Genomic DNA, 61,767 nt, shown 5'->3' with positions numbered 1-61,767 from the left:
CGTGCATTGTTACTCTGAAATACTCGTTCATATTTTCCCATACAAATGCAGTAACCAATACATATGTGTAAAAACGATTATATTATCTGTATAATTATCACTATGAGCAAATGAGATTTCTTACTTGTTAACTTGTATGAACACGACAGAAGTACTGTGTCTAAAAACACACCACATGTCTTTCAGAAAAAGCAAAATATCTGTAATAACTGCAATAAAAACTATGTTTATTCTGCGACATATTTAACACAGGCTTGTTACATTGGCTTATTCAACAGATGAGATCAGATGCCAAAGCCACCAACATACCGGTTTGGAGACTAATTTAAATGAATATATTAACTCAAAAGTTGTGGCATTCATTAATCAACCTTGAAAATCAATGTGTGTCCATCGTCTAATAAATGCGAAAGAGCTTTCCTATTTTTAAGGAAGAAAATAAAACTTTTCTGCACGATACCTACTATATACCGTCCATTTACAGTTACGGACAAGAGACTAATTCGCATATGCAAAGTTGTTCCTGTGTCGGACATTACTCCAAGCAGCCTAGCTTGAAATAGTGGGTCAGGCAACAATTTGTCATTAATTTAATTCTTTTCTATCATATTTTGCTTCCAATGTTTATACTGATAGTGCTTACAGTTCCAAAAGTGGAAATTAGATAGGCTCCAAAAGCTGTTTGCAAATAATTTACTTTGTTATATTCTGCTTTTAAGCATTGACTGAAAAAAAAAATTCGCATAGGATGAAAACTTCCTGTTACTTTTCTGTAAAAGTGACCGCCATGATGAAGTCGTATATCTTTTGTAACTCTGAGCCTCTGGTAACGATTATAAGTTTTTTTCCGATATGTTTCGAAAAAGCAATGTATAAAAAGATCTTATACTGAAGCACGAAGTCATGATGTTGTAAAGGAGAACTGTAAGGTGTGTGTCAGGCAAGTTGTATTGACTGGACACAAGTAATCATCAGAAACGTTCTGTCTAAGAAAATCACCACAAACATCAATTCATACTTTCATTTTTAGCACGCATGATTTGGAATATGAACCTATAAAATTTGGTCGTAGACCCCTTAATTTACATAGATGACCCACCAATCATTTTGCAATGAATAACTCAAAGTATATTTCCAAAAAAACGTCATTATTCTTACAGTGTAGGCGTGCGTGACTACATAAGTTATACGTGAATAATTTCGACCAAAACAATCCCCCCAGCATACTTTAATTAGAGAGCTATTTCAAATTTTCAAATAAACGTTCGCATTCAAATTACCTTCTAGTGACAGTGGTAAACAACGACAATGTCTGCAGAAATATTTTGACCCTGGGGTCATGCTCATTTTGAATTGTTATTTATACGTTAAATTTAATTTATTTGTGTTTAATGATTAACACATTATTTTGGGATTTTTAGGAATTTGTTAAAAGTCATTACGGATTGTATCTTTGGAATATCAGAACATCCAAGATTATATGTATATTAGGGCATTCAAGACTATTAAAAATAGAGTAAACGTGGAAGGGACTGAAGCGGATGCAGCAAGCAAGCATTTTGTACCGTTCAGAACTATCTTGGTCATTTATACGAGACAAACCGATGCTTCAGTTGCATCTCGGCGCATTAATTCAGACTATTTCTGATATTTTATGATTAAATTGACTTTATGATTAACCGAAAAAATACGAATGAATAAAAAAGGTCGATCATTTCGAATTTCTCGGTCAATCCTTATTTTGGAAATAGCCGAAGTATCCGAATGGTAGCTATCAATCAACATTCGATGTATGATCCGTATGTTTGACCTCGAATTTTTAAATGCTCTCTGATGAGAAATTGAACGTATAAGCTTTCATAGAGATTTTAGTCCAGAGTAAATTTCGTACTTAAACTATGTTGTTTACGGCTACGATTTGCAAAAATTGGAAAAGGAAACTGCATGGAAGGCTTAATATTAAAAAACAAATTGATGATGTTACAAAAAAGTACAAAATTTACAACAGGTGAGTTTTGCTGACATGGTGTCAAGTACAAAAGTTCCTTATAGAATTATGAAATTACGAATTTTACATACCGCATGTAATGTAAAATTCATTTTATTTATAATTGCAACCAAATGCATAAAAGATAATACTTTGGTAAAGACACATCTACTGAATGTAACTATATGTAATTTTTCATGCATGAAACTATGATTGTAATATCCATGTTACCTAATCATCCACAATGGACTCCTTTGCTCCGTCTTATTTTGTATTAAATTTATATGACTCCTAACAGAACACGTAATTATCTATTTGTCCAGTACAATCGGTTTGATTCGTAATGTAACCCAGTTGTCCCAGTGAAATAAGCAAAGGTGTTTGTTAGGCAATATAAAAATGGACGTATCACCATATACGCTGGATCACCCAGCCCGCGTTGGCTCTCATTGCAATGTAGAACGAAGCAAATCACGGTTAGGAGAAGAAAACAAAGTCAAATGAAGACAAAGCGCTCCGAAATTTAGGGCACTGCTAGTAATGACGCCGATTTTAAAACAGATAATGAAAACAAGTCACTAATTATATGCAATTAAACGCTAATCAGTCAGGACGAGTGTTGTTGGAACAATCTGGTTGTATAAAAGACAAGTGTCTTTTTGACATCATTTTGTCGAAGTTAAAAGTATGTAGGAACAAACTCGTTCTCCTCTATCTATGCATCCTTTTGTTAGCTGAATCATTTGCACCAGAGCCAAATCCGGGACAAAGAACCATCAAATTTCCTTGCGGGGTCTGCAACAAAGCCTGTAAATGGACAACATATTGTGTATGCTGTGACGCATGCGAAGTATGGTATCATCAAGAGTGTATGGGTTTGCCAGATATCGTTTTCAAAACACTCCACAATGCAACCTGGGAATGTATTCATTGTGGTTTGCCAGACTTCCTCACTGGAATATTTGACACTTTTATCTTCGATACCAGTAACAGTTACCGATGCCTTAGTGAAAGTATACAAGCAGACAGTGAGATAAGTTTTAACAACCCAACTGCTACATCATCTCCACACAAGCAGAGAATCACCTCTACAACACATGGTCCCACTGGAATTAGAACTGACCTGCCCATGAGAATACTTGTAATTAATTGTCTGTCTCTAAAGGGACGTGGAAAGAAGGGACTACTAAGCAATATGATCTCCTCTACCAAAGCTACCATTGTTATTGGTACAGAATCATGGCCAGACAGCAACATAAATTCATTTGATGTATTCTCAGCAAATTTCAGGTCCTACCGCAAAGATCGTCCAGAGGGATCCCATGGTGGTGGTGTATTTGTCCTAGTATCAGATCAGTATTCCAGCTGCAAGCCAGGAGAACTTACGGCGGATAATAACTTTGAGTCCGTTTGGGCCAAAATTAAAGTTAAAGGGGCATCATACCTATACCTTTGTACCTTCTACAAAGCCCCATCCTTAACCAAACCAAGCTACATAGATCAGCTTCACTCACGCCTCACGTATGGCAGGAGGAGACTTCAGCCTGGCGGATATTGACTGGGATAATGAGTGTTCACTACCACAAGCCACAAACAATGCCCAATGTCAACAGTTATTACTAATCATAAAGGACTAATTCCTGGAACAGGTTGTATATGCAGTTACACGCGTAACTAAATTTACCTCAAATATGTACGATCTGTTCTTCATAAACAACAAAACACACTAATCAACAAGTGTGATATAATAGCAGGTATTGCTGACCATCAATTAGTCTATAAAGAGTCCAGCCTACGACTTATGAAAGTGAAGAAAGCAGCTCGTAAAGTCTTCCAATACAGGAATGCAGACTATGCTAAAATACGTGAAAAATTAAAGTCATCACAAGAGTCATTCATACGTGAAACAGATAACCTTTCTTCAAATGACATATGGAAAATGTTTGAGGAGAACATCAAACGCTTAATTGATAAATTTATACCATCTAAGACCTTATCTGGAAACAAAACAAATAAACCTTGTATTCCATTAGAGCCCGACACACAAGACGGGACAAATTGTTTGCAAGACAGAAAACAACAGGAAGAACAAGAGATCGGAAACTATACAAAGAAGTAAAAGCCAGATCACCACGCTTAGAACAGCAGGCCTACTGGAGATATATTGAAAACTTGAAGTTGGTAATGCGAATCAAGAACAACAAGCAAACAACTAGAAGAGATGTTGGAACTACATTAAGTCCTTACGTATAGACACCTGTGGTGTGGCACCCCTCAAGGAACATGGGAAACTGGCACTCTTACTTATTTCTGCCTTTCTTATTATTACTCTACTGACTGTTCTATCACTTCTGTCTTTACTTTATCTTGACCTCGCACCACCCGTTGCTTAATAATCAAGTGTGATTGCGTCAACGTATTAATAGATAGATAGGTAAAGTTAAAATTATCACACAACCCATGACCTAGATAGTAATACCACACTTCAGCTACAAGGTTTCGATTATTAACTAACGTCATACTAATCTGTATTTACAGTATATCGGAAAACACAAATTGGCTATTTTTAGAGCCATATCCAGTTAACGATTTGCCACGTATGCAGCTAGGACGGATACATTCCCCAGTTAATACGTTTACAAGTTAGTGACATACCACTTTGTAATATCTTGCTCATAGATAAAGGTAAGTATATTAAATTTACTTGTCAAGTAATTCTTTGCAGCAGCATATTTTTGCAAGTTTTGTATGACATTGGTTGGGTTGGAGTGGCCGTCACTGAGAGCCTCCATAATGTAATGATTTCTATAAGTCCGTTTTAAAAACTATAGAGTTTAATAACTAAAGATTCTATTAGGTGTTTACATGATGAAACGGCAATATATGTTTCTGTAATATCACATATGTGAGAGCTCTAAACCTAACTGTAATCTGGCAATTTTAACATTAAACAGATATGTGAGGCAGGAGTAAGATATACTGTATAGATAACAATACAAATCCCTTTCTTAAAACTTAAACCTATTAATGTTAACTTTGTGTATCATTTACAGATGTACTATTTTCTTACATGAAAATTCGATCCTATATATGGCCGATTAATGAATTATAATGTACAGATCAAACTTTAATTTACATTCTAAAACCAGATGATCCAAAACATGATTTATAGAATTTAAACTTTCCATTTATCAAGAATAGAAAGAATAAAACGACTTAATATTATAGATATTAAAGTCCTTCTCAGTTTAAATATGTATCCTTTCTTAAATCAACACTTTACTTTATTACTGCACTATTCTATTAGAATCAAACTGTTTGGATAGTTTCAATGTCACCAATATTTAACACAGTTCTATCAGTCTTTCAGGTTTCCGTATAATTCTTTCACTTCGGATTTCTTGCGAACCACTGGTAAATCTGATCTATTCGATTCATCTTCTACCTCTCCATTGTTCGATGATTCATTTTGGTCATAAATTTCTTCAGCATTTGGCCTTTTTTTTTTGGGGGGGGGGCCACTAAAAACAGGTCTTCCCGATTTCTTCGGTATTCACCTCGACTTGTTTTTACTAAGTAAGACCTTGGTGCGACTTCTTAAATAACTGTATCGTTATCAGAACATTGATTACTATTGCGAATTCTAACAGCCTCTCCTGGACTGAGCTGTTTCAATGGTTTCACTGCTGACCGATCATGGTAGAACTTTTGATTTTCCTTTTGCTTTCTGTTTCATTGCATAACTTTCATTGAATGTTTAACTTGCAATGTATCTTGTTTAGGTCTTAGTTTTCTTCCCATTAGTAGATGCGCTGGAGACAATCCATTTCCTAGCGGAGTAGGTCTATAAGCTAAAAATCCAAGATGTTGGTCTTCCACTTTGTTTGCATTTTCGAAGGATTGATTGTACAAACTGTACTGCATTTTCAGCCAAGCCATTTGATTTTGGATATCCAGGGCTGCTTGTTATGTGTATAAAATCCCAATCTTTGGAAAATTGTTTAAACTCAAGCCTGCTGTAGCATGTTCCATTATCGCTTAGTACTTCTTCAGGCATGCCTTGTCTTTAGAAGATATTTTTCATAGCTTTTATTGCTTCAGACGTGGATTGACTTGAAAGGCTAACAACTTCTGGGTAGTTAAGGTACGCATTCAGTATGGTAATGTAGTCTTTCTTATCTACCTAAAAAATCAGTTGAAAGGTTCTGCCAGGGTCTTGCTGCTAAGGAATGTGACATTAGTGGTACAGTTACGTGATTGTTTATATATATATATATATATATATATATATATATATATATATATATATATATATATATATATATGGCAAGTTTCACAACTTTTCATCATGTTGGTAATATTTTTATTCATACCGGGCCACATTATTACTTCTCTAGCTCTCTTTTTTCGTTTGTCCATTCCCATGTGGCTTGCATGAATTTAAGCAAGGACATTTTGCCTAATTTGTATGGTATGACTACTCTAGTTCCTTTTAAAATTATACAATTAATCACGGACAGTTGATATCTGAATTTCCGATATGGCTCAATTTCTCGGGGACACTGGTTTTCCGAGTGGCCGTCCATTCTTGACAGTATCCATCAGAGTTTTCATGACTCTGTAATGATTTCACACTTAATTTCCTCTTGTTTTGTGTCTGATACTTGTATAGCAGACATTACACCATCAACAAATACCTCAACTTCCTTCTCCATATCACTCATCTCCGTGGTTTGTGAAGGCGCTTATGACAATGTACCCGCTATAAAAATTTATTTTCCAGGAGTATAAATATGACTAGGATTGTACTTCTGAACTCGAAGTCGTAATCATGGACACTCGTTTAATCCCTTGGAAAATATTGCAATTAGTGGCTTTTGATCAGTTTCAATTTCAACTGTTTGACCATATATATACTGATGATATTTTTCACATGCTTGTAGGCGCAAGTGCTTCTCTTTAAATCAGGGCATAATGACTTGCTATGTCGTTAACAGCTCTAGAAGCATAAGCAGCTGGCAGCCATTTCTCAACATGTTTTTGCAAACGTAAAGCTCCAAGTTCTTTTTGACTTGCGTCAGTTTAAAGTCTGATCAGCTTTGAAGAGTCATAAAATTGTAATACTGGCTCACTTGATGCTAGATTCTAAAGATCTTCGATTTGGAGTCCAATTCCATTGATTTTTCTTGTCTAATAGAGTTCTCGATATTGCTGTATGACTCGATAGGTCAGGCAGAAATCTTGCCAGGTAGGTGATCATGCCTAAAAATCTCTCCAAGTCTTTCTAGCACGTTGGTAACTCCATAGTTTGTATAGCTTCTGCTTTTCGTTGATCTGGCTTCATGTCATCTTTTGATATAACAACACCTAAAAATGTAAGTTCAGGGATACTAACGATGCATTTTCTTTCTGAAACTTCCGTTTTACCTTTCTGGCTTCGTCCAAAACTTGTCTTAGGCGTAAATCATGTTCCATTTGGTCTTTTCCACATTTGATGGTATCATGCATGAACGTATCAATTCCTTCCGTGTTTTCAAATAGTGTATTAATTGTTATGTGATAGATTTCTGGACCATTTGATATTCCAAAAGGTACTCGTAAATAACGATATCTTCCAAAAGGTGTCTTAAACGTGTACAGTTTAGAACTTTCCTCTTCAAGTTGAATCTGCCAAAAACTATTTGAAGCATCTAACGTAGCAACCACTTTCGCTCCTGCAAAGCGTGACATAATTTATTCACGTGTTTGAAGTTTGAAAAGTTCTCTTCGGATGACTTTATTTAGATTTCGATGTCCCAAGCAAATCGTTAACTTCTATTTGGCTTGTGAACAATTACAAGTGACTTAGACCACTCCATAGGCTCTTCCACTCCCTTGAATACATCGAGAGCTTCCATTTTCTGAAGTTCTGCTTTCAAGGTATCATGACGTGCAAATGGGACTTTCCTGTATGCTTCAACAATTGGTTCTGCATCCCCTCTTAGCTTGATATTAGTCTTGTTTGGTAAACATCCAAGACCATCAAACAGATCTGCATATTCCTCCAAAATATCTATCTTAGGTTTATTTTCTCGTGTTTCCACCACTGTAAGTACATGTTAGACTAATTTCAGTGTATCGCAAGTACTACGTCCAAGAATTGGTCTGACAACACTATCACTTATGATGAATTGGGTTGTACACAGGTCGTGTGTATGTCTTAGTTCTAGCATACATTGACTATTTACTGGGATGTCTCCTGCATGATATGCCTTCAGTTTAATGTTGCTTCCTTGTAATCTTGGTCTGTGCTTTAATCGAAGATAGTCTGATAATCCAAGCATATTGACATCAGTTCTTGTGTCTAATTTCATGGGTATAACTGTGCCATCGACATTGATTGGAACGATCCATGGACTGCTTGGATCGGTGTGATCCGCTGCATCTACGAACAGTTCTATATCAGTATCAAGTGAATGAGCTTTCTTGTGTTGCAGTGTATTTGATATTTATCACCTCTATGCCCTGAGTTTTGATATTTTGTTGTCTTACGTTTACAGACTTTCTGAAAATGGTTTCCTCCTCCACATTGTCTACATATTTGACCTCTTGCTGGACATTGTCTTTTTTATTATCCAATCCACACTTTGTACAATATTGAATCTCTTCTCTTCTGATGCTTATTTATGTTATGCTCTTTTGAGGTTTGCGCTCTGCTGGTTTCCTTTCTTTTCCACTGCATCAGTATATTTATTTGGTTGTTCCGTGGTAGTGATTGTTTTCATTCTTATTCATGTGACTTCAGCTGCTCTTTGTATTTCGATGCATCTTTCAAGTGATAAATCCTTCTATCTTAACAGTCTTGCACTCGTATGATCATCATTTATCCCGTCAATAATTATGTCACCTATTAAACCATATTTCAGCTTATTAAATCCACAATCTTATGGTAGGGTTCCTAAGTCTTTCAGAAATTGATCAAAAGTTTCTCCAGAAGTAGTATATGGGGCCACACTAGCGACAATGGGAATTAGCATTACAAAACCCCTTGGGCCACTCTAGCGACAAGGGAAATTTAACATGGAGAAAAACCCTGGGTCACTCTAGCAACAAGGGGAATTGAACATGGGAATGTCACCTGGGGATCAGTGGGAATTAAACATTGGTAACGTCATAGGTTTATAGGGTCAAAACCTTTTATAGGGTGAAATGTATTTGTAGGGACAAAGGGTTGATAGGGACAAACATAGACATACAGAAACAAACAAATACACATTGAAACACACAGAAAAGAGGACAGAAATATTCTAAAGAAAGACTCACAGATAGAATAGAGACTCGATAAAGAAAAGTCTGTTGTATGGGTTCAAAACATTTATTCAAGTACATATATACATGGGCTCTCTGGCCTGTGCTTTGGTCTAAGCACTATCCATTAAATACATAAACATTTGAACATAAAAGAAACATATTTACGAGTTGTTTAGTTATTGACTCTAGTAAACTAATGTTTAAAATTAACGTTCACTCCTTTCTAAAATCACTTCATATGCAACGAATTTACATTAAATGTTCGTTTATAAGAAAAAGTTAAAACAAAACAAGTAACAAACAATCAAATAAGAGAAAGTTCGTGTTTGTCTCTCTATCCGTTACACACGTTGTTTAAAATCTGGTCAGCTACCACTTGTGTCCCAACATAGATGTTTCCGATCTCGTATTCCCTGTCAGTCGTAAATCTGCTGTTACGTCCATTGTGCTAGGTACACTTATCGGTAAGCAGATCAAGAGCAGTGATCGTCTTCTTCCCATGGAGGTACAACATATGCCATATGAATAGTCACTTTTCCATCGGTGATGTCAAATGTTTCTCTCACCGACCGCACGTCTTCAATAGCCCTCAAAAGTTTGGAAGAAGTTATTTCTGCAGGTGTGCTAAATCCGAGACATACAGGCGAGTTCAAACTGTCGTGATACATAGATAGGCTCAAACGACCTTCATCTTTGACTTGGCAATGACATTTGAGTTCCTCTAACAGTGAGTCAAGTAGATCCGTAATGAAACCTGATACTTCCTCGGCTGGAACGTCAGACGCGAAGTCTTTAAATTTCAACGTGTAGGTGTAAGTTGTCGTTCAAAATTTTCTCGAGGTCGCTGTCTGGGTCATTTGGATGCTAAAATACTCCTTTAGGTCTATTGAATCCTTTCCCTTCTTGAACGCACTTTGCTGTGGCGGTATGGTGGTGAAAGAGGTCAATGATGTTTGTTCCTTCTCGTTTTTCTTCTGCGTAGAGTTATTCATCTTTCTCGTCGCTTGTCCTCGCAATGAAGTGTTGTTCTTGGAAGTCGTCCCTTTTTATACTGGGTGATATCAGCATGTCCATAAGGTAAAGTTTTGTGGTCTGGAAGTTTCACTGGTTGCACGTAGTTTGTCATGGCATTAGTACATAACAACTAAGATGTGGTATTGCATTGGTGATGTGATCGTGAGGCATAGAATCACACCCGAGTTTCTCGTTGGACTTGAGTCTTACGCTCTGTACTTGCTGTTTGAAAGGATTCATTTTTGTCGATTGGTCTTGGCAGTGACAATGAACTATTGGTCTTGGACGTTGTCCCTTTTTATATGCTGACCAATATCGATGTGACCGTACGGCAACGTAAAGTGATTGGGAAGTCTCACTCGCTTCTGGTACACGATTTGATAGATTTTTTCCAGGGGTCGACTGACGATGTGGTGAGTGGGTAAACGTACAATCTTGTTCGGTTGGTGAGTGGTCACTTTAAAGTTTCCATCCTCTCCCGATTGCAAGGCTTCTTTCAATACCCCAAAGTTGACCACTCGACTGGTACGATAATTCAGAGTCAGTCCTTTCACTTTGCACTCCGTGTGCACTTCTCCTTGTTTGTCCCGGTATTGGTAGCCGTAATTTTTAGGACCGCCACTCGCGAAACTTAGAATCTTGTCGTCGGGGTGATCGTCTGTCCAGGCTCCTAAACGGTTTTCTTCGATGTTAGGGTGTTGCTGACCCGGTCGATCGATGTAGATGCAACTGTCCGTGTCAAAGTACAGGACGCGTTCCCCTAACAGTTCTAAAGCTTCGTACAATTTTAAGCGAGCATGAGCTGTCACGTAAGCCGCAATGGTGACATTTCCAAAAGGGTCGTCTTGTACAAAGTCCAGATCTTCTTCGTAATTGACCAAGATCAAATTCTCTCGAACGACGTCCACGTGTTTCATGTATTTGGTTTTGTCGTGAATCATCTGGAAGTAGCGGGAAGGTTCTGTCAAATACTCCGTCTTGGGTAAACACGGTCGTTGTGCCATTTTACCCCACAAGCAATTTAACATCACTTTGGCAAACGATCGCCTGCCTTCGTTTTTCTCGATGTGGTCTAAAGAGATGCCTTCTTGTTCATAGTATTTCTCTTTGAATTGTATTTGGTCTTCGGGAGTGTGACACCAGGAAGGATAGCCGCTGGCTTCTTGTTTCAGTTTCAAAAAGGTATCCACGTAGTCAGCGAAAATGCCTTTCTGACTGGGATCACCCTTGTGGTATTGTTGTGTCTTGGGAAAGTGGCAAATTTCGTACACTTCTAACAGTTGGTATCCCATGTCCAGAGCTTTGAACAATTCTACGCTGACCCAGGTTCCCGTCAAGGCACGTTCTTCCTGGGTGTGCTGACAAGGTTGGTCTTGGTTGCACGTTTCGACACAAGTACGGCACAATGGAAACATCAGTTTGCCTTGACAATGGTGAGGTAAGACGGGATGGTATAGGTTCGTGGGAGGCAAAACTTTACACTTGATCAAGCCTTCGTATTGTCGAATGTTTTTCAGGTCGATGTGTTCCGTTAACGATTGCGGGTGCCCTACAGGAAAGCGACAATATTTGCACACGTAGGGATACAGCGAACACACGTCCAAGTATTTGATTTCTTCTCCTTTCTCTTCGTCGGCTTGGTACAGCAAACAGGTGGCATTGGTCCTTCCTCCGTACAAACTATCTCTCGGGTTCAGCGGGTCCATGAACTGGTAACTTTCCACGAGGCGTTTAAACTCGGGATCGGTTTTCATACGGTGATCGTACTCGTGTTCCCACATTTCCACCACTTGGTATCCTTCCTGTTCCAACTTTAGGCGCCGCTGACAAGTGTCCTGGTACAAGTCTTCCATGGTTCGTTGTAAAAACTGAGTTTTAGTGCTACGATCAGGGTAACAGACAGGACATCCGTGAAATAAGCAACCGTTAAACTCGTACACGATCTTGGGGTTTTCTAAGTCCCAGCCATCGACCGAATACGTTCCGATGGTCTTTTCACCCCCTCCGTTGCGGGCATGCTGAATCCATTTGTTTTCCTTGTCGCACAAGTAATGTAACCAGCGTAGGGCTTTGACCGAGTATTGACGTTTGACATAGTGGGTCGTTTGAGGGCTGATGACAGCCACGGTGTTTTCAGGCATGAATCGTTGTCGATACACTAAGGAATACGCTTTGGCAATGGTGCAAGCTTCTTTCAAAGGATCGACCCCTCCGTGTTCCATGAACAGTTCTCGAAATTTTCCACAGCAACGCCGTAAAATGTCCACGTCGGAACGACAATACTTTAGCGTTTCTTCCTGAAAGTCGAAAGGGTCCGAGGCGTGAGCCTGGTACCAAGCGTAGAAAGCTTCTCGTTGTTCGGTACGCATGTTGTCGGGGTCGTAATAGTGAGCCTCAGGTAAATGGGGTAGAACGGGGTGTTGATTGGCTTCCGTATTGAAAAAGTGTGGAAAGTACCCTTTAGCCATTTCTGTCATTCCAAACGTTTTAGGCATTCGACTCAAAGGCATGGCCAAATAGCTCATCGAATCTTTAAACTGTACTTGTCCCACTTGCATGAAAATGATTTTGGCTCCGTTCAAAGTCACTTTAGGACGTTCGGTGCCATGTTCCGTATAGTATCTGAGAAGAAACTGTCCATCGTATCCGGAGAAATTGTGAGCCATCACCGTGGCATGACGATGACAATCTCCGTAACGTTCGATGTCCTCTTGGCTCCACGTCTTGTCGATGGGGTCTAAGACCCATCGAGCGAAATCGGCTAGCGTGTTCGGTCCCCGAAAGATTTTTTCACGTCCTCCAGGAATCTTGCTGCAGTGAGGGCAATGACTGAAGATAGGTTCTTGAATGCACTTCTCGCACGCTCGATGAGCCACGCAGAAATTAGGAATGTGAATGCCAGTCTCTTGCATGCATTCGAAATCGAAAAAGATGAAATTGCTTTTCTTCTTGTGACCATTCTCTTTCTCTGGTTGGGGTTGGTATTTTTGCACGTAGCATTGGTGTTTCAAGACCACGATGTGATGACAAATGTGACATTTTTTTTTCCCTGAACATACGTGTGCCTTGGTACTATTGGTACGTATGCCTTGTCCACACGTAGGGCACAATCTCAGGAGTTGACAAGCACATTTCTGCTGTGAACCTTGCGTCTTCAGATGTTGTTGGTAACAGGCAGGGCTGACAAACGTGCGCAGACAAGTAGGACAATGCAATGGTTTTTGCCCTTCGCTCAGACAGGGTGGAGAGGCCAAACATCCTCGGCATTTCGATCCACAATGTTTGTGTTGTTCTCGATTATTATAACCACGGTTACATTTCTAACAGTAATATCTGTATCCCAGGAATCCGGGGATGGCGGTAATGGTATCGAAATGTTCATCGTGATAATAGATATGAATGTATTTTCCGTCCTTAAAGTCTTGGCCTCGAAACAACAGAGGTCCGCGCACTTCTTGAGGGTGCACTTTCAAGGTGTATCGTGGAGCTAGGGCATCTTGCAATTTTTGCATCTCAGGAATGCCACAGGGTGTGTCTTTGGACAGTCCGGCTTGTTGTAACAGGAGTTCTGCTTCATTTCGTTGTTTGGCTCGATCGGATCGTTGAATAGTTTTCCAGGTTCTTTTCCATTCTACCGTGTCGTTCTTGTTGGCATAGGTTCGTCCCACCACTATGGCACGGGCTAAACACATCTGGTCTTGAGGGTTGTTAATTCGGACGAGACTTGTTTTGGTGTTGCGAAGGTCGTCCACCAATAAGACCTTTTTGCGTCCAGTCCCTTGAGGAGGAGAGACGTGGGCCATTTTCAGTGTGGCTTTACCATCGGTGATGTCAAACTGATCATTAGATTGTTGTACGTGTTGAATCTTGTCCATGACTTTGGAAGGGGTTAGTTCTGCGGGTCTGCTAAACTCGATCCAGACAGGGGATTTCAAGCTGTCGTGATCTATGGATAGTGTCAAGAAATCGTCTTCTTTGGGTTGACATTGTCGCTTTAGTGTGGTGAGCAAAGAATCCCACATCTCGGTGATAAACCCTTCTGCTTTCTCCAATGGTACGTCGGACTTGAAATCTTTAAACTTCACCTTGTAGGTGTAAGTCGTGGTTCTAAATTTTCTAGAGGGTCGCTTTTCCGTCTCTCGAATGTGATAGTACTTTTCAGGGTTAACTGGTGGACTTTGGTTTGGAGTGGGCTCTCTATGTCTGGTCGCAGACGTGGAAGGTGTTGGTTCAGGTTTGCTCATGTCTTCGTTTTGAGCGAACACTTCTTTTCGTGTGTGAGGCGATACGTCACTTCGCTGCCTCTTACGTTCTTCTTCTCTCTCACTGAAATCGTGCGATCGTTTCATCTCGATTGCTGATTCAGAAATGATTTAACCAAGTTCATTCTCTCCATATATACCCTCTCTACCTCTTGTTGTCACAATGACTTGGTATATTTCACAAGGGCAAGTGAAAGCCAAGCATATAGGAGCCCAACGACAGCGGTGCGTCTTAAACACCTCATGCATCTTGATGACCCTTCGATTCAAACCCTACCACGAAAGAAAAAAGTTGCAAGAAAAAAACCCAGACAGTTGGTGTCTTCAAGAGAGCTAGAGACGCCGGCACTGTGTCGCTGGGACACGTACGTACTCCAGAAAACTACGCCACTCGACAACGTTGTCTCCTTCTCTCAGTCACTTCTACTTTGTCGCTGAATACATTCTACCAACCCTGTTTTAACACACGTTTCTTCATCTGATATTTTTAAAAAATATACTAAACGCATTTTTAAAAGAACTACCCTTTTTCGACAGCAGTGACGGCGTCTCCTCCTGCTGTTACCACTGTTGCTGCACAAAGATGATCTTTCCTTAAGATCAAAATATGAGACAGAGCAAGTAAGTTGTGAAGTTGAGCGGAGGTGTCTAAACAACAACTGTCAAGCCCCTATGTTTCATTTCTGTTTGTGATAATAACTTGTGATACTTCACATTTTCTAAAGTGGAAATCTTTACAAACCGTACAAAAGTTATATGACTTTGGCTTCTGACAGTTTTACAGACTCTTCACTTTATAAGTGTCACGAGAAAATAGTGTATCCAAGTTTTACCATTTTCCAAAACACCCACACACTTGCAACGTGACCAGAATCTGTACTTCTTTATTTGTGGATATCCAACAGACCCGTCCCAGCATATATAGCTGGTTAAGAACTGTAGGAATATCACCTCATTTTTTTTCAGAAATATCAAAGCTTTTATGTGTATCTTCCCTGTTCCACCCTTTATTAGTGCTTAGGTATATTCCCTAAAAAACACAAACAATTTGGAACAAAATTAAATTTTGAATTAAGGTTTCTCTCTGTTTATACATTTTTTTCAAGTTGTTGGTACATGGCATATGACATCCAAATACTTTCTCAAACTGAGAGGCATTTCTACACATGTCATTGCCTTTGTTAAATTCGGTTTTGTTGGTTAGTCATCGTTAATCTTTAATTCTATTTTTATGATGTATTTCTTTTTTGCTAGAAGATTTAATTTATTTATGTTGTTTAGTCTGTTGCTGCAAAAAAGAAAATGCATGTATCTATGGCAAAGTGTTTAAGTTTGTTCAGTTTCTTATTTCAAGCTCTACAAAAGGTACCAAGTTTGTCTTGCAAGGGGATTGAAACTTTAAGTTACGCGGACGTGAAGGAAAACATACCTTTGTTACTACAATTTGCTGTCTTTGTGTTCGTTCTAATCATGCTTGCCTTATATCTTTTTGTTTTAGGATCATATTTCTTCTGATGTAAATACATACATCAATGGATAGACAGCTTGGGTTATCATCCTTGAGGTCCCTTTGTTGGGTATTGTACCATTTCTTCTTGCCACATGGAAATATTAAACGGCCACAGTACTGGTTCGAGTTTTGAAACTGACAAACATTTTTAATCTTACTCAAACATTTTGTCAAGCACACTCACATCAACAGACACAGATGTGTTACAGTACCAAGTGTCAGTTTTTTGTTATTTTTTTCCCTTCAAGCTACTGATTTTGGGGTTTGTATGAAGTAAAGAAACTAAAAGTACAGTGAACCTGAACAAACTTAAACACTTTGCCATAGATACATGCATTTTCTTTTTTGCAGCAACAGACTAAACAACATAAATAAATTAAATCTTCTAGCAAAAAAGAAATACATCATAAAAATAGAATTAAAGATTAACGATGACTAACCAACAAAACCGAATTTAACAAAGGCAATGACATGTGTAGAAATGCCTCTCAGTTTGAGAAAGTATTTGGATGTCATATGCCATGTACCAACAACTTGAAAAAAATGTATAAACAGAGAGAAACCTTAATTCAAAATTTAATTTTGTTCCAAATTGTTTGTGTTTTTTAGGGAATATACCTAAGCACTAATAAAGGGTGGAACAGGGAAGATACACATAAAAGCTTTGATATTTCTGAAAAAAAATGAGGTGATATTCCTACAGTTCTTAACCAGCTATATATGCTGGGACGGGTCTGTTGGATATCCACAAATAAAGAAGTACAGATTCTGGTCACGTTGCAAGTGTGTGGGTGTTTTGGAAAATGGTAAAACTTGGATACACTATTTTCTCGTGACACTTATAAAGTGAAGAGTCTGTAAAACTGTCAGAAGCCAAAGTCATATAACTTTTGTACGGTTTGTAAAGATTTCCACTTTAGAAAATGTGAAGTATCACAAGTTATTATCACAAACAGAAATGAAACATAGGGGCTTGACAGTTGTTGTTTAGACACCTCCGCTCAACTTCACAACTTACTTGCTCTGTCTCATATTTTGATCTTAAGGAAAGATCATCTTTGTGCAGCAACAGTGGTAACAGCAGGAGGAGACGCCGTCACTGCTGTCGAAAAAGGGTAGTTCTTTTAAAAATGCGTTTAGTATATTTTTTAAAAATATCAGATGAAGAAACGTGTGTTAAAACAGGGTTGGTAGAATGTATTCAGCGACAAAGTAGAAGTGACTGAGAGAAGGAGACAACGTTGTCGAGTGGCGTAGTTTTCTGGAGTACGTACGTGTCCCAGCGACACAGTGCCGGCGTCTCTAGCTCTCTTGAAGACACCAACTGTCTGGGTTTTTTTCTTGCAACTTTTTTCTTTCGTGGTAGGGTTTGAATCGAAGGGTCATCAAGATGCATGAGGTGTTTAAGACGCACCGCTGTCGTTGGGTTCCTATATGCTTGGCTTTCACTTGCCCTTGTGAAATATACCAAGTCATTGTGACAACAAGAGGTAGAGAGGGTATATATGGAGAGAATGAACTTGGTTAAATCATTTCTGAATCAGCAATCGAGATGAAACGATCGCACGATTTCAGTGAGAGAGAAGAAGAACGTAAGAGGCAGCGAAGTGACGTATCGCCTCACACACGAAAAGAAGTGTTCGCTCAAAACGAAGACATGAGCAAACCTGAACCAACACCTTCCACGTCTGCGACCAGACATAGAGAGCCCACTCCAAACCAAAGTCCACCAGTTAACCCTGAAAAGTACTATCACATTCGAGAGACGGAAAAGCGACCCTCTAGAAAATTTAGAACCACGACTTACACCTACAAGGTGAAGTTTAAAGATTTCAAGTCCGACGTACCATTGGAGAAAGCAGAAGGGTTTATCACCGAGATGTGGGATTCTTTGCTCACCACACTAAAGCGACAATGTCAACCCAAAGAAGACGATTTCTTGACACTATCCATAGATCACGACAGCTTGAAATCCCCTGTCTGGATCGAGTTTAGCAGACCCGCAGAACTAACCCCTTCCAAAGTCATGGACAAGATTCAACACGTACAACAATCTAATGATCAGTTTGACATCACCGATGGTAAAGCCACACTGAAAATGGCCCACGTCTCTCCTCCTCAAGGGACTGGACGCAAAAAGGTCTTATTGGTGGACGACCTTCGCAACACCAAAACAAGTCTCGTCCGAATTAACAACCCTCAAGACCAGATGTGTTTAGCCCGTGCCATAGTGGTGGGACGAACCTATGCCAACAAGAACGACACGGTAGAATGGAAAAGAACCTGGAAAACTATTCAACGATCCGATCGAGCCAAACAACGAAATGAAGCAGAACTCCTGTTACAACAAGCCGGACTGTCCAAAGACACACCCTGTGGCATTCCTGAGATGCAAAAATTGCAAGATGCCCTAGCTCCACGATACACCTTGAAAGTGCACCCTCAAGAAGTGCGCGGACCTCTGTTGTTTCGAGGCCAAGACTTTAAGGACGGAAAATACATTCATATCTATTATCACGATGAACATTTCGATACCATTACCGCCATCCCCGGATTCCTGGGATACAGATATTACTGTTAGAAATGTAACCGTGGTTATAATAATCGAGAACAACACAAACATTGTGGATCGAAATGCCGAGGATGTTTGGCCTCTCCACCCTGTCTGAGCGAAGGGCAAAAACCATTGCATTGTCCTACTTGTCTGCGCACGTTTGTCAGCCCTGCCTGTTACCAACAACATCTGAAGACGCAAGGTTCACAGCAGAAATGTGCTTGTCAACTCCTGAGATTGTGCCCTACGTGTGGACAAGGCATACGTACCAATAGTACCAAGGCACACGTATGTTCAGGGAAAAAAAAATGTCACATTTGTCATCACATCGTGGTCTTGAAACACCAATGCTACGTGCAAAAATACCAACCCCAACCAGAGAAAGAGAATGGTCACAAGAAGAAAAGCAATTTCATCTTTTTCGATTTCGAATGCATGCAAGAGACTGGCATTCACATTCCTAATTTCTGCGTGGCTCATCGAGCGTGCGAGAAGTGCATTCAAGAACCTATCTTCAGTCATTGCCCTCACTGCAGCAAGATTCCTGGAGGACGTGAAAAAATCTTTCGGGGACCGAACACGCTAGCCGATTTCGCTCGATGGGTCTTAGACCCCATCGACAAGACGTGGAGCCAAGAGGACATCGAACGTTACGGAGATTGTCATCGTCATGCCACGGTGATGGCTCACAATTTCTCCGGATACGATGGACAGTTTCTTCTCAGATACTATACGGAACATGGCACCGAACGTCCTAAAGTGACTTTGAACGGAGCCAAAATCATTTTCATGCAAGTGGGACAAGTACAGTTTAAAGATTCGATGAGCTATTTGGCCATGCCTTTGAGTCGAATGCCTAAAACGTTTGGAATGACAGAAATGGCTAAAGGGTACTTTCCACACTTTTTCAATACGGAAGCCAATCAACACCCCGTTCTACCCCATTTACCTGAGGCTCACTATTACGACCCCGACAACATGCGTACCGAACAACGAGAAGCTTTCTACGCTTGGTACCAGGCTCACGCCTCGGACCCTTTCGACTTTCAGGAAGAAACGCTAAAGTATTGTCGTTCCGACGTGGACATTTTACGGCGTTGCTGTGGAAAATTTCGAGAACTGTTCATGGAACACGGAGGGGTCGATCCTTTGAAAGAAGCTTGCACCATTGCCAAAGCGTATTCCTTAGTGTATCGACAACGATTCATGCCTGAAAACACCGTGGCTGTCATCAGCCCTCAAACGACCCACTATGTCAAACGTCAATACTCGGTCAAAGCCCTACGCTGGTTACATTACTTGTGCGACAAGGAAAACAAATGGATTCAGCATGCCCGCAACGGAGGGGGTGAAAAGACCATCGGAACGTATTCGGTCGATGGCTGGGACTTAGAAAACCCCAAGATCGTGTACGAGTTTAACGGTTGCTTATTTCACGGATGTCCTGTCTGTTACCCTGATCGTAGCACTAAAACTCAGTTTTTACAACGAACCATGGAAGACTTGTACCAGGACACTTGTCAGCGGCGCCTAAAGTTGGAACAGGAAGGATACCAAGTGGTGGAAATGTGGGAACACGAGTACGATCACCGTATGAAAACCGATCCCGAGTTTAAACGCCTCGTGGAAAGTTACCAGTTCATGGACCCGCTGAACCCGAGAGATAGTTTGTACGGAGGAAGGACCAATGCCACCTGTTTGCTGTACCAAGCCGACGAAGAGAAAGGAGAAGAAATCAAATACTTGGACGTGTGTTCGCTGTATCCCTACGTGTGCAAATATTGTCGCTTTCCTGTAGGGCACCCGCAATCGTTAACGGAACACATCGACCTGAAAAACATTCGACAATACGAAGGCTTGATCAAGTGTAAAGTTTTGCCTCCCACGAACCTATACCATCCCGTCTTACCTCACCATTGTCAAGGCAAACTGATGTTTCCATTGTGCCGTACTTGTGTCGAAACGTGCAACCAAGACCAACCTTGTCAGCACACCCAGGAAGAACGTGCCTTGACGGGAACCTGGGTCAGCGTAGAATTGTTCAAAGCTCTGGACATGGGATACCAACTGTTAGAAGTGTACGAAATTTGCCACTTTCCCAAGACACAACAATACCACAAGGGTGATCCCAGTCAGAAAGGCATTTTCGCTGACTACGTGGATACCTTTTTGAAACTGAAACAAGAAGCCAGCGGCTATCCTTCCTGGTGTCACACTCCCGAAGACCAAATACAATTCAAAGAGAAATACTATGAACAAGAAGGCATCTCTTTAGACCACATCGAGAAAAACGAAGGCAGGCGATCGTTTGCCAAAGTGATGTTAAATTGCTTGTGGGGTAAAATGGCACAACGACCGTGTTTACCCAAGACGGAGTATTTGACAGAACCTTCCCGCTACTTCCAGATGATTCACGACAAAACCAAATACATGAAACACGTGGACGTCGTTCGAGAGAATTTGATCTTGGTCAATTACGAAGAAGATCTGGACTTTGTACAAGACGACCCTTTTGGAAATGTCACCATTGCGGCTTACGTGACAGCTCATGCTCGCTTAAAATTGTACGAAGCTTTAGAACTGTTAGGGGAACGCGTCCTGTACTTTGACACGGACAGTTGCATCTACATCGATCGACCGGGTCAGCAACACCCTAACATCGAAGAAAACCGTTTAGGAGCCTGGACAGACGAACACCCCGACGACAAGATTCTAAGTTTCGCGAGTGGCGGTCCTAAAAATTACGGCTACCAATACCGGGACAAACAAGGAGAAGTGCACACGGAGTGCAAAGTGAAAGGACTGACTCTGAATTATCGTACCAGTCGAGTGGTCAACTTTGGGGTATTGAAAGAAGCCTTGCAATCGGGAGAGGATGGAAACTTTAAAGTGACCACTCACCAACCGAACAAGATTGTACGTTTACCCACTCACCACATCGTCAGTCGACCCCTGGAAAAAATCTATCAAATCGTGTACCAGAAGCGAGTGAGACTTCCCAATCACTTTACGTTGCCGTACGGTCACATCGATATTGGTCAGCATATAAAAAGGGACAACGTCCAAGACCAATAGTTCATTGTCACTGCCAAGACCAATCGACAAAAATGAATCCTTTCAAACAGCAAGTACAGAGCGTAAGACTCAAGTCCAACGAGAAACTCGGGTGTGATTCTATGCCTCACGATCACATCACCAATGCAATACCACATCTTAGTTGTTATGTACTAATGCCATGACAAACTACGTGCAACCAGTGAAACTTCCAGACCACAAAACTTTACCTTATGGACATGCTGATATCACCCAGTATAAAAAGGGACGACTTCCAAGAACAACACTTCATTGCGAGGACAAGCGACGAGAAAGATGAATAACTCTACGCAGAAGAAAAACGAGAAGGAACAAACATCATTGACCTCTTTCACCACCATACCGCCACAGCAAAGTGCGTTCAAGAAGGGAAAGGATTCAATAGACCTAAAGGAGTATTTTAGCATCCAAATGACCCAGACAGCGACCTCGAGAAAATTTTGAACGACAACTTACACCTACACGTTGAAATTTAAAGACTTCGCGTCTGACGTTCCAGCCGAGGAAGTATCAGGTTTCATTACGGATCTACTTGACTCACTGTTAGAGGAACTCAAATGTCATTGCCAAGTCAAAGATGAAGGTCGTTTGAGCCTATCTATGTATCACGACAGTTTGAACTCGCCTGTATGTCTCGGATTTAGCACACCTGCAGAAATAACTTCTTCCAAACTTTTGAGGGCTATTGAAGACGTGCGGTCGGTGAGAGAAACATTTGACATCACCGATGGAAAAGTGACTATTCATATGGCATATGTTGTACCTCCATGGGAAGAAGACGATCACTGCTCTTGATCTGCTTACCGATAAGTGTACCTAGCACAATGGACGTAACAGCAGATTTACGACTGACAGGGAATACGAGATCGGAAACATCTATGTTGGGACACAAGTGGTAGCTGACCAGATTTTAAACAACGTGTGTAACGGATAGAGAGACAAACACGAACTTTCTCTTATTTGATTGTTTGTTACTTGTTTTGTTTTAACTTTTTCTTATAAACGAACATTTAATGTAAATTCGTTGCATATGAAGTGATTTTAGAAAGGAGTGAACGTTAATTTTAAACATTAGTTTACTAGAGTCAATAACTAAACAACTCGTAAATATGTTTCTTTTATGTTCAAATGTTTATGTATTTAATGGATAGTGCTTAGACCAAAGCACAGGCCAGAGAGCCCATGTATATATGTACTTGAATAAATGTTTTGAACCCATACAACAGACTTTTCTTTATCGAGTCTCTATTCTATCTGTGAGTCTTTCTTTAGAATATTTCTGTCCTCTTTTCTGTGTGTTTCAATGTGTATTTGTTTGTTTCTGTATGTCTATGTTTGTCCCTATCAACCCTTTGTCCCTACAAATACATTTCACCCTATAAAAGGTTTTGACCCTTTAAACCTATGACGTTACCAATGTTTAATTCCCACTGATCCCCAGGTGACATTCCCATGTTCAATTCCCCTTGTTGCTAGAGTGACCCAGGGTTTTTCTCCATGTTAAATTTCCCTTGTCGCTAGAGTGGCCCAAGGGGTTTTGTAATGCTAATTCCCATTGTCGCTAGGGTGGCCCCATATACTACTACTACTTCCAGATTTTTGTAATCTGCTGTTGAAAACTTGCCTCTCAAAGGTCTCATGCTTCCTTGGGGAACAATATTCATACAAGTTCTGTATAAAATGCTAAATTTTGTCTTCCTTCTCCTCTTAAAAGAAATGAATAGATCCACTTCTGCTTCTCCAGCTAATGCTAGAAATGATGCATATTGCTGTTTTTCAGTTTTTTGTTCTTTTTCAGTAGCACACATATATAATTATTATTGTTGTAACCAGCGTCTTCAGTTTTTAGCAACATTATCTGCCAATACCAAAGCCTTTCGTGCTGGAATCTGTTCCACCTTTTTCATTCATTTAAGTGTTAAGGTTTTTAAACTAGATTTCTATAAGTCCGTTTTAAAGACTATCGAGATTAATAACTAAAGATTCTATTAGATAGGTGTTTACATGATGAAACTGGCTACCACGCACCTCTCACTTGTTAAGGTGGACCACAATATATGTTTCTGTAATATGTTCTTTGTGAGAGCTCTAAACCTAATTGTAAACTGGCTATTTTAACATTAAACAGACAAGGGAGGCAGGAGTAAGATATAGGACTCACGGTACTAATTCAGTTCCCATAGGAAACCTATGCCAACACCATGATATTAGGACTTCAATAACTTAACATTTCTGAGCGTTGATGATCAACCCAAAACTATCAGCATAGATGAAACCTTGATGTCAGCATCTGTATGGAGAAAAGGATATGAGCCGCGACATTTACTGGACATACATGTATTTGAAACACGTGCTTTCAATTCCGCACTAAAGAGTCAGATGCTAATTTCATTGATGAGTGTTTCAAACTCAAGACTGTTAAAGGACTGAAATTCCATCAGTAAAACAGTGTCTCTTTTTTTCCACTTACAACGAGGATAAGCCCTCAAGAGATTCTTTTTCCAAAAAAACTAACTTACATTATTAACCAATCTTGGCCAGCAAAACCCACATATACTCTATTTTATGTTCACCCGTTTACAGGCTGGTTCCCATTTTTCCATGCACTTAGTACCGTGTGTCCTATACCGTATATATACCATTACACACAAAGTGTAAGTTGAGTGGGTGGGGAGCAGGGCTCAAATACAGTATCGTGACTGCGAAAATAAGTAACTATAGATTTGAAGCGAAACATAACCCTGTCCTCGGGAATGTGGGGTAGCACTAACCTGCATACATTTTGGTTCATATGTCAGACCAGCTCACGTAAGTAAATTACATTGGAAACACATTTGATGTGTTTGTAAGTTCGATTATTTTACAAATTAGAAGACAGCATTTGAAGTGTTCTATATTCAGTAATTACACACGAACATGTAACGTATTTGATGTACAGATTTGTAATCCTGTAGGATATTTTAAATCGAGTGAAATTTCCTGAGAGTAATTAGGAGTAACAATAACTGAAATTGAATGAATAAATTTAAAATAATGGAATTGAAATTAGTGAATGTTAAACAGGTACTTACGTTCTTAGGTCAATTCTGTAATAAGTAGGTACGAGAATAAAACTTTTCAAGAATTAGCATAGTAAGTAGAACCATCTATAACTCATCCTTTTTATATATTCGTAACATTGCATGGAGGACTCACCTACCCCAAACGCGACCTGAAGTATTAGACATTGACCTTATAGCATACGCCCACCCAAACATGACACCTTAAATCTCGAAAAACATTTTTAACAAATTTCGTTTTTTGTATGTGCCAATTTATCACAGCATCAATTCGGATTGATCTCATCGGGTTTAAGAACTAGCCTAGAATCTTGCTTCCGCTTCCAGATTCAGTTTGGTGATACAGAATGAGAATTCCAACCGTCATGTTAAATGGAAAATACATGTAAGTAGTAAGCCTTATATTTTCAACTTTTTGTAAAATTCAAGTTATGTTTCTCTTATTAACGACAAAGTACTTTATGTAGACACGAACCAAAGCTCTGTCAGCGTGATTAAGTAGTACATTTATTTTAATGTCCAGGCCACTTATTTACAAAATTTCTCAGACGCATATTTATTATTTTTTAAATATTATGGGAAGGGAAAAGAGGAACCTAATTAACCTACTTGCTAAAATATTTTGTATCCCCGTTGGTTTGTCAAATAATGGAAAATTTAAGTTTGGTTGCACATTAAATCTGATTACACACAACCATATTATCCATCAAAATATTTTTTGATTACATTCCAATTCACACTTCCACTTTTCATCAGCTGCTATTTGATTACAACCCAAAATACAAACCTACTGTCAATCACCCGATATTTCAATATAATCCAACGCTCACACCCACTATCCAGCATTTGCTTTTTGATTGATCTCCAGCACACATAAACGTAAAGGCTAGGAGTATTTATACTCACGCTAAGCTTAAATACATATAGGCATATTATCACAAAGGTAGGTATATTCATAGACACATTACACCCATACACGAACATACTAACACACACAGCTTGGTGTTTTAATTTTAAATACTACCTTTGAAATGTAACTACATGTATATGTTTTTGGTTTCTGTTACACTTTGAAATAATTACAGGTGCATAGAATGTTTTGTGCCGTTGGTATCGCAGAATGTTTAGCAGCACTGCTCTGGCCGCATGATCCGTTCATGATTGACGAAAAGTTAGATTGTCAAGTTAGGAGGCATTGTATCAACGCCATACCTTTAGCACGCTGATTAATGGCCTCAGTGGTTCAGGAAAAGTCGAACTGGTCAAACATTTGGTCGAACACAAATCAGAATCTTTTGATCATCCTCTTCTAGTATCGTTTGGTATTACAATGGGTGACAAACACCTTTTACGTTACTCAAATAAGAAAGTCAAGGAACGTCCGTTTATTCCGTAGACGGCATTTATCGTGATTAGGAAAATACGAAAAATAAATTAAACGTTTGTTTACACGAAAAGGACATCGTAATGCCAGTATTATTTGTATTACTCAAACTTTATTTTAACAAAGTAAAGCGCAAGGCACCATCAAAAGCGCATAACATCATCAGTCTCCGATCACATTATCTGATATTGTTTAACCGCCCAGGAGACAAATCTGAAGTTCAAGCGTATTTAAAAGATATGACGACCTTGGCTCTGCTCTACTCAGTCATCACATGTACATTTACATTTTAGTTTATTAACCTGCCATTCCCAAATATTTGAGATTTCGTACAATTATTTTTTCATAAAGGTGCAAAGGAGGTCCCACCATTTACAAGTCGCCTTTCTCGTTTTAGTCTGTATAAAACACTATGAAAACATAATTCTCTTTTTCTCTTTCTAACAGTTTTCAACTTGACTTACTTTCAATCCCATTCTCTTTCCATACTGATTCGTGAACTGCACCCCATCATTCACGAATAAAATGAAAAAGTATGTTCACGTTTGTTAGAAGCTAGTTTCAGAGAAGTGTCAAAATGGTTTACTTTGACAGCACGTCAGTTACAATAAGATAGCATTCGTATACCTCCAGGGCCTCCCCTAAGCTGTGGCTAAATTGTTTAGCTTATGGCTAAAGCCGGCACTGTTTACCATATAAAACAAAACTTTAACATCATTATGTAATGTTGCCACAACTAACTGATACAAGAATTGATACTCAGACCAAAAATCAAATCATATTGAATGTTTAGAGGTGCAAAATGGCACCCTAAAGTCAAAACTGAACAGCCAAACGCCAAAAGGCAACATATCAAAGAGAAGAGAGCAAGTTCAAACTCTAAGGAGATGAAAAGGTATAGCCCAGGCTAAAGTTCCAAGAAAGAGAGGCAAAATGAAACTGCATAAAAGAGAAGCCGTATTGCCACTCAAATGCGCATGCACTAAGGAAAATCTTGCCACTCTGTGACGGATTAAATGTTACTTCACCTTCTTCCTACATGATGATGCCCGTCATACCTGATTTAAGACCAGTGAGTGTTTTCTAACTTGATGAAAAAATGGTAACCAACATTTAATGGAGCGTCTACATTTCTCGATACGGCCTTATCTATTGCTCTTGCACTTGCTGCTGCAGCCAAAAAGGCTCTCTCCTGGAACAAAAACACAAGACAGAACACTGTGCTATACAGTTTCCTCGATTTATCCGATTTAGTCGTTTGAAAAGACCTCATCAGTGAGTGGTGCCAATAGTCAAGCTGATACAATGTGTTGGTAATTAGTGGAGACGAATTCCATTATAAAGGATGAAGACGAGTTGGATAAGTTTCTCTTCAGCTATTTTCATCAAGAGAAAAGATGACACTAAGAAGTTGATACCATCATCCCAAAAAACGTTACATTGGGATATTTTGTTAGTTACGACCAAATTCAATTCTCCGATGCAAAAACAAATCATTCAAAAATCATAAGGAAATTGTCAATACCTTGTGCAAATTTTGGTCGAAATGTTTTTTAAAAAGGTGTGCCTTTGTCCAATTTCAATAAACAACGATTCGGAAAGCAATGTCACCTTCTTCGTTAAACGGTGAAAAGAAAGAAATATTGCTGGTGTTACTGCTTCTTTGTTAGGATCAATTGCTTGATCAAGTTTACGAGAAAGGATACGATAATGAAGATCCGGAAAGACATCTCACTCATAATCTTGGATTTTATGGAAGGATGAAAATTAACTTTAGTTCCTTACCACTGATCGATCTAACGCCATCGTTGGAATGAATAATTAATACATCATTTGCCGACTAATCGTTGTCACACCGAGATACCACAGAATAAAAATCGTTCATGGATTGAAAAAGATGTACCCGAAACATAATAATTACTGCAACGTCCTCATACGTTTCCCTAGAACTCTTTAAACGAAACAACTCAAAGTACCAAAAGCTTTCAAAAATATCATGACAAAAGAATAAATATAAAAAAGAATGACAGAAACAGCCATAAGGATGTGAGAAGAAGAAAGAAGAGTAATGTTTCAAATGCTCCAATACCTAGTATAACAGCCTTCTTGTTGACACCTTTACTTACTCCCTGACAGATACAAATGAACGCTTTGGTATAAAAAAGATGACGTCAACACCTTTAGTAGAGGAAAAAACAGAACAAAATGGAAGACAGACGTAAATAAAAAACAACAAATTGCTACTCATACTTCTACTTCACGTCGAACACTCGTCGCGATTCATAAAAACACGAACAACCTGAGAGTGGGTGATTTTTTGAGAAGTGTTAGGACTCTACGGTCACAAACTAAGTAACATAAAGACGCAAAGCCAACAACGTTTATAAAACTTAACAAACAGTTTACTTATCAAACTTATAAATCAAAATGTGAGAGAAGCGTACAGTATTATGCAATGAATCCCAACTAATCAATATGAAGGTCTGTGAAAGTGCTAAATGAATGAAAAGTTCATTATAAATTTAAAAATGGGAAATGTACTGGTTAGCCAAGAATGGCGTTGTCCAGAATTCCTTCGAATAAATTATCACAGTTCCAGAATTATATTTTGTCCAAAATAATGATCACTGTCTTTTTTGTATTTAACAGTCCAAACAAATGTTTTTCCTTTCGAATAATATCTAAGTATAACATAAAACTTGTCTGCAGACTTGCAACAGGAATGCAAAAAATGAGAATGACTCCAAAATCGGAATTCAACTGATTACTCAGTTCTCTGTTTATATACACGGTCCATCGCGACTACATTTCTCAATACACCCCATATGATGGACCTTCCTTGATCTTGAAAATTCATGTGACCTAGCCTATCCAATGGAAGTTACTAAATTCTTCCAAAATGTAGAAACCGCATCGGCCAATGAGAAATTAAGCCAAAGGCGCCAGTAAGTCATATTATGAAGATTATCATTAAGAATTATGAACACATACATAAGTATATATTTATAGATCCTATGTAACTACTACTTTCTTAACCGATTCACGTCTCCATGCAAAATTTAACTAAAGATACTCTGCATAATTTACAGGCATGAATAAAAATTACAAGACATTCAATAAAATCATGTATTATATGCTTATTTATTTTCTCCGTTAACTTTGCATTATCATTATTATTAGAGATAAGCTTGTCACCATAATTATAATTGACTCGTCGTCACCATACAGTTGGGATACACAATTTCAACGGAAGAGTGCACCAAAGTCATGTGAACTTGATCCAATTCCAACATCACTGCTGCTTGAGTGCTTAGATCCAGTATTGCCTTCACTAACTGATGTTATTAATACCTCTCTCTCATCCGGGCAATTCCCATCATTTTTCAAAACTGCCATTGTAAAGCCTCTGTTTGAAGAAACCAACACTAGACCATAACGATTAAAAGAACTACCGCCCAGTTTCTCCCATTCATATCAAACTTCTTGGAAAAGGTTTTTCTATCCCAGCTTGTATGTCATCTAAAAACAGTCTTTTTAGCAATGTACAATCTGCATATCGCCCTTACCACAGTACTGAATCTACTCTTCTAAAAGTAGTTAATGACATTCTCTCTGCGGAAATATTACAGTCCTCGACCTCCTTGATTTGTTTGCAGCATTTGACACAATAGACCATGATATATTACTTCATCGTCTCCAGTATGCATTTGGCATTCATGATACAGCCTTAGTGTGGTTCAAGTCCTACTTGGTCAACAGGACACAAATTGTATCTGCAAATGGAATACACTCCAGCCCAGTTGATCGATGGTGTGGTGTTCCACAGGGGTATGTTCTTGGACCTGTTGTCTTCATTCTGTACACTCAGCCGCTCTCAAGTGTCATAGATCATCATCCAGTATCTCACCAATTGTACTCTGACGACACCCAAATATACAAATCTAGCCACCCAACTGAAGTTGATGCTACCATCCAAGGTGTAGAGAGGAACATTTCTGATGTGAAATCATGGATGACATGTAACAAGCTGCAGATGAATGATGATAAAACTGAGGCCATTCTGATCACAACACAAAGACTTTTCATTCACATCCTTTACCTCAAACAGTAAATATCGGCAACACCAACATTAATTTCACACAATCAGTATGAAACCTATGTGTTACTCTGGATAGTACTCTCACATTGCACCAACATGTCATGAACATATGCAAGGCTGCACATCTTGAGCTGATACGCATCAGCTCAATTCGCAAATGTCTTTCAGTTGATGCCACTAAAACACTTGTGTGTTCATTAGTACTTTCAAGACTGGACTATTGTAACTCAGTTCTGTCTGGTTCATCTCAATATCTACTCCAAAAACTTCAAAAAGTTCAAAAACACAGCTGCTCAGATCATACTTAGAGTACCACGATCAGAGCACACATCCCTGCTGCTCTGTACCCTACACTGGCTATCTATTCGATTCAGAATCAAACACAAAATTTGTTCTATGTGCTACATTTCACTGTCGGACTCTAGTCCAGCATACCTATCTGATCTCACCCATGTGTACACACCAGCAAGATATTTACGCTCCTCTTCTGACAATCGTATACTCATTATTCCCACTATGAAAGCAAAGTCATATAGACAGCGTTCTTTTGCATACCAAGGCACAGCAACGTGGAATGAATTGCCCACTGAACTCAGACACAAAGACACAGTGATCACATTCAAGAGGGCTCTTAAAACTCACTTATTTCCACTGCAAGAACAAACTTAGAGATCTAATAATGTTTCCTAGCTGAAATATTCTCACCATGTTTTTTAATTATTTTTAATGTTTTTTCTTCTTCTAATTTCATTACGTTTGTTTTTGTAATAATATTATATGTTTTTTATCTTATAGGTGTTGTCTAATGTTGTAAAGCGCTTAGAGCTTCTATAGATTAGGAGCTATACAAAGTCCCCATTATTATTATTATTATTATTATTATTATCGTGCAGTAATTTACGATATTGCACTCACCTTCACGTCGAATTGCACTCACGTGCGCAACACATGTGCCCAATAATGCATTAGGAAGTACTTTGAATAAAGTCATGTACACACACGTAGTAATCGCTTTACTTTTTTATACAATGTTTCGGATTTAGGCTAGCATAGACATCCATACAGGTCATAGCATTGCTGTGTCCCTACAAATAACATGCAAGTGACAAGGCATAAGCTATCTTCTTTAGTTGGTAATAAGAATGTCAAAAAATATACTTACAGTTTTACATCTTGAATTTTCTCAAAATGTTCTTTCTTAGTTCTGCCAATCCGAATTACATGAGCCATGTCATGGGTTCTAAGGCTTGATTACAGATTTCAAAATTGTTCTGTAATTTCGACTACATTCCAACTTATTGCATTAACATCCTCATTACTGCACTCAAAATGAAATGAACATTATCTTTCAAAGCATCTTTTGATAAGTACAATTGAAAGACTTCATATTTTCCCCACAATATGATTCCAAACATTCAACGACAGAACAGAAAAACACTTGCAGATGTCAACACTCTGCTCCCTCCTTGCTGAAATCCGATGTACTTAATGTAGAAATGGCACAGAGAAATCGATTCCATATTCCTGAAAATTCGTAGCATTGATCAAAATACCAAAATCTATATATTCCAGGTCAAATAGAAAAGTTGCAATGTATTCATTCCAGATCAAATATAAAAGTTGCAATGTGCATTCATTCACAACACTACTCAACATTTCAATTTAAGTAAACCAAAACGCCATTTTTGTTTGAATGTGATGTCTAGCACGCAACAAATGTCAAATTATGTGCTCATTAATAATGTTGTTGTTGTGTATCTGAATCTGCGTTTGTGTATTTAATTTGGAATACGGAATAATTCAGTTACTTTGTTTCTTGAAGTGTATTGTTGTTCAAATAAATAAGCCTAAGGTAAAATAAGAAAATGAGTATAGAATAAAAAGGTTACTGCATTTGTATATGAACAAATGAACTCGTTTTGTCGATGAACCGACTGCACTCCCAAGGTCGTGCGGTATATCCATCCGAAAAACTTGTTCATATTTTCCAAACAAATGCAGTGACCTATAAGTACTAGGAGTTACAATATATATATATATATATATATATATATATATATATATATATATATATATATATATATATATATATATATATATATATATATATACACATATCAAGGAGCACGAAATAAAACCACATCATGAATACAATTTTAGCCTGGCCATTCTAATGGCTAAGGATAAATTCAAAACATAGATGTGCAACAAGAACAATCGACGTTCGACATGCCACCAATAATGAGGAAGATGCAAGAAATCCAACTGTTATAAATGTATCCTGTGTACTTTGACTATATCGAATTAGAAATCCAAGGACAAACGGAAGATTACATCTTTATAAATAACAGTCACGTGAACATGAAAATCAAAGTTCTCAAAGCGGACAATGGAAATACAGAATAAGATGCTACAGTAGTTATTGTTGACTATTTCATGCATTCGTTGTTCAGCGAGGTGGATTTGTATTTTAATATCAAATTTAGACATTTAGTTGCAGGACAACTATTTGTTAACTGGAGTGGATGTCTGCCATATAATGAATCGACGTAATACCGTGTTCTAGCTGATGGATAATGCTAACAAGTTTCACACGAGCATGAAAGAAACCATACTTTACGTGCGCTGTGCGCCGTGCGTAAGCCTTGCATAAAGTGGAAAACTGTTGGCTTGTTATCAGAGCGAAAACCAACTTTTTCCGTGTAACAGGGAACATCATTTCACCGGTGGATAAATACTGGATATGTCCAGTACCAGTGGCACTGACTAAGAATGAACTGATAGGATCACACATCACCCCAGCCCATCCCATACCGTTTGGGCCATAGATGGACATCCTAGTGATAGCAGACCTCATCACTCCAAAGAGCACCAATGGGCGGACAAGACAAATGCTTATGGCCCAAACATTCGTGACTGTTCCTGCTCCCGCCTCTAGAGGTTAGACCTCGACCCTTTTAAGGACTACTAACCTAGAGTATTTACTTTGGCTTGAAAACATTTGCGACAAAAGCTCATATAATATTCAACCATTACACATTTGACCCCGCGGTCAAAAAAGAGTATCCAAATATTAACTAATCAAGATCACAAAATTAATGGGTCACAAAGACCTAGTTTTGTTTAAGTTTATGGCGTAAAAGTATCGTCACTAAGTACACTAAATTCTCAAATAGCAGAACAGGAAAATTTCTAACCGACTAGCGTGATTCAAATAAAGATATTTACCATACACATAAATGGTTACAGGGAAGTACCCGAAATTGTATAATTAGGTTGAATTTGATCATTAGCATATATATATTGCTTTTGAAAGTGGTTTTCGCTTACTTTTGATGGCTCCAGTTGGACTTTTCCTTCTTTTCCTCGCCCAGACATGTCACTAAAAACATGCGGAACAGGCAGTAATTCGATGAATTGACTTATTCCATGCATCGTAAATCTTGTTTGTTAATTCCTGAAATGTGTGTGATGCAGAGTAGGGGTATAATGTTGTCGGCTGGTGGCTTCTGTTTCTATTCGACTATTAATTAGAAGTGACTACATTTACCAGTCATACAAGGTTGAACGGTCATATACGACTTTAATCCATTATTGATGATGAAGTCTTGCCACTAATTGCCACTAATTGCTGACATGACAACTGATAAAGAAAATGAGCCACAGTATTAAGAAGTTAACTGACGCCATGGTAGAGCAAGTGTTGTTAGAAGCAATAAGAAAATAACATGTCAAGTTGGTAAAGAAGCGTCAAAAACAGCAGAAGGGAGGTGAGGTGGAGGAATTTAACATGCAGTCAGACAAGTTACAGAAATAAAAAATTATGTGATGTAATCAGGCCCATGGTGAGACCCAGCGCCAATAAATCTACTGCATAATTCAGCAAATAATTATAACAAATGGCAACAAGTATGGAGCGAGAGACTAAACGATCGCAGGCTGTATCACATGCAAAAGCAAACTACGTAGAAACCTCAGATCTCCGAAACTGGTGAACCAACAATACACCAAAGTCAAAGCAAGACCACACACCGTATATTTATTACGCTGTTACTTAGTTTCCACATGGGAGGTAATTTCGTAGATCTTCCCTTTATGGGAATGTTTCGTGATCACAGCGGGCCAATCCCAAACCTTGGGGCGGAAGGACCCCCTTACACGCTCCCTGACAAGAACAGGAAACACCAAAACGATTAGGAAATAAATACCTCATTGACTTCCTTAATTAACTCATGATATACTCATTATAAATCTTGCTCGCACTTATCTTTAAAATAATCCTTATTTATTTCTTCCTTAGAATGACATCGGTATCAGAGAATTTTCTGGAGAACAATCGAATGATACTTACACCTTAAACATCAATTATACCATATAAGACTGTCCTAAGCACCAAAGGCATAGACTATTAAGTTTCATAATTCAGAAGAAAGACGGCAGGTTTTGGAAAGTCTAACTCTGGAACATCCTGTGGCATCGGGGTGCTGCCCTCTCTGATCCTACCCGTCCCATTCCGCTTGTGGTCCAAATTAATATGTATGCGGTGCATACATTAGACTGTCGATATGAACTGTAAAGAAATTGAATGGTATGGTATTCGCACAATAACCAGTCGCACATGGTCGAATGGCCGTACGTGACTTAATTCTAAAAGAGACAGACAGAGAATCTTTGCATTCGTTTATCCTGTAAAAAAAGAAGCATAGTTCGCGAACATTATAAGGTTGCACGGATAATGTAAGCCTTGAGTTTGTCGGAGAGAGTGAAAACCTACTATGTCGGGTGGAGGAGATGTCACGTTACACAACAAGCGTCACCTAAAGAAGGAGATGATTTTCTTAAGAAGTGCTAAAAATTTGGACAGTTCGATAGGTGATGGACGAGGAATTCTTCAAAATCAATGAAGTCTGGTGATTAAAGAAGAATGGAAAACGAGAAGCAGAAGAGGGAGAAAGATTTCGAGCGCTGAATCTCAATTCAATGAGGATCCAATAAAAAATGAGGAAAAGAAGGATATGGATTTGATGCCTGCTGAGCAACAACCACAGCAGCAACTAACTGATCCATCTCTGATTTCACTTAGTGAGGACTAGGATACTGAGTCTAATCAGCCTAGTTTTAGGTTCTTTGTCTTGGTGCGGAGCTAATAGATGGGAAAACAATGTGTGACCGTAGTTGGCTGACCCGGAAAGTGCGACCATAAAGTGAGAGGGGAGGTAGCAGATTCCCAGATCTCTATAAAAGAGACATATAAAAGAGACATGCCCTTCGAAATTATTGCCAAAGTTTGTTTGCATGTTTGTCTATGTCTGTGTTTATGATCAGATCTTAAACTTAAAACCCCTTAACCCTCTCTTATAGTTGTTTGTGGGTATATTGTCTCCAGCCCTTGCATGCTTATGCTTATTGGATATTTCTGAGTGGAGGTATAGTGTGTCTATAAACATTCCTACCCTTGCCGTTTGCATGTGATGGCCTGCTTTGTGTAGTTATGGTGTGTCTATAAACACTTATACCCTGTGTGATATTATCATTGTATTTATGTAAAAACAACTTGTGTATAAATACTCCAACATTTTCGTTGGAAAGCAGGGGTTTGTGCTTAAATACAACGAAAACAGGTGCCAGAGAGTAGCAGTTAGTTTTGGATTATAATCAAGATACAGATGGTGGGTAGAATGGTTGTGTGCTGAATTGTAATCACAATTTGAAAATTACGATTCTCTTATGGGTCCAAAGTCCCAGTCACATCTTAAATTCCAGTACGGGCCCAGAGTGACGACCATTTGTTAAATTTCTGTATCAGCGAGAGTGCCGGTCATATGCAAAATTCCCGTATGTGCCCAAAGTGTCCGTTTTCGGCCTCTATCTCCCTCCTCTACTACTTAAGACCTTGGAAACTTCCAACAACGTTCTTGAGAGCCTATCGCATTTTCCTTGTTTACCCCATGGAATTCTGGAAGCAAAATATTAAAATGTTATAAGTAAAGATATATCGATATTTCTTGCTTTACAAGGTTTAAATGTAATCATGCATTGTAAATAGTTCACCCGTAACTGATGCTATAACAGAAAAAGAGTACATGTATTTGAAAATTGTAATAAGATTGATATGGCAGACACCTGGGCATGAAAGCATTAATTTTCTCACATAAAATGACTGTATGTCGAAGAAAACATGTGCCAAACTATATATCTTAAATGCTTTGAAACGCATGTTTCGTGAGTTAAATTTAATAAACATGACATTATGAATTTATGCAATATATTTCTTGTTTCGTACATAGTGTAGTTTTCCACATGCAGTATTTGCAGAAATAAAATATGTCTTTTATTTTTTATGATTCTTTCATTTTTAAGCAACATGTCGTTTCATGGAAGTCTCTCAGTGAGCATCCACTTCATCATTGCCATTGCTGCTTGCTGTTGTTCAAGCAAGTTTAAAGCAATGAAAGCTAACGTAAGTCAACATTTGTTTGTTCGAGTGTCAGATGAACATTTAATTTTTTATCTGTTAAATTATCAATTATTAATTTTATAATTGTCTTGACTCATGTGGCATAACTTGAATCAAGAACAATAAACTAAAATATATTGACTCGGCCAGAGAGACGTCATTGGTTTGTAAATTCCCAGTCCGAAGCAGCATACTTGTCATCTCCATTCATTCAACCTACAAGGTCTATGACCAACTGTCTTTGCTGTTCCATAAAACTGCATATATAAAAGTTTTGCAAAAAACATTTCGGAATGGCATTGTTACTGAAATTTAATTTTAACGTAACCATTAAATATTTTCCCAGATACAATTCCGAATGAGCCCGGAAGTAAAAAACCCATGCATATATTTACGATATGAATAGGTACTAAAAAGTAAAATTCCACTCAGCGGATTAGCACAGGTTAATGTAACAGACACGAGTTTCAATAAATTTGACCGTTTAAACTATTTGTCTCTGATCTGAGACGCGAAAGGTAAAGCGGAAATAAGATTCCTCGTAAAAATATGAACAAATCAAATATTTTTTACAAATTTCAATGAGGAATGTAAATTTTCTTCTAATAGATGTGACCTCCTATATTATCACCGTCTTTCTCCTCAAAACGACCATCCAGCAGTTAGGGATGAAGAAGCGAGATAGATGTACGAATGACCACAGAGAATATGATACTATCCCGGATGTTATAAAACATAAGAATAAAGTAAATTGTATCAAAATCATGATCATGCTTTCTTTAATAGGCTTTTCAAGTAAAACTCTCAGCGAAACCGTTACCTAATATAGTTTACTTGCTTGCTTCTGTTTTGGTTTGCTTTTTCGACGTCGTTTTTGGGTGTGGGTTCGGCATAATAGGTAGGGTTTGTTGGGACGGGGAGAAGCAGAATTGTTTTGGGAGCTTTTGAAAAGAAACGAAACTAGAATGAAGCTAGGTCTTGTTGACAATTAAAGTAATTACAATAAAGTTTGATTCTTATTTAGTCTATCGTGTAATTAAATGTTTATTGGTAATTCCTTTCTAGATGAACTTTTTCATACAAGTCATCGATGCAGTCCGTGTAGATGTGCCCGAATGTCCAGCTGCATCATCCATTATCCATGTACTTGTTGCTATAATGCAATCATTTTTATCTTTATACATAACAAAATTTGATATGGAGGTGAAGTGTTTTGCATCATGTTGTATTGATGTCGTTGTATTGGCTGTTACTTTGTGCAGACATGCGTGCTCTGAATGTCATTGCGATCAAATAGTGAAGTCGTGTTTTATATATGGAATGTGTGTCTGTTGTCACATATTTTTTCTTAGATACTAAAGTTCCAAGGATTCTGATTTAATTAACATTCAAAAGTATTTCAGAGTACACTGTGCATGAATAAATAAGTACTATTAGAAATGAGAGAGATAATGTGTGTGTGTGTGTGTGTAAGAGAGAGAGAGAGAGAGAGAGAGAGAGAGCAACGCTATGCCAAAACCATATTTTATTGTTGGAAATGTAGATAAATATTTTTTGCTGTAGAAACTTTAGGAAAATGAGAAATGTGAACATAATGTTACATTGTATTTGATTATAGCTATTATCTTATTCTCAAATGTTCTTAAACGTAAATAAAATCTGATATTGTTTATAATTATAGTTTTGATATTCCACATAACGATACAATACTTGTTTTATGACGCCATATCAAAGTCTGAATTTTATTTTGTGACGTCTCAATTTAATATATTACACAGTCCTCCACACAATTCAATCGCCTATTCGGAGGAAGTATGACAAATAGAGTTAGAGTCTTGGAGGTTATACTTTGTATTTAATGTTATGTATATATATAATATGTTCATAATTTCCATAATAATAGTTTTTGCAAGGGTAGTTTAATTAATGAAACTTTAAAGATGAGCAATGTATTGAATATTGATTCATTCATGGGTTTCAAGGTTGAGTAGTACTATCAGTGCAAGTAAGCATCACGTGATCAGACAAGGACATGAGTTCTATGTGAGAAGTGAAGTGAAGCCGACCTAATTCTTGAGTAGTTAGTGTAAACCATGTGACTCTATTTAATAGTAAAGTTATGTCAAAATGCCAAGATGATTCACTCAAAACCTTGAGTTGCATTCTCTCTGTTGCATATTAGCATTTTATAGAAGAGAATTACCAATGAGAATTAGGCATTCTTAATAGTATACAACATTCTGGGAAGTTATTCATTCAGAGCAATTTATTTATTTAATTTAATAATTCGTTAGAATTACAGCTCTCAAAACACCACTGAAATTCTGTCAATTTATTCAAAAACATTTTGGTATTATATCATAGTGATTTCTTATGTACTGTTAGTCAGACTTCATAAGACGTTTATTTGAGTTTTTGTAGGTCTGTAATTATTCTACAGTAAATCCAAAATCGCCTCCAGATGTTGATTGGTTGATGAGACTACGTCAAAGCAATCAAATTTATTCCCATAAACCCAAGCTATGTTTTGGTTTCGGGCTTTCTGCTACGCGCTCACAAACTCAATAACCAATATAATGTGTAATCAACGCCCTAATAATTATCCTCAGTTTTGGAACTTGAAATCTGGAGATTTTTTTAAATACAGATCCGAAGATGCTGATATGAAGAATCCGGCTTTTATCCAGAGAGTTGATAGACCTGAGAGAGAGAGAGAGAGAGAGAGAGAGAGAGAGAGAGAGAGAGAGAGAGAGAGAGAGAGAGAGAGAGAACAGCTGCATCTGAAACTACTTCAAATCGACTTAAGAGCTGACATGAGCAAGGATTGTCATAAATGACGTGAGGTCTAACATTATCATCAACAGTTTGGATATATATTTGCAGAATGTTTAACTGCCATTGCACTGTGTTGGTAATCTCCCTAAAATATCAATGTTTTCAGTCAAATTGTGTTTTTATTTTTTCAGTCAAATTTGGTTTACTTTTTCAGTCAAATTTTGATTTTCTTTTCTTTTCAATCAAATTGTGGTTTTGCTTTTTGTCAAATTTTGTTTTTGTTTTACAAGGTTTCAGCTACGATCTTTATTTAGCTTTTTCGTCGCATTTCAGAATAAAATGTTTGCAATGTCAGCGTCCCCACACAATTCAATGTTTCAATTCAATATTTTATTGGTCTTTTTACTCTGTTCTCCAAATCAGGTGTCTAAATTCGCTACAGCACCATGTAAGAGGATCATTCATGAGTTTGTATACCTGATTTGTTTTTGTCCTTTTATGTTGCGGTTTAAACGTTCTTAGTCATGCGCTTAATACAAAGTAGTGTTGGCTTAAGTAAGAAATGTTTACGTACATATCATATTAGATAGAAATCTGTCTCGTTGGAGCAGTTAAGAGATATACTATTTTTTACGATTTCCATAAATATTTTAGAAGCTTCCCATACCGCTATTTCTAATTTAAAAATTAAGGATTTGTCCCGTTCCAAGACAAATTTTTTATTACTTTAATAACATTGCACCCTTCAAGATGGCTATATGCTCTGTTCATGACTAACAATGAGCATTTTCACTACAGTCTTCATAAAGAAGATATATTTTTGTTTGTTTAAAAATACTTCTCTTAACAATCCAGTATAGGGGAGACATATGGTGCTCCTTATTTCTTCCTGACATTGCCATAATTGGTATTTAGATTGGCATAAATAATGTGGATGATGGATATTCGAATGTAGTCATTAAGAAAGCAGGAGGTACAGCCTGACGAGATCATCATTGGAATACTTGAGGAAGCCTCTTCTATATTATCGCTAGATTTATAATTAAAAGTTCACACTCATCTGCAAACTTTATATATAAAATTACGTATGGGACCAGACCAATGCTTTCCCATTCACAAATGCATGTGTGTGCTTGTGTTTGTGTGGATTACGCCAATATGTTATTTGTTTTTGAAGAAACAAATTACGAATGGCTTTAAAGGACGATATCAACATGAAATGGTAAGATTTTGTTATAAAACTGCATTATGGTACGACTCTCTCCCGTTCACATATGGTCTACCACGTGTCCAGCAACAATTAATACACAGCTCTGTAAAAGATCTACCTTCCATAAGCAATTATATGTGCTTTGTGTAATGTAATGATACTGGCATTCCGATGCCGTTCGGTGTGTGTAAATCAAAGTTTAATTTCTTCTTTGTCTTCTCCTAATTTGTCATTGAAGATGATCACATGTGTTTGACTCGAGTCAGACACGATCCGGTCGTCTTCATGAGTAATGAATTCGTCAAACAAAATGGATTCTCCCTGACTTTCTTGAATTAGGGTGTAAGAAGAATGCCACTCTTTCCAACACCACGCGATACGTGGGGGGGGGGGGGGGTAGAAGTTCAATGAAATGGAGTCGCGGAGAGGGTGAATAAACTTTGTGCTGGAAAGTCATTTTTGAAAAAATAAAGCTTCCTACGAAATGAAAAGAATAAGGTCAATAACGCCAATCCAAAGCTAACTTAAACCGAGATTTTCTCTTTTTGTTGTTAGTTGATTTTGTTACTTTATATTTGTATTTTTCTAAAGTTGTGTATGTTTTTGTTTACCCACCCGGACGTTTCATTGACGTCTCACCCTCTCTGCTGCTGTAATTAAATCATTATTATATCAGTCTCTCAAGCAAACATTTTATCAAGACCTGTACGATATCGCGACCAAATATCATTTAAATTTATCGTTATAAATCCGTGTTGGGTAGCTTGTGTTTTTGAAAAGAAGTTTTTGAACTTAATTATATCCATATGCCCTGAAAACCAAGATTGATGAATATTTCGTAGAGTATGAGTATCGACTCCATTAAACACAGCGAAAATAGTACAGTTGTCTCGGATTACGTTTATTATTAGTGTGTATCGCTGAGTAGCATAAATCATAACAATAGTTTTATGTCTGCCTCTAGAAAATATTCTAGCTGGATTTGATTGTTTGTCCAGCAGCACATCATCGTAGACAACTAAATTATTAATAAATCCGTCTAAATCATCAACTGACGGAGCGTCATCAATATCAGTGATAAAATTAATGATATCATTACATCTTCGTCCAATAATTTTGCTTTTTCATTAAAAGCTTTAAGTACACCGTAACATCTCTGATCATCAACTGACGGAGCTACTAAGTACAACTTGTCCCATTCTAGACATCTCATTATCAAATTAAGTAACAATTGCAAATTGCATTTTACCAGACCCAGATGGACCTATGATAAATGCTCTGTTAGAATTTGGTAGCGCATACTCTTGCTTTCGTGTCGCTGAGAAATCAATGACATCCATGTTATATAAATATGATAGATAATATGAATTTGTATTGTGTTCGATGCAAAACATCCACCCCCTAAAGTGGATTAACAACAATAATAACAAAAAATAAAGAGCGTGCACTTAGAGGCAAGTGTGTAAAATGTGGTAACAAAACAACATAAATGTATTTCTAATAATAACATCGGCGGTGATATCTCTACTTCATTAGGAAAATTACCAGGAACTCGATTGGCTAAATACTCAGGAGAAAACCATTTTCCTGCATATAATTATTGAGGTCCTGGAACTCAACTTGATATCCGACTTGACGAGCGAGATCAACCAAGACCTGGTGAATATCCAATAAAGGAAATTGATCAAGCGTGTCATGTTCATGATGTAGCTTATAAAGGTAAAGATTTGCAGCAACGAAATATTGCAGATGTGGAGTTTATTCACTCCATAAAAATAAAAAAATCTCTTAGAGAAAAAGTTGCTAGCATCCTAGTAAAATCTGCGATGAATAATGGACATCTCGTGTGTTGGATATCCAAATCTTTTAAAATATTTCGAAAATTCTCCCATTCCAAGAAAACGTCAGGGATAACAATCAACCATATCAACCGAGATGACATCCTCATGATCATATTTACTACTCCACTATCCACCGTGTCCGTATTCGACACAACTCGATATTACATCATTCAGAAAATCAAACTTAGCAGGCTTCCACGAATATTTCTCTCTAGTAAAATGAAACGCGACTGATGGAATCGTAAATAATTACTCAGCAATTGTTCAGTATCATCGGTATATTTCAACGCAAGATTTTTCATTTCATCTTGGAGAGATCCTGCACGATAAATATCTCCATTAGGTCGTTCAAACTGATCATATTTTCCATCATCGGAACTTTGAAACAGCCATATAATGATAAAGCATCGTTCTTACTTATTTCGTTAATAGAATCAAATATATGTCCTATGGTAAAAATTTAACAATTCGATCTCGTGGAAATATTGTTACTGCATTAGTCCACGCATGCGCATTATGTTCAATAATTTAAATCGAAGCTCCTTTCGATTTATACTTCGATTCGTACAAGATCTCTGTGGTTATCGCTTTTACTATTGTTTCCTAAGTTAGCAACGTCTTTGAGAGACGCTCCAGTATCTTAAGCTATTTCTGCCCAATCATTTATCATTTTACGTCTTTTATCCGTTAAACCATTTCCACGAGTCGAAATGATAAAATGTTCCGTTACTCGTTCGGCTACACAATTTGAACTTGACAATTTCATCGGTTATTAACTCTGGATTTATCATTTATCGGATATATTGCACAAATAACCGCGGTTACAGGATATGCTCGTTCATAATACGGTTTGTCAATACCAGTCAACATCCTGGTTTGGAATTTTTACTCAATACGGCATTTTTCTCCTATGAAGGACAAGATCATGTTTGTGACTGATAATCCAAGTATTATTGTCTGCCTCTGATAATAACATACACTTTACTCTGAAAACATATCTTTGATGGTAAAGATAATTAATAATCGTCGCTGCACGCTGGTTGTTCATTGTAACATCTATAACATCGGTGTTGCGTATGATTTTAAATGTTGACCACACATGAGTTGCACCATCTCTACGAAATTCTTTCTTGGTGTTAATCAGAGTTTCCGTCAGATCAACCACAGCACGTCTTCGTGGGTCACGGGTTATTCTATCAGGATCGAATCTATATTTAGAAGGTTTAGAAGGTTTATTCTTAATCGCGGATGTCTCAAATTCCTTCGTATTATAATTAAGACAAATATTTAAATTGAAATATTATATATATATATATATATATATATATATATATATATATATATATATATATATATATATATAAATTTAATTTAATGATTGTTACTAAGAATAAATGTAGGTAGCTAATGAGCTAATGATAGTCTCTGCAACTCCTTGTAAAAAAGAATCCTGCGTAATTGAATTATGCGAATATCGTTTGGAAAGTGTACGAAGAGGGAGTTTATGATCAAAAAGATGTCTGAAGTGTGGTGTTGGAGTTAGAAGTGAAACGCAGTTGTGTGTGCAATGTGGTGGTGAAAAATGCAAAGAGCGGAAAAGATATTATGATAAAAAAAAAATAATACCGACAATAATGACAAAGTAGTAAGAAACGCTGAAGACTATATAGCTATATTTTCAAAATAATGATTTAGACAAATGATTATTTAATTAAATTATGTTATTTTATAAATGTAACAGAACGATTTTGTGAAAAATCCTATCATCAAGAATTATGAAGCATCTAGTGATGGCATCATCAGACACTGTCGACTAAAAGAATCAGTCGCATATGTCATTAATATATTCAGTACCTTGGGAAATTAAATATATCTTTGTCATAAATTTATTTACGAGTGTTTCAAAATAGTAATTAATTCAGATCAAAAAAATAACTCTTTAGATAATTTACGGGTTTTTACACAGAGATAAATTGTAGATTTAGAAATACTGGTAGATGCAAAATAATTACAAAATGGTCAGTTAAATCAACAAATACAGAGACTAGCGAAGAAATTATGTTTAAATTCAATGAACGCAGCTGGCATATAGCTTTATATTTGCAAGCTTTCGGTACAAAACGTTGCAGAAAATATAACCAAATCGGCTTTTTCGAAGAAATATAAACAAAAAAAAATAGATTTCAGTATTGTTGAAGGGCGGAAGCTCTGTCTCTCTAAGGTAGAGTAATTAAGTAGTTATCACGCTTGTTCCAATATTATATTACAACTATTTATTTAGAAAACATTGTGTCATCATTCAGTAATTAATTCATTATGATAGAACGGTTATTATTCATTCTGATGTTTCTATCGTTGATGGAAAAACTTTTTTAATCACTAGATAATATATATTTCCGGGAGTTTTCCCAGTCAAAAACATATAGAGATGGAATAATTTTTATCGTTGGTGTGGCAAGTACAAGATTTCAATATTTTTGAAGGGAGATACCTCTGTCAAGCTAAAACCATGTCCGGCAGGGTAATTCAGTAGTTACCTCGCTTGCTAGTGCGAATGACCTCAAGAAGGAAAATAACTCTGTAGCATATCTTTCTCTGGTAGAGCTAAAAAAAATTGTCATCGTTACTAATTATTAACCAAATGTGTGATAATTAATGTCAGTGAAGGAATATATTCTTGTTATATTTCTAATTAGTAGAAGGGTATTTTAATTGTATCCCCAAATAACTTCCTCAAGAAAATCGCACACACGCCGTTACATGTACAATATAGCTAAGCTATTTTTAGATCTCTAGGTAAATAGCTGTATATTTCAACCTACAAAGTCAAGGCAGAAATGTAATGTGCGATTATTTTATGCTGTGCTGTGAAAAATAGTAAAATAAATCCAGGCTGTGGTTTAGTTGCTCAGTATAATAATCATCTGTAGAAATCTAGTATAGGTAACTCATAAGAATTTCTAAAACATATATCTGTATAGTGGTACAATGCCAGTGCGTTGGATTCTCATAATCGAGGTCTAGCGTTCAATTTCTGTGAATGACAACTGTCAACGGTGGCGATATTTTGCAATTTTTCATTTAAAAATGTGGGAGTCCACCACAAACTCGAACTTCAACAGAAACAAAATACACACTCCCGCCATGTCACCACGAAGTGGGTGCTCTTTTTTATTCTCTCGGGGTTTATTATATGTGTGTGTGTGTGTGTGTGTGTGTGTGTGTGTGTGTGTGTGTGCAGAAATCTGTTGAACGTAGAGTAGGCTCCCGATTATGATTGTGCCGTCGTTAGAATTAAGATTATATGTATTGTGCCGTTGTGCCGTCCTTAGAATTAAGCTTCAGAATTAAGATTAAATGTTGTGCTGTCCTTAGAATTAAGCTTCAGAATTAAGATTAAATGTTGTGCTGTCCTTAGAATTAAGCTTCAGAATTAAGATTAAATGTTCTGCTGTCCTTAGAATTAAGCTTCAGAATTAAGATTAAATGTTGTGCTGTCCTTAGAATTAAGAGTGTATATACGCTGTAAATAGCTCAACAACATAATACAGTGTTGTAAATACACATTTATATTTATTGTGCCTTCTTAAGAATTAAGTTATAGAATTAAGATTATTTGTGCCTTCCTTAGAATTAAGTTTCAGAATTTAGATTATATATTGTGCTGTCCTTAGAAAGATTGCATATACGCTACTTAGAATTAAGTGATCGAATTTAGATTATATGTTGTGCAGTCCATAGAATGCTGTCAGTGACTGTAGTAACAACATCATTTGTGAAAGTGAAAGTAGTGACACCGATGAAAATGAAAGTTATGGCAACTGGGGTCCCTGTCGTGATGGCTGATTGTGAAAGTGAAAGTTAATAATTATCCTTAACTTTGTTAAGCAATTTTTTTAAAAAAATTATGCCTAAGAATCCTTGACGAGAATCAGTTTTATAAATAAAAAAATCTGGTTTTGTCTGTATTTTTTTTAATGCTATTTTGATTAATTTTTTATATACCTTTAATGAAATTATTAAATTATGGTAATATACCTATCAATTTGATGAAATCAGAGTTTTATTCAGAATTAGATAGTAGTTTTAAGATGATCAAATTCAATACAAGAATGAGTATAATTCAGAATATGTTCTCTATCACATGTAATCATAATAATATGTTCTTGCTGCAGTTCATTTAATTGTTCCTGCGTCAAAATGAAATGAAATTGCCGTATTCATCAATAAATATATTAACACTAAAGTTTTCTGCCCTGACCTGAGGCGGTGTCAATATTGTTCTGATAGCATTTTCAAGTCCCTCTTTGTCGTGTATAAAAACTCAAATGCTCTTACATTATATAACCCCTCTTGATTAAATAATTAATTTGTCCGTGCGTCTACCACCCAACCGATGTCATCCAAAACTGAGGAAACTCCTGTTCATTTCACCCTGCCCTCATCGAAACGAACCTGTGAAAGACGAATATTCGTTGCATGTGCGTTTGCTTGAATACTGCGACTTTGAAAATCGATTTCAAATCTTTCAAGGTAAATGGCCTAAATATCTGGCAGGACATACCCACGAAGAATTGGCCAGAGCCGAATTTTTCTACTTGGGCGAAGGGGATAAAGTCCAGTGCTTTAGTTGCTGGGTGTCACTGCACCAGTTGGAGCAGAAGATTCGGCATACCTGGAATATGCACGATGGTCTCCGAATTGTCACTACCTACCTTTAGTGGGTCCTAGTCATTGACCTGGCACACCATGGTCTTTAAGACAACACCGAGACAAGTATTTAAACCCCATTTGAAACATAATAGTAAAAGATTAACAAATGAATTGCAAAAGAAGATCTACAAAGAAGTTTGGCAGGGACTTGCTCGACTAAAATCTCTATGGTTAACTAGAAAGTTTGCGTCGAGAAATTCACAAGAGGAAAGTGAAATAAGTTTACAAAAGGGCCATATGTCTCTTCATCAAGTCTGCGTTCTTCCGAGTTTTCGCTTAAGACCGTTTACATCAGAAGATTTGATTGAAATTCTAGACCGTTACCCTGAATGGCAGTGGTCAGAAATTACTCACTATGTTCATTAATTTTACTCTAGGAGTAGACTTTAAATAAAATAATACTGACTGACATGATGATGGATATTTTACAAGAGAACATTCGTGGTTTGCCTGTGGAATTGACAGAACGCATTTACCGAGAGTTGGTGAAAATATCAGTAAAAAAAAAAAGAAAAATTGCGTAAGTTACGTCACCGATGTTTAAATCACTAGTACCTAAATGCTGTGAGAGGACTAATTCAGATGAAAGTGTGTGGTCAGACCTTGATCAGCTGTTGAACGTGGGCGAGAAGGTTCTGTATCTTAATGATTTTCTTTTACTACGAGGTACACATACTATAACGAATTCCAAAAGAAGAGTTGGAGGATTACTAAAATCTTTTACACAACGTAAACCTAGTTGACGAGGAAACTTCGGAACGAAGTGTGATGTGTATGTTAGTGATTGAACCATTTAGATTCGCTGCTGAAGTACGATTATCTTAGTGCATGTATTGTATCCGAAAAAGAGGGTATAAAAACGGACAACCATGCCACAACCTTTATCACTCGTGAGACAATAAATTCCGTGGAAGGAAATCAATGACACTATTCAGACGGTGGAAGATTATCAACACTTATTACGAGATTTATGTCCCACTGAATTGGGGTCGACGTGTGGTGTGTGTCTTACTGACTTGCTTTCTGGAATTTCGTTTACCAGCCGATTCCTTGTGGACTCTTTACGAACAGTACTTACTACACAATAAAGCATGAAAGTGTTCCTTTCAAATGTCCACGAGAGACTCATTCTGCTCGAAGCCTTACGTTTTCATCTGGATACTTCTCGACCTCTACGATAAAAAAATTCGTCAACTTTTAGGTACTGAAGATGTGTACGACAATGTGTGTGTAGCTTGTGACTTACACCCGCACTGTACAGAGATGTACGTGACTAGAAGAGTTTTGAGGCTTGGACACAAGAAATGACCCATTATGCTCAAGTGTTGTGATCCTCAATTCAAACGTGCAGTGAAAAAAGTAACTTTTAACTTTTAACCGTCGCCCCGAACAATCGCTCCTTTCAGGACAGGACTGTTCCCCAAAGGCCATTCTGGTATGACATCTGTGTGACTGTACCCCATGTAGAGACTGTAAGAACATTACACATTGTCCCAAGGACACCTTGGTTACCCAAAACATGTTGTACAGTGACTTGTTTATATTCCACTTTGATCGTTGTGATGTGTATTTTATTGCTGTACTTAACCATTTGGATTTTATTGAATTTTTGTTTTTCGTGTTGTTCCATTTTAAAAATCAATAAACGTATCCTGAAAAAGTATAAAATCTTTTGTCTCGTTTGTCTTCGTGTCAAAAGTGACTTTCCTACAAAAATATGGCTACCTCTACTATCTCTACTCCCTCTTCCTCCACTTTTAAAGTCATCGAAGAAAACTTAGATCGTGCCAGTTGGGAGGCCATGTATTATTGGTATCCCTTTAACGCGTTAATTGCTGGACCTAGCGGTACAGGCAAAACCGAATTTGTCAAACGATTGATCGAACATAAACATCATTTGATCGATCGTCCACCTGAACGGATCGTGTGGTATTACAAAGAGTGGCAATCGGCGTACAGCTTCTTGCGAGAAAATCAAGGCGATTCCTTCGTGTTTGTGGAAGGCATTGCTAGCGAAGACGACGGGATCGTAAAACCCATCTAGTCATTTTCAAGACATGTTAGGAGAAGACGAAGAAAAAATTAAACTGTGGTTTACGCGCAAAGGGCATCATCGTAATGCCAGTGTCATTTACTCAAACTTTGTTTAAACAAAGTAAAGCCCGTCGCATTATCAGTCTCATTGCTCAGAGAAGTGGTCTTGTTTAAAAGCCTGAGAGATAAATCGCAAGTGCAAGTCTTAGCCAAACAGTTATGAACGCCTTGGCTGACTCATGCGTACGACGATGCCACTCAAACACCAGACGCCTTTTTACTCGTGGATTTAAAACCCACCCACCCCGATTATTTGCGATTTCGTACCCATCTGTTTCACCACTGATGCCAAGACGGAGGATCTGTCGTGTACACGTCCCAGTCGTCGACTTAACAACAACAACAAAAAATCTATACAAACTTCGGACACTTTGGTTCTGTCTCACACAGCGTCAACATGACGTCCCTTCAGTCTCATCTTCCCGTCAAATTGATTCTGCCTTGTACGGCATCAGTCGCGAAAACAAATCCAAAAATACGTGCTCGTGTCTTAGAAGTCAGTCTCAAAGAAGTCTTGATGGTTTACAGTGACAGCACGTCAATTACTGCAAGGCATAATTCACATTCCACATCAAATCAAATGCTTTTTTGACAGAAACAAAGTAGCCCATCTCAGCATTGACACTTAAACCAAAAAGCAAATCATTTTGAAACCTGGAGGTAGCAATTTTCTAGGAGGTGTCATCATTCGCTCTCTAAAAATGGGATCCTAATGCCCCCAATGTCCTCCCCAAGAAAGAAACCACTCCCAAAAATGCCAAAGGAACCCCAAAGAAGCAAAAGAGTAACGGTGTCAAGACCCGGTCACAACCCCAGAAAAAGAGAAGCCAACAGGAAAAAATAAAGAAAACCCCTCAGAAAACAGCTTCTACCCGCAAGAGAGACACTTCGGCCAGGACGCAACCTTACATTCGCAAACCACAACCTGTAGCGACGGCGACCGCGTCTCCAGTAGTTCCAAGTTCTTCCGCTTCTGGTGATGCCTGCCAAACCCAATGTGACAACTGTTCTTCTTCAGTTGATGAAACAATGGAAACTTGCGTCTCCAAAAACTTCTCCTCCTGCGGTGACACTATCCTCCTCTTTAGTGGCAGTCCAAGAGAGATCGGCATGATACAGAGTTTACTGGATTCGTCCAAGCAAGAACTGTCCCGATTTAGTCCGATGCGAACCCGTTGTGTGTTGCCTGTCATCCAATTGATACGACGTAAAGACAATTAGTGGCGACGCATTCCAGTAAAAATAAAAACTGATGACATAAGGATGGGATCCGTGCTTTTTTGCTCTTGAACGACCAAAGATCTCCCCTCAAAGAAGTGCACACAGTCACCATCGTCGTTCTTCTGTCCAAAAAGGAAAAGGAAAAAGAAAAGGACAATCTCGTCATCCGAAAACAAACGCTTAGCCAAACATAGACGTTATTCCCCCCCCCCCCCCACAGACGTAGCGGCACGAATGCCCGAGCGAGAAGAGATGTTTTACAAGAACAGTCAGCAGCTTCCATTTCTAGTAAGCCGCGTCCTTCTTTACCCCGTCCCCCACTCCCCAACGACAAGAACTGAAAGATTGGGTTAAAAAGATGATGTCCACTCCTCTTCGACCGAAGTGGAAAAGAAAGAAGAAAACCAGAAGAGAAAAAAGAAAAGAAGACCAAAACCATCCCATTACCACTGGCACCATCACCACTACTACCGTCCACTTCTACTCCCGTGGCATGTTGGACACGTAAATCCGTTTCCAAACCACCATCTCACCCAATCCAAAGTAGCATCAGCGAAGAGTGGGTGACAAAAATGGAGAAGGTGTTAGCCAGTATTTACTACGAGCCATCCCATAATGCAGGTTACGGATGAGTTCAGAAATTGTATCGTCCTGCCAAAACTCGGCTGAAAAGTCTCCGTTTATCTCAGGTGCAAAGATGGTTACAAGAACAAGCCACCTATACTTTACACAAACCCATTCGACGAAAATTTTCCAGAAGTCGCACCCGAGTGGAAGGCATCGATCATCAATGGCAAGCCGATGTAGCCGATGTCTCTAATTTGGCCACCTACAATCGTGGCTACAAAATATTTGTTTTGTGTCATCGACGTCTTTTCTAAATTTACCTGGGTTGAACCATTGACTTCCATATCGAGCAGTGAATTAGTGCAAGCCCTCAAACTGGTGTTGAAACAAAGCGGTCGTCACCTTCTCCAACGGCAAACGGACAAAGGCACCGAATTTCTGAACCAAGCTTTCCAAAAAGAATTAAAGAAACGTAACATTCATTTTGTGACCACCGAGAATCCCGAAAATAAAGCCAGCATCGTGGAACGTTTTCAACGCACCTCGAAAGAACGCATGTGGACATATTGTACGCATCAACACACTCTCAAGTACATCGACGTGCTACCACACTTGGTTCAAGCGTACAACCAATCTTACCATTGAAGCATCAGACGTACCCCCCCCCCCCAACAAGTGACTCCCGATAACGAAGTGACCGTTTTTGAGCGCCTGTTTGGTACGTCCCTGACAGTGACTGTCCCCAAGAAAAGTGGAGTGTTGTCCACAGGAGATTGGGTGCGCATTGGCAAAACCAAATGCACTTTCGACAAAGGTTACTTACCCAAATGGACCATCGAATTGTTTCGTGTCACTGGACGAGTGCGTGGTCGTCATCCTGCAGTCTAGAAATTGAAAGACGTAAACGGGGAAGTGTTAAAAGGAACGTTTTACTTGCCCGAGTTACAAAAAATGACCAAGAGAGAAGACGACGTGTACGACATCGAAATCATTCTCGAACGAAGAACCCGTAAAGTGGGAAAACGAAGTGTCAAGGAAGTCAAAGTAGGTTGGAAAGAATATCCTCCCAGTTTTTATTCTTAGATCAACGCTTGGCAAGTCACCGACTATAAAAGGAAGTGATCACCATGCCCTTCCACACAGCCTCAGCTACCGCTACCACTGCAGTGACCACTCTTTCGCCCGGTTCTTCTCTGCAAGATCTACAAAAGCAGCCCTTGTGGGTGTGGTGTGGAGAACGTGTGCCTAAAACGAAAATCGTCTTTTGCTGCCAAATCCTTGTGGTGTATTGTGTCATCGGTGCGGCCATTAACAATTTCAGTTTGTAACAAGGAGACAAACAATTGTGGACCATTTTATTGAGCAGTTGCAACGGTTACCTTCTTCCCAATTCTTCCCATGAAATACTCATCGAACGGAAACAACGGGAGCCTTTGCCCAACGCAAGTCGCCACCCCAAAAACAACATTTTGGGCGGAGACACTCCTATTACTTCGAGTTACCCCTCGGACAGTAGCAGAACTCTGGAATTATGAACAACAACAAATAATTTTACTTAACGTTACCCAGTGACAGTTCCATGGAGGTGTTTCCCCACAACACTTTGTGTAGTTACATGGCCAAATTACCTCAGGCCATCAAATTGGATCACGAAGCCCGTTGGGAAGTGGCTTTGGTAGAAATGATTCACCCGACACAAATCCAAAACACCACTAAAAAGCAAAATACTTTTCACGTCGAAATCCTGAACGAACATCTTTGAGATGGAAATTCCGGCAGCTATTATTTTAGTTGTCAACAGTTGGTGGACACGATTGCCAGACTGAACAAAACTGTTTCAATCGAGTACCATAAAGTAGCTCGTAACTTACTAATGGAATTTTCGGATGCCAAAACGTTGTCTATTACGTTTTGTCCTGAATTGTTTGACATTTTGGGTAGAGACCTCATATGGGACCCCAATTCCAGAGACATTAACAACAAAGATTTTATAAGAGTTTTATATCCCCTGTAAAATAGAACCAAGGACTCAATTTGATGTTTGGAGTGCAACGTGGTGGGACACACCTCCGTACCGTTACTGCTTGTCATTCCTTTCAAAGTCGATTTTACCATGACCATTGACCAGGAAGGTGGAAACACCTAACACGTTCAACGCGAATTTGTACATCCTTACTATTTGCCTGTAAGTCTTATTTCGACAATGTCAACATTGCTATAAAAGGAGATCTATGACAAAATATTCCATTCACGAAACGGAAAGTCACGGTGAAACTCCATGTTCGAAAAACGATTCTCTATCGAGTTGCAAATCATAAATCCAGTGTACCAAGGAGTCGATCGACAGTGAGGACACGGTTTAGGAGATATGTTGAAATCGGCCTTTCGTTCAGTGGCACCGGTTTTGAAGATGAAGTTGACACAAGGATTACACGCCTTAAAAGATGCCGCATTAACTCACTACAAAGAATTTCTCCAAATGTCATCATCGACAAACAAAATCCTAAAGAAGCAAACATGTCTTGCTGCAAACGGGTAAAGATATTCTGGGTCGACGAGAAACTCCAATAAATGCCCTGGACGCTACCAAGTTAGGCATTTCAGTTCCCTGACGCCACAGCAAGGACATGGCAGAAAGAGATGACGAAGAAAACATCCCTTAAGATGTTTTCATAGTCATAAAGCTAGAAAGACTGAGAAAAGAAGAATTGTCAGAGACTTAGACGTTTCTGATTATAAAATCACAGAGACAAAAAATGATGCACCGAGAGTCTTGCACCTGTTCCAAGTCGGAACTGCATCTATTTGCCATGCCCCCCCACTATGATCCGATGCAAGAATCCCAATGGGTAGAATTTCATCCCGTCTCCTCTTTGACGGATTCAGCTCTCATCGAGTTTGATATCAAATTACATCGGTCTCAACAGCAGTTATTTGTACCTGAAAGTCAAAGTTATAGATAAGACTGAAGGTAATATAGAAGAAACTGAGAAAGTAGCTCCCGTCAACAATTTCATTCAATCCTTGCACAGCGGAGTGGACTTGTACTTGAATAACAAACTAGTCAGCAGCAGCATGGATACTTACCCTTACCGTGCCTACCTAGAAAATCTCTTGATGTACGGAACAGACGCCAAGAACACCCATCTGGGTGCCTGCGTGCTACGGAAACCTGACGATGCAGGCCAGTTTGACATAATGGTGGAAGAGAATGATGGATTTGTAGAGAGAAAATCAAAGATGGGCAGATTTTAGAACTAATGGATCGCTTGCACTTGGACATGTGGTTGCAAGGGAAGTGTTTGCTGAACGGAGTCGAGGTCCTCTTGAGATTGAATCGCAGCAGTATCGCTTTCCATTTGATGGCTGAGTCTGCCGATTACAAAACCAAAATCGACGACGCGTGGAGTTGTTATCCAAAGTGGGAAACGACATCAGTCACACTTTGAGCAGAACGACTGCTAAGTATCAGATACGACGCGTGGAAATGAAAACCTACACCATTTCCAAAAACCATCAGTCCATGATCAAAGATCATCCAAACGTTTAATCATTGGTATCGTCGAGATGTAAGCCTTTAACGGAGGCTTCAGAAAAAATCCTTTCAACTTTCGACACTTTAACGTGAGAAAATCGAAGTCAGTCGCGATGGCAAGACCTTGTGTACCAGCCCCTTCGAACCTAATTCTAAAGAGAAGAATTACTTGAGATCGTACTTGTCCCTGTACAAAGCTACATGTCAGTTTGGGACCAACGCTAGTCACGGCAGTACGTACGATGATTATGCAGGAGGCTACGCTTTGCGGGCGTTTGATTTCACTCCAGACCAGACAAGGGACATTTCCACCCTATAAAATTAAGCCAGATTCGTATGGAACTTCAGATTACAAAATAGGTGGAAGGGACAGTGAACGTCCTCTTGTGTGCTGAATTCGATAATACCATAGCAATTAACAGCTTAAGAGAAGTCATTCAAGACTATTAGAAGCAATGGAAGACTGTAATCCCTCTGGAGAATCTATGGAAATGGAATGGGAGGATTCCACAAAAACAGATCCCCAAGACAGAGACGAAAAGGACATAGTGATGAATTCCAGATGGCCAGAACAAGAACAACATTTAGTCTCCTGTTTTGTCAAACGCTTGGCTGAAACAATTACAGAATTGATCAAGAAAGATTGCTATGGATGTAAAAACGATCATCCCAATCAAATTCAACGCGATACATGTATGATGCTGAGGCAAGAAGAAAAATTGGACGAATATCTGGACGAAGCTTGGAGTCTCATCTCGGAAGATACCGTGTTGTATCAGTGGTATAAAGACGTACGTGATCATTCCACTCCTCCATTAATGACTATAGAGATCCATCGTATCGAAGATCTCTTGGCTCATAGTGCGGAGACGAAGCGAAGAAACGGTTACTTGTCAGAGATTTTCAAACAAAAAGTTTAGATTGAATTGATCACTTAACATTACCAGTGAAGCAAAAACCAAGAAAAAACAACAAAACACAAAAGATGGATACCTGGGAACTGTATTACCTTTTGAACCACAGTGTTGCAGAATGGAAACCGAGTGGGTTTTGGATTCAATGAATGAAACAAACACAATGTGCGAAAGATGGACATTTATGAAATGAATTAATAAAGAAAACTATATGGTGTATAAATACAATGATTCTCTCACGCTCTCAACATACGATTGGTCCAATCACTCTACACAAACATTCACACATTGAAAATAAACCAAAATATGAATTCGATATCAAATACAGATTTAAGGCACCTCATGGACTGCAGATACATTTCAAATAATAGTATGCACTGTAAGAGAGATTCACATAATCTCACGTATGGACTACGATCAAGATTCAAATAATCTTAAGGTATTCAAATGTGTTTCAAATAATGTTATGCACTGTAAGTGAGATTCACATAATCTCATGGAATACAACTAAGATTCAAAATAATCTCATGTAAATGAAAATGTGCCCAACTGAAACAACAATTGGAACAAACATATGCTTCTTAACCCTTGTACAGTCGTACGATTCATAAACTGATGAACCGCAGTTTCACCGAGTCCTTGGGGTGGCCCACTTTTTTATCGGCCGCTCGCACCCTTCACGGATCCACCACATGTACACACACGTACATACAGCATACAGCACCCTTGAATTAGCTACGTCTACTCCACCACATGTACAGACATACCTACATACATACATATATATCGAGAGCACTTAGCCCTAAATACTCTGGAAACTCCAGACAGCTCTAAACAGCTTTAGACAGCTTCAGACAGCCCTAGACAGCTCTAGTCAGCTACAATAAAACCAAACTGGTCATAATAATGGGTTCTGAAAAATCTCTAGATATATGCTAATACATTAAGCTCTAATAGCAACTTGTAATTCAAAGTTCAAAGTTTCAAATCTGCTTTGTAATAAATGCATCATTACACGATATGACATTACAAATTGAATAAGCTTCGCATATCAAAAGAAATATAAATTTAACACTTACCCCTATGGCTGGGGAACACATGGAGAGCGTACACTCCTTGACGAGATCCAAAACGACCAGTGTGGCGGTTAGAAATTGATCTTCCTTAAATCCATTGGAGAGTGAGTAATAATCAGGGTAAAATACCCGTGCATATCATGCTTTTAATGTCCCTCGTCGCAAGTAATCTCCGGCGAGGTATATGTTAGTACAGTCGCTTACCTGGAAAAACACTTATTCACCCTAGATAACGTTGTACGCATGTACAACGAAAAATAGTCAAATACTTCTAAGGCAACACCAAGTTATTTTTTCCCTAATTATGTGACACACAGTTTGCATGCTGCTTCTTGGATTCATGTCGTGTGCGCTAAGGATGAACTATCTCATTGCAAACCTCAAGGCCATCAAGCTTATGTCAGAAAAACGGACGACAGTCATCTCCCAGGAACCCACTGGGTAGCTGTCTATTTTCGTAAAGAAGGTTATGTGGAGTATTTTGATTCGTATGGATTGCCACCTTTGGAAGGCGACATAATCGACTTTATGAGAAGAAATGCCCAGACGACACGATTCAATAATGTGAAATTACAAGGCACATATTCCATGGTGTGTGGACAATAGTGTGTGTATTGTCTTCATCAAAGCAGTCTTGGATATTCTTTAGAACATTTAGTGACTTATTTTGATTGTCACTCTTCTAGAAACGATGACAAAGTAGATCGATGGTTTTGTGACCATTATGCTTATCTTTCGCCTTTAGATAGGAAACGTAGTGTAAATCAATGGTCCAATGACTTCCATCAGTGGAAGTCTATCTTCGCTTCACAACGTTGTCAACCTTGTCAAAAGTAGTTGGTTAGTTGAAAAAAATATTTGTTTGTTTGAAAAAAATTGTTCATTGTTGGTTGTTAGTTATTTGAATAAAATGTTGTGTTTGAAAACAAAAAATGTGTCTGTCGTTTGTTTTCAATTTGTATCATGAACCATGCGCTTTGATTTCTCTCTAACCTTCACCCTCAAATCAAACTATCCTAGTGTTAGGACTCTAAACAGTGTAGGGAAACGGCAAAGCGGGTAGCCAGACTGACGAGTGTTCCCTTTATATTTGTCAAGCACGGACTTGAAGGAAAACATCCCCTGTCTCCAAAACTTACGTTACCCATATCATTAACTCAACAAACATGGAACGCACGGACCTAAAAGAAACACTCACTTTTTTACTTACAAACAATAATTACAATCCCAGGGTGATTTTTAAAACCTTGTCTGTAATAGTGCCTGGGGTGGGGGGTCCGTAATATATTTTCCCATTGTCCGTAAATAGCCCCCTTTTGCTACTGTGGTTGAAGAAAACATTGGGCTTTATATCTTCGAAACGTCACTATCATCATTAAGTGTCATCGCCATACGTTACGACAACTGTCTGCGATACTTTATACCCAATTCCACTGCAGTCTCTTGGACATAGAATTGAATTGATGCACCAGCCTTCATGTTGTATTAAGGAAAATGAGCTTTTAAAACCTAAATACCCCCTCTCATAGCTACTTATATATAAAGCATCAACTTACTTACCTATTAATGACCTACACTCGAATACCTTTGAGGGAATGATGTGTTATATTTACCGTTTTTATCGTTCATCGTTACCTAATCCCAAGGACAAGGTATACATACATATTGCAAAAGAAGTCATTTGAGCGCTCTCAAAAGAAATTCCGGGCATTAATTGTCCAACTACAAAAGTCAGCCAGGCAAGTTCAATTAACCTGGATAGCTACTATATGGTTAAAACGATTATCTGAAGTCATTCATGTATTTTTTTATAGCAACGGCATGAAACGTTCTTGGCGTCGCTGTGAACACACCAGATAATTCGGCAGCTTAAGTTTTTGAGGGCTTTAAATTAGAAATTTTGTAAGTATCACTCTATTTTTTTAAACTACGTTAATATGTTTGGCATAGCGCAACAAATATAAACATTCATATTACATGTCTTGCGAGAAATCCTATCAAGTCAATGTGATATGGGTCATCCCAGCTGTAAACTGGGTCTATATCTTTTATGAAATCATTAAATTATGGACTTTATTTTAAAGTACTTACCATAGTATGTGCTTAAAAAATGCTATTTGCAAAGAAATACAAGCACCAAGGCAGATTATGTTAGCTTAGTAGCTGTAGTTATTTTTTAACATTGTGGTACACCTAACAGAAAATACATTATGTGGTCCTTGAAAGAGAGACAATAAAAAAGTCTGAGCTCAGAAGAAAATTAAAAACGTCGCGCCAGTAGCTCTACCTTTCATATTGTTATACTGCACATTGCAGAACAGTGTTTCTTACATTAACTTTACGAAGTGATAATAAGAAGAAGCTTTCCGATTTCCGACACTGCTAAGCTATTTCCCTACTAATTGATATTTTTATTTTAGGAGTATGTCCATTTCACTAAAAGAGATTGCGGCTTGCTAAACAAACTTTTACCACGTAAAATGTTATTTAATTGAGAATAAAATCCAAACTCTTAAATGATGCGTAAACCCTAAAGTAAAGATATCGTGTTATGGTATCGGCAAGTTTCAAAGCAAAGTTAGCTCGGTCTAGGGCGATTTGTACCGTGACGTTTGGTCCCTTAAACTTCGTTATTTAATAATTTAAGTCTTTGCCTTTCATTCTCGAATTTTATGTTTTTTATTTCTTGACGTGTGTTCCGTCCCGTATAGATGTGATCTGCCTGAGAGCAATTTAGTACTGCTGGACCTCCTCGGGTCTTATGATTGTACAATTCTGAGCAGTATTCTGTCCATCGTCTGAGGATCTCTTGATCTTCTGTGATGCATTTTCCTGGTTTGTCTTGGATGGTGGTAGTTTTCCCTTGTTTATGGGTTGTGAGATATTTTACCAGTTGATATGCCATTTGCTGTCATTTCTATTCAGACTGTCTTCAATTTTGCAGCATTGTCTTTCTTTCCAGGATTCCTTTACATTTTTCATGCTTTTCCTGATGATGTTGTTTACCTCTCTGTATTTTCTAGCTCCTTCATTATATCTTTACCCTTTTTCAGTTCTCTTCTTTTGATCATTTTCTGGTGGAAGCGAAACGTTGTCATTAATATATCATGGTCACTTCCCATATCTGCTCCTGGAAAACTTCATGTTCTGGCGATATTCAGTCCTGTGCAGAATCGTTTTTGTTTTCTTTTCACCAAGATCTAGTCAATCTGGTTGTAATGTTGTCCATCTGGACCGTGCCAGGTCCATCTTCTAGATGATTTGTGAGGGCCGATCGTGTTGGTTAGCACAAGATTGTTGTAGGCAGCAAATTCCAAGAGCCTGAGTCCTCTTTCATTTGCTTCTGCATTGCAGAAGGGTCCACATATGCCTTGCCAGTTGGTCTGTGAATCAACTCCCACCTTTGCATTCCAGTTCCTTGTACAAACAGAATGTCCTTCTTGGGTGAGTTGTCAGTGATATCTTGCAGTTGGTTGTAAAAACATTATCCAGTTCGTTGTCATCATAGTAAGATATGGGTGAATAGGCCTGTATGATTTTGATGTTGAAGGGATTCGCCCTCAGGCGGATGGTAATAAGCCTGCTTGAGACTGGGCAGCAACCCATAATGATGTTAACAATGCCCTTGTGGACAAAAGTCCAACGCCATTTTTGTGTTTGTCCCTTCTTCCACTGAAGTAGAGCTTATGCCCTTAGTCTGTTATTATTTCGCCAAAGTGTTTCCAGCGCACTTAGCAGACACCAACAGTGTTCCAGTAGTACCTCTCCAGCTCATGTGTAAGTTCCTTCAACTTTCCCACAGCCCTCAGTTTTCTAACGTCCCATGTACCGATGATGATGCTGTCTCTGTTACGGATCTTGGTAGTGGGAGCACAAGTAGCATAGCTGTCACCTCCGCCCTGGTGTGCAGCAAAAGTCGCTGTCATTGTTGACTCGGGCTGCAACCGATCCGGTATGGAAGAATTGTTCGTTGTCTTCATGTGGTGTGTCAAGGGCAAGATACAGACTGGGGGAGATATAGCCTGGCGGAGCCCATCCCTCTCCAGACTGGATGACCACAACCGAAATCCACCGATATAGTGTGGCATGCCTTGGCCCTGAGCACATGGTCGTTGAGCTCATCTGGGAGCCATTCCGCCCTGGCCGTTGGCTTCATCGAGGAAGACTTCCGCCAATGATCATGTGCTATCAACACACTATTTTACCCATACTTGAGAGACTCGTGAGGGCGGATCCAATGGACCTGTACCACTGACCGTCTTCTTCGTGAAGAAGTAGAAATTGATTTAATTCACTGAAGAAAGGAAAGTCAGCTGGCGTTGACAACATACCAGCAGACCTTATTCAAGCAGGAGGAGAATAGATAGTCATAGTCCTGACAACAATCTGCAACAATATATGGCAAACAGGAGAATGGCCCACCACATGGACTCAATCCTTGGTCATCGTGCTCCCCAAGAAAGGAAACCTACAGCTATGCCAAAACTACAGAACCATCAGTCTGATCAGTCACCGAGCAAAGTTATGCTGAAAATGATTCTCAATAGACCAAAGCCTCAAGGATAGAAAATTATTGCTGAAGAGCAGGCAGGCTTCCAAGCAGGAATGAGCACCACTGAACAAATCTTCAATCTCAGAATCCTTTGCGAGAAATACCTTCAGCAACAGCAGAATCTATAGCACGTCTTTATTGATTTCAAAATGGCCTTTGATAGAGTATGTCATACGGCCTTATGGGCAACTATGAGGAAGTACATCATCTCAAACCTGATGCAGGTTGTTGAACACATCAATGACGAAGCCACCAGTGCTGTCCTCAGCAATGGCAACAGAGGAGATTGGTTTTTAGCAAGAACTGGAGTCAGACAGGGATGTATACTGTCACCTACACTCTTCAACATTTTCCTGGAAAGGATCATGGAGTATGCCTTGCATGACCATAAGGGCACTGTCAGCGTCGGATGAAGAACAATCACAACCTTCGCTTCGCAGATGATTTTGATGGTTTAGCAGGAGATGAAGAAAAAAAGCTGGCTGACTTGGCTGAACGCCTCAACACAAATTCCGCAGCATATGGTATAGAGATTAGCGCCGAAAAAAACCGATGACAAA

General features: G+C 38.5%; 1 protein-coding gene across 2 annotated transcripts; it reads left to right on the top strand.

The window, feature by feature from the left end:
* Positions 1–4,550: 4,550 nt before the first annotated feature.
* Positions 4,551–38,384, top strand: LOC149804078 (uncharacterized). Of its 2 annotated transcripts, none has more exons than XM_089951475.1 (4): positions 4,551–4,672; positions 25,097–25,154; positions 36,613–36,712; positions 37,775–38,384. In XM_089951475.1, the coding sequence occupies exons 2-4, from the start codon at positions 25,117–25,119 to the stop codon at positions 38,066–38,068; spliced, it is 432 nt and encodes a 143-aa protein (XP_089807601.1). In that variant the 5' UTR covers positions 4,551–4,672; positions 25,097–25,116; the 3' UTR covers positions 38,069–38,384. The 2 variants fall into 2 exon arrangements, with proteins under 2 accessions (XP_089807601.1, XP_089807602.1); XM_089951476.1 differs by having other exon boundaries at positions 4,581–4,672; positions 25,034–25,154.
* Positions 38,385–61,767: the final 23,383 nt, after the last annotated feature.

This window comes from Sinohyriopsis cumingii, chromosome 3 (genome assembly GCF_028554795.1).
Source record: "Sinohyriopsis cumingii isolate HCF-2022 chromosome 3, ASM2855479v2, whole genome shotgun sequence".
Taxonomy (NCBI): domain Eukaryota; kingdom Metazoa; phylum Mollusca; class Bivalvia; order Unionida; family Unionidae; genus Sinohyriopsis; species Sinohyriopsis cumingii.
The sequence above is the reverse complement of the archived record's forward strand: the minus strand, read 5'-3'. Positions and strand labels throughout refer to the sequence as shown.

Bases quoted from the DNA above. Each gene is read 5' to 3' on its own strand.
- LOC149804078 (XM_089951475.1), top strand. From the start codon at position 25,117: ATGAGAATTCCAACCGTCATGTTAAATGGAAAATACAT. The intron at 25,155-36,612 runs GTAAGTAGTAAG...TTCATTTTTAAG, and splicing joins ATGTTAAATGGAAAATACAT to CAACATGTCGTTTCATGGAA. The intron at 36,713-37,774 runs GTAAGTCAACAT...ATTCCTTTCTAG, and splicing joins TTAAAGCAATGAAAGCTAAC to ATGAACTTTTTCATACAAGT.